Here is a 72,089-nt window from a genome sequence, read left to right as displayed (position 1 = left end):
TGAAATAATGGAGGCAATTAAGATCAGTCTTGATTTTTGGAGGGAGGATCAGTAAGCAGTGGCACTCTGACTTTTACAAAACACAACTCTTCGTGTCGTCTTTAGTTGTTTTTAGTGGAAAATTAATTAAAATAATGTAAATTTAAAAAATAAAGTCTCTGGTCTTCCAGTTCTGTTTAACAACATTTACAGAAATGTGGCTTTATTTCATTAGCAGGTTTGAGTGACTTCTTTCATGAAAACGAGCCACACCAGAGCATAAAAATCTTATCAACTCATCTCCAAAACATTCACTTTAAATATGTTTGTGATGGCAGTGTCCCTTATGAAAATATTTGTTACACTTTGCCTGTTTATCGTCCTAAAAAACATTGCCCCTTTTCCTAATTATGTCAAGCTCCCTTCTCAGGGAGCGAAACCCTACGCTTTCAAACATGCGAGCGAAAAATCGAGTTAAATAAAAAGCACCACTGTGTTCAAACACATAATCCATGCAGAGGCTCTCGTTTTGAGAAAGTGGAGAGTTGCTTTGCTCCAAGTGGTCACAAGGGGGTTGAGCGTTTCGAGCCCCGGCTCACGCAGCTCGCTTACTTTGGAGAGCGCTTCAGGGAAGGCAACATTAGATATAATGAAACATTCACTGACCGGCCCTCTTTCCAGCCTCCTCTGTCGTTCGCTTCCATCGAGGATATTCTGACTGAAACCTTTCTACAAGTTGTTATAACAGTCTGGCGTAGACCATGCCAGAGCAACATGGCAAGATATGGGAAGAAAAACACTTGACTTGCTCACTCCTTTTCTTTGTTTTTGTATTCCATGTAGAGTAGTGTTTGTCCAAGTGCTTTCAAAATGCATTTGTGACTGGAGGTAAGAGGAAAGCAGAGAAGAAAAATCCAGTAAAAGGTCTTTGTTTCCTTGAAGTGTGTTGACACTAACCATGTACGCTGCAGTGGTGAGAAAACAGCACTTTATATATCTCTCCTGCTGTGATGGTAATTTTTCAGGTGTTGAGACTTTAAATGCCCTAAAGAAAATAGCATCACACATGTTAAGTAGATTGTGACATTTTTTAGCAACACAGACATGAACAATGTGCTTTAAAGTTGATCAGAAGCGCAGTCCAATGAGGGTTTCATTTTCAGTTCTGTGGCCTCTGAGTTGGTTCGCACTTGCCTCGACATATTTTTGCAGGGAAAGGGGAAGTCTAGAATTTCATGATGCTGAATTACTGCAGGAGAAGAAGTTCACATGTGATGTTTTTCACTCCCCCCCCCCCCCCACCCCCTCCTCAATTAATGCCATTTCCCTGGTTTCCGTTGTGGTGCTGCATGTGTCCCACACTTGGCCATAGCGCCCGGCCGCGGAGACACTCCCAAGTATATAAATTCACTCGCTCTGAGACGCATTGATTCGTACCCAAATATCCAGTCAACTGTGAAAAAGATAGACTCCACAAATCAAGCCCCGGCTCATAACGAGCATTTCTTGCCATCTAAAGAATATATTCATGATTTGGGGACCTTTTATGAGGAAGGTGATGGCAGATTGACACCAGATGTGTCATAAATTATCAGCAGAGAGATGCCAAGCTAAACAGTCCAGCATAAATATACAGTGACTCCAAATATACTGGTCGCTTCAAATTCAAATACTGCTCGTCTGTGCAAGTCTATTTCTACTACTGTGACGTCTCTAAATATTCTTAGACAACAAATAACATGGTAATTAGTCATCACTAAATCGTTTTTCATTTTACAGCTGCTTTGAAATACTAGATTTGCTCATTTACTCATTGTTACCATGACATTTGAATTTAATAGCAGAAGTATTGTGATATGTAAAAGTGTTGTGCCTTTTTTATTTGTTACAGTGAAGTGATTCACACTTACACGATTGCTTTATATTGTTCTTCATCAGTAACGCAATCATTTGTGCTTATAACAGCTTTTACTTTTGATTAATTTTTTCATCTTTATTCAGCAAAATTCGTCAAATTAATGTGCAACTGATTTGATAATCAGATTGAGAATTTGCTGCTTTTATTTAGTCTTTTATGAAAACAAACTGCGTATGTTTGACTTTTGGACAGTCGGCCCAGCAAACCATATGGTTTGAAGACGTCACTTTGAGATCTAGGAAATTCTGACTGGCATTATTTTTACAAACAATTTATAGATACAGACAAAGAAGAGTAATTAGTAAAGAAAATAATCAGCATTTATTTTTAGGGCTTCAACTGTTGATTACTTTCACTAAGAATTTACTTTTTAAAAGGATTCAAAAGTGTCACTTTAGAAACAAAAAGGTTGTATTAAAAACAACATATAACATCGTATACAACTATGTATTTAGTCAAAGCAGTAGCTGCACACTTAATCATGTTTTTAAGCTGTAGACGAAAAAATATGTGTTAATATTAATTTTTCTTTTTTAAATTCATAAAAAGTGTCTTTCATGTTTGAAAATTGCTCAAAACATAAACTACTGTTTTAAATCATCCCTAATCTTGCAATGCCAATTCTGAGAGAGGGTCAACCTTTGGGACCGGTCTATGTCATGAAGTAAACTCCCTCTAATCAGCCTCTCACCACACAGTTTATTCTGTTTTTACTTTCTCAGTAACCACTGGGCAGCATCACAATCACAGCACAGCTCATTTATCGGCTGGCTAGTTGACTAGCTAACGTTAGCTTGATTCTGATTTTAATATAACCGGTTGCATAAAGTAGCTAATGATGAAGGTTAAATGTAAAGTGACATACTGTGCTGACTGACTGCATACAGATCCAAGCTACTTGGTCCTACACATAAAATAGGTAAACGGTTTCAAAGCGAGGTTGTTAGTTTTGTGATGTACATATCTGAACTGCAGTCTCATAAGACCCGGTCATTCAATTTGAATAATCCCTCTGACTGACCCCGCGGCTCGTGAACACAGTTTCTATGTGCAGCGGCACCAATGACGTCTCTCTGCAGGAATGTGTCCCCCTGGTTAGAGTGCCAGACACTGGGCAGTGTAAGTGAGTGTGAACGTAAATAAACCCCATTATGCCAGCCATCTCCTCGGCTCCTGTCACACACTCGAGGTAAACACAGAGCTTCCTGCAAAAATACTTCTGGTGCTCTTGCAATTAGATCAGCCACAACAGCTCTAAATCTTACCGGCTCCGTAGCAAATGGCGATGAAAACAAAAATTTCCGATCGCACAACGTTAAATATTCTACAGTGAAAAGGTCGGTTAATATAGTGCGTCTGTAATATTTGTATCACACTGAGAGTAGATGTAACCTGGGTGAGCACCTTGCAAAGAGGTGGACCTGAACTAATGAGATGTGACAAACTGTTTCCACACAAACACCAAGGTGTTCCCACCGACACGCATGCATGTTATTGACGTGACCCAGCGCACCAGTATGGAGCCGAGTGGATTTCTGTGAGGCGGAAAAAAACAAAATACCAAAAGTAACGTCTTTCCAAACCAACATTTAGTTCTGAAACTCTGTCTCCTACAAATTGTGTTTTTATGCAGTTTGCAACAGCAAATACAATTTGAAGGAAACATAATGCAACCCAGATCATCTTCATCTTTTATCAACCTAACGAGGAAATATTGTTAATTATCATATCTGGCGAGTCACAAAATCTTAATACTGACCATATCGGTACAATATTCGCTGATTATGTATTTCAATCCTTTTCTGTACAATATCTGTGTGTAGTTACTAAATCATGATTAAAGTAAAGTATGTAAAGCTACATTACCAACATGGGAAAATGGGCAGCAGACCCTCAGAAGCCCCAGAGTCCTTCGGTTCACAGTGTGGCAATCAGTTAAATTGTTAAGTTGAGTAATATAAACTCATAGGGGCATTTGTCAGTTCCTGCATTTGTTTGTAATCGTGAGGCTCTGTCGAGACAAAATCATGTTTCAATATTTAATTTGATGTTACTGTATGCTTACATGGCAAATATTCAAGTTTATGAACAAAGGGGCCCCCTTGCGGGTTTATCCAGCTCTGCTCTTAGCACAACTGGTAAAATATATTTGTAGCATATTAACATTTCTCGGAGACAGGTCTGACCTCTGGCAATGTGCCTAACAATTAATACCGGGTAACATTTTGTAAGTGTGTCGTTCTCTAATGTGTGGACTAAATCCAATTAGCAGTCATTAGCGCTGTGACATTTGTGGCCAAACACTCTAAGGAGGTTTTGACAATTGAGTACACGGTGAGAGTGCATGTACGAGTTTGCGGGCCGTCCACGGAGTTCAGAGGAGGAGATTCTTGTGGTAGCTGGTTATTCTATGAAGACAGCAACTCTGACAGGACCACCTAGGTCCTCTGTTTATTGTTTGAGAAAGTGTTTTGGTGGACAGAAGCCGGGCACTGCTCTTAAAGGTGTCGTAGGTAACCGATTGAGGCAGATCCGGAGTGATAGAGGCAGGGGACAGTGTAAAAGTGCGTGAGGAGAGAATGACTTTTAGGGGGTTGTGGGGTTAGCAGTGTTTCAGGCCAAGAGGGCACATGGGAGCCGTGGCCTGAGGATGGATCCCAGCCGACCCCCTCCTAGGTGTCAATGTTATGACATGTGTACCGCTCCACTGTTTTCTCTCACAACAAGAGCACTTCATCTTCCAGGGTGGCCGGGCCTCATAAAAAAAGCTTGATTTACATGCTGCGGATCAGACCGTCCACCTTCTCCTCTTCCTGTTGCACTTACGCTTCACTTCCTGTGGGCCTGCGCCCGACCGTCAGGGGTGATAAATAACCACAGAATGGAGTGGGGAAAAGTTGAATTCCCTCTCTGATGTACACCCAAAAGAGGAATGCCTTTTTGTTTCAGTGTTACACGGAGGGTTAACGTAGGAGATAATCAGCCCTTTTTACATTCGTCAGTTGTGCTTTTGTTATATCTACCATGACTGCTCCTCAGATGTAAATCACGATGACTACATAGTTACTTTAATGACGTCTCGTGCTAAAAACAGGCTTGCTTGATGTGGAATCACGGAGTTGAACGCTGCATATGGAAAGCATGATGTGGGTTAATGAATATCATACGCCGTCTTCAGACTGAAGACGACTGCGGTTGTCAGCAGGGTTTTAGGACACGATATTCATTGTCATGTGTAATGAGTCATCAGGATTCATTCAGACTTATACTGCTCGGCACAGTGTCTGAATGTTTAAAATGTTTTAAAACATGTCCTACGTTTGTCTTGATTGAAGTAATGACTGCTCGCAGCGCACAAAAGATGTGAATGTGCCGTATTTTAGAAGATGTACTCAGTCCCTTCCAAAATGACTCATATGAGAGTTTTCTGCTCTGCCACTCCTTTGGCTAATGTTTGGTTGAGTTTAGGCAATAAAATCTACTTGGTTAAAGTTAGGAAAAAGATCCCCCTCATGGTTAAAAGAAACCAATGTTGACTCTTGGTAAAACCACAGTCTCCAGCGTCGTAGTCGCACGCTTTGTACGCCCCAATCATCCGCCCCGACCTCGTCCCGATGTTTAGTGGCAACATATCAACGTCACACAACTGAGAGAGGACAGTTTCTAAACACAAAACTGCTACTAAATGGACCTTGTGGCGACATTATTCAGTCAACTGATGTTTCCGAGGTCAAGATTGAGCTTTGAAACTCGGACAAGAAATCCTTTAAGTGCTCAAATTTGAACATGTATAATGACACAACAACTGAAAAAAGTTTTTGTCTCCTTACACGTCAACATTGTGCTGTTACTTTACATTAAGGAGTCAGTTCACAGAGTTTGTATTGGGACTATTTCCTGCACCATTTTGATCCGCAAGTTTATCTCCGACAATCTTGATCAGACATGATCACATGAACAACATTAAATACAGATTCTTCATCAGCGTCATTTTTAAATTCAGTTTGCAGTTATCAGTCACATTCATTAAGACGGTGACTGTATTTACATCCAGAGCAACCTGGCTTCATGTTGCCTTACGTAAAAGTAACTCTAATGCAGTGAAGTTCACAGATTTCACATTTGAAAAAGGAGAGAATTGGTATCAGGATTAGTATTGGTAAAAACACTAAGTTGAGGTATTGTCATCTGTATCAGGAGAGAAAAATTGTTGATTGTTGCGTCCCTAAAATAAATGTCCCAATGAAAACTGTTACATGGATGATCCAGAGTAACAGAAACACCGTTTCAGGACAGAGATGTTGTTGTTCATGTCAGTTTTCCTTTATTGCTCTGAGCACCAAACAGAGATTTTGTATTCACCTCCATCATATTCAGTTGGACGTAGGCAAACAAACCAAAACAGTCTGCATGGCTAGAAACCACGAGAAGTTATTTAACCCTTTGAAGTTCCCTCGCTGCCCGCCGGTTACATGCTTAGAACATTTTCAAAAAGTAGTTCCATTCAACACGAGCCAAACCAGTGACGAGGTCGTTGACAAACGTAAATTGACAAATGATCGCTCCCACTTTGTCCACACGACCCAAACAAATGCCTCATTGTTTCCTCTCAGTGAGTCCAACCAGCTATCATTGTCTCCGACACTGCAAGCATTATTCAAACACGACCACTGTCCACCAGACATGAGGTCTTGCATTTGATCAGCTCATGGTTCACAGGGCCTCTGGCGCCAGAGAAAGAAACACCCTCTCATCTTGTGGCACAAATAGGGAAACCCTTATGCCCTGTTGCCATTGCCAATATATCCGAACCGTGATGATGTTCCCACACAAATATTTCATGTTGTACGCAGCATCCAAGACCAACAGCGTATGAATGGAAAAGGAAACCTGCGTTCTATCACTCTTAAAAGGCAGCCGGCTAAAAGTAAACGAGAAAAACTCTCCCCACCACGAGGGGTGATGCTCCTAACGACCCTTTCATGTTGATGAGTATTTGTTCACCAGGCGGTCCACTTCTTCTTATTTCTTTTCCCCGGGACACAACCCCAAGCTTAAACGGTTGAACTTCACCCACATGAGGCGGGCTCTGTTTATAAAGATAATTGAAGTGTTAATTTGAATGGCCATTTCCATTTTATTAATTAAAGCAAACATTGCCTCAAGTGGCTCTAGAAGCAGTTCCACGACATCTACGAGTGTTTCTTAAATATGTTTAATATATGCACTGAGGCGTGTTATAAATGAGGTTTTCTTTGCTAAGTGTCTCGGGTCTATTTTGGTATGTCAAAGCACATGATTGACTGCGCAGAAAAAGAAAACATCTTAATGCGTGTGATGGTCAAGAGTTAAGGTATTTATTCCAATTTGCCAATAAAAAGAGCCCTTGAATGTGACTTTTATCTTGTGAGCTTTTCGTCCAAATATGTAAATGCATAAGTGCATAATTAGAGTGTAAGAGAAAAATAAACAACTTCAAATAACAACTTCATTAATGTAAATGATTTCAGGTGCTGCAGCTACATTAATCAGACGTTTATTACTACAGAAGAAGTAAACTTGTTTTTTCTCTCATTTACAATTTACATAAATAAATAAAAAAACATGAACGAAGCCAACAAACAGGAAGCTCACTCTGTCTAAAATTGACATGCCATTTTTAACATTACAGAGATAACTGATATATATTTTGACAAGTAATAAAATTCAATATTTACCGTGACCACTCGGGTGCAGGTCACTTGATAAAGCAGAACCTTGTTCATAGCAAATCAATTCAACACACACATCAAATCAAACCTACAATATTTTAAGACCCATCACTTCTTATTATCATTAAGTCTGATATCTCTAGATCTATGAGGAAATTCTAATTTGAAATAAAATCTCCCATTTAGCCGGTGGTTTGTTGAAAACCTGGCACGAGATGCAAGTTTATTTATACCTCACATGTGTTGAGTCCAGCTCACAGCTGGGTGCATTTCTTTCTATCAAAAGCTCCCTTTTCAGTCTTTTTTCCCCTCTTTTTCAAGTTCATTTTCACGTCTACAGCTTGTACACCCAGCAATGCCCATTGGAAGAAAACATTACTGTAAATGACCATCAGGTCGTGTTTTCATTTCACCCAAAAACAGACTCACTCGATGAGGTTCAAATTTGTCTTGTCAAAATATATGATTGGCCAATATTTCAAAACGTAAACTGCAAATGTCAATATGTACTGTAACACAAACCGTGAAGTGACTACATGTAGCTGCTGGATAACGGCCCACTTTGAGAAAGTGGTCAAGCAGGAAAGGAGCTTTTCCAAGTTTTCATTTTCAAGTTCAACATCACATTCTTGCAAAAACCAAGTTGCCCTGTGGCGATAATGAGATAACTTTCTTCTCAGGATTTAGCACTTTCAGCTCATGTAAACCGTAAACTGAACACGTACACAAACTTAAAGCTAATCTGATGTTTAAAATCTCACATTCTTAACAATTTATGTGACATTATTCAAACCAACAATGCAGTCACGTTCAATAAATGCTGACAAGTGAACGCTCGAAATGACCTCATGTCTGTTGGCTTATTAGAATGGAGCAGTGCGGGACTCCATGGCGAAGAATCGTGGTTTCCCTCTCTGTTTTGACAGGGAGAGTTATGCCTCACAGGCACCAGATTCACCACCAAGCCTCATAAGCTTGTGGAGAGCATTTAGGGCGCCGCAGGGGCCTCTTGACCTGAGAGGAAGTCAGGAGTATAAAAGGTGACAAATTGGTTTGTAACCAAACAAAGATATATGCAGACACCCCAATGCTGGAACATAACTAATTACACAAATACCTGTTGGCAAAGATGAGAAACTGTCAGGAAATAATTCATTTTTGGTACTTTCTTTTAATATGAATGCCAACCTTTGGCACTCAGCCACTCCAATTACAGGACATGTAGGAGCAGTGGGTCTCCCTACATCAGCCTATGATGAATGGAGCACTATGTGGGGGGAAACCAGCATGCTCAGTTTAGAGATGCAAAAACTGACCAAAAGTCGTTTTATAAGGCAATAAATGAGAGGGGGGGTTGTTTTCAGATCTGTGTCTTTTTTCGGTGTGAGGCAGCGAGAAGGGCTTGATTATTTGATGGTTCGCGGCGTGCGGAGAGCAATTGCATGCGGTAAAAGGAGTCAAGGCGGCTTGGGCGCTGTGGTTGGCAAAGGTGCCACTTCTGGTCCATCCTTTAACTCCTCACCACACTATTCAATTCATGAGGCCGAGGCTCTGAGAGCCCCCTTTGGGATGAAGGAGCGTCTGCCTCCCTTCTCGTAATTAGAAGTTTCCCCCCCCCCCAGCCCAGATACTTATTTCTATGTCATCCATCATGGAGGTTGTTTCTCTACTTCTTTGCTCTCTTGACTCTGCTGCAGTTTTCCTCAAGTCGTACTTAACAAGTATGCCTTTATTGAATATGTAGCACTCTGACGCCGACCTCTCTTCAGCTCATTTCAGTACAGTGGGCGTATTGAATGTAAATGGCGGCGCGCATGAAGATATCTCCGGACACCTTCACACAGACAAACAGAACAAACTCCAAGATAAAGTGCAACATGTCACCTAAATCCTCCTTCACCCACCACCCTCTCGGTTTCTTTCCCCCTGGGGAGCGCCGAGAAGAATGTCGTTTCATCTACCGATCACCTTGGTGGTCTTTGGGAAAAAGCTGCTGTCAGGGAATCCCCGGTGCGCATCCGACCTCTTGCCCGAACCTTCCACTCATCTGCTGGAAGTGAACCAGGCCGAGCTGCCTCGGCTGGTTCCTCCCGGCTGGTGAAACCTGAGCAGGTTGCTCACTTTGATCTGAGGGCAGGCAGGAAGAAGTGCCTTGTGGTAAATTCATTACTGTGGAGAAGCTTTGTCACGCAGCTGCTGGTTTAGAATTTGTTGATTCAAATGCTATTAAGCTAAACAGCTTCATCTTTAAATGATGATTTTATTGTGTATTATTTTTATTTATAGAAAATATGCTAAATTTCTCAGAGCCCTTTAAATCATTTATTGACCAACACTCCAAATTCCAAAGATATTTAATTTGCTAAAAAAATATATATAAAAAAAATATTCACGAGGCAAAACCAGTGATTATTTTTTGTCATTGTTGCATTAAAAAACTACTGAAACAATCAACTGATTACCAAAATGGTTGCAGATTTTACTTTTCTTGTTAACAAACAAAAAACTCACTGTGCATATCCTCGAGGTCTAACAAACATGATCAATGCATTTCCTTCCTTGGAAAACTTGCAAAGCCATCTTTTAGAATATTTAAAAATGTGCTTTATTTATATCCATAACCAGCTGCAGGAATATGTGTCACTGAGATCTGGCACTGCAGCGGCAAAGCTTATAAAATGTCAGACGGAGAACGAAACACAAGAAGTCAGACTATTGTAGGGTTTGAATGAGGTTAACTAACTTAATTGGACGAAACAATTAGGGAGAGCAGTAAAACTCCCCAAACTGCTCCATCAGGTGTTTATAGAGTGACTTTATTATTTAGTGATTTAGATGATCTGGCTAAACAGCTGGCTTGTTTACGACCTTTTCTGAACCTCTTGACTATTTGTGCTTCTTGCCTTGTTGGACTTTTACTTTGGTCAGTCCAATGTGATCATAACCCATAGAAGTAATCGCCAAAAGTACAAAAATATGATCAAAGTTGTAACAAACCAGAAGTGAATGAGCCGCCGCCTTCACTGCAACATGGGAACTGATGTAACCACCTTTAAATGTTGAAACTTGGCTTGAGCATCTGAAGAAGCAGAGAAGCATTTCATCCTATGAACCTCACATTGACTTTAATATAATATATTTCTACTTTGCCCACATTTTAAGACACTGGAGCACCTCAGGGTGCTAATTATTATTTTTTCATTTTATTACTCAATTTAAAATTCAACCTTGGCTGAGAAGTTATTTTCTTTGTCATCCACTGCAAAGGGAATCTTGCACTGAGGGTGCAACTTGTATTAGATTAGTGTACGATGTGATTTATGAGGAAATAAAGAATAAGTTATTCAGTTGATTCAGGGGACACGAGTATCTCTGAGGGCTGAGGTGTGAATCCAAGTCTTTGTTACTTTTTCCTCAAATGTCTCCACAGAAACCAATTTAATAATATAGAAAATGTCCAAAAGTGAATACGTTGAAGTCTTTTCAGACTTCTACGTGGTGGGCTTGGGCACAGGTCAAACCTTACTTTGGTGTATGTGCTTCAAACGTAGTTTATTTCTTTTCTTAAAAAGCTGCATGCAGCCCTTCATATTCCAAAGGAGTCTACCTGAAAACATATCCAGTTAGCTGTAACACTTTAAACTTTAATCCCATTTAGTGTTTATGTACTTTCTCATTGGGCTAGAAACTGTGTGTGCGTGCGTGCGTGCGTGCGTGCGTGTGCGTGTGTGTGTGTGTGTGTGTGTGTGTTAGAGAGGGAGAGAGAGAGAGCAGAGTAGCCAAGGGTCTGGCAGGTCACAAAGGCGGCTTTGTAAAGGAAGTTAATGAGTGTTTTATGAAAGTCTCTCGATGCTCTGCAGCGCCTCTGCAGCGCATCAGCTTTAAGTGTGTATGCTAGTGCACGTGAGTGGTGTTTGTGTGTGTACAGTATGTGTGAGTGGTGTTTGTGAGTATTTATATCTTCTTTTAAACAGTGATTTATAATGTTTGTTCACTGTTTAAGTTTTCGTGGTTTTGACGGATGGTGGGTGGTGGGTTTTAGAGTTGATTTTCTTTTTCAATATATATGCCGAGGGTAAAATACTATGGAAAGTTTAACAACGCAGATTCAACCAAAGTGCACACAGTTCCTTTCATGCTGCACATCTCCTCTACTCCTGTGGTCAAGTGCCTTGCAGTTATTAGAGCTTATTTGTTCAAGTGGTGAGGAAATATTAAATATCACTCGTTCTCTGCTGAGACTGGGCAATGATCATCAACAGATGTCTGCCAGTTGGGCATTTAAATGTGTGTGTATGCATGCACGTGTGTGTGTGTGTGTGTGTGTGTGTGTGTGTATGTATGTGTGTGTGTGTGTGTGTGTGTGTGTTTGGTGGCAAATTCAAGAGGGAGCATGAAAACGGAGAGGTTGTGTCATCATGAAGCTGATTGAAGGTTCCCACTACATCTGTACTTCTACGAAGAGAGAGAGAGAAAGAGGAGGAATTAATGAGATGGAAAGTTTGAGTGGCAGCCGTCGGAAGCCCCAGGTGACCAATAGTTAGCCGTCCAGTTTAGGATCAGTCTGAAGTTAATGGCTCAATTTTTTCCACTTTGGACATTATCTTAACCTTTTCCTGCGTACCTCGGATGACTAATGTGAACCGTCTGTGAGGGTGACGTCGATTCTTGACCTCCAGAAAGAACTTTTCTGGACACAAAGAGATCGAATGATGTCCAAGTCCTAGAATATCTGTCCTTGAAATGTAGCTCTTTTCAAAAAAATGAACTGACAAATTGTATTGGAATCCGATTACTAATGCAAACTTGTGTCGACTTTTTTGACAATATTGTAATGCTGTAACTGTAAATTAGGTAGTAACGGCATTACAATTACTTCAAGTTTTGGGTACTTTAATGACTACTTCACCATTTTAAGGCTTATCATTCTGCTGAGCTAAACAATGACTACTACACTATAGACAGTGTGCACAGCGCTATGTCGTTCACAAACATAAGCACATTTTGAACTTCAAAATATAGAATTGACTTTTCTTAAATAATGGCAATCATCCAAACAAAGATCATTAAAATAAGATAATCTACAAAATAAGTGTCTAAAAAAAAATCATCTTGCATTCTTCCCTCAAGTTTAAATGTTCTAATTTAAAAATGTATGAAAGATAAATCTCATCTTACAATATCTTGAAAAGCATCAATCAACAATCATCATCAACCTTTTTTTTTTACACATTTTTGAAATCCGGTTAAAAATGGCAGATAACATCCAACGCTGCTGCTCTGCTCGGTCGATGAGGTTGAGGTTGTCGGCATGGGGGGGTCAGAGGTCAGCGGGGCTCAGAGGAATGGGCGGTGAATGACAGGAAGATCCCCCACACCTTCTCCACACGTTCCACCCAAAACACTGACCTCTCTTGTCCCCCGTGGGTGCTCACCCACCGCAGGCATTAGCCACTTAAAGGAAACTCTACACCAGAAGAAGCACATAGCACCATGTGCTAAATTACATTAAGAGGTGACACCGGCCCAAACATGTGTCGATCTCTCCGTCTTTCACTCTCCACCCTCCTCTTTTATCTCCTCGAGACTCATAGAAGGACTGTTTTGCATGCTAATCCTGGCTAACTCAATTAGAGGTTCAAAGATGGACAAATTGGCACCAGACACTCTGCCCTTTAGTGAAACGGATATAACAACATCACCGCAAGTGCAGAGAGCTGCAACCTGCCTGAAATCATTCAAAGACGGGAACTACTTTATAATAAGTCATTCTTTAAAGATCCCCCCCCCCCCCACACACACACACTCAAAAATGTGTGGAGGGGATCTCCACTGAAAGGGAGGTGTCTGTGCATATCCCTTAAATCTGAGATTCAATCAAATCCTGAGCAAGCTAGACTTGGTATGTCACAAATTTCAGAGCCAATTGCTGTCTAATATGCAAATAGTGACACATTGACAGGGAAACGGTCTTGACAGTCAGTACAGAGAACGAGTTTGCATTAGCTGAAAGTTTTGACAGCAAATCTGGTAGAGTGGGATGTTTTTTGAACGTAGTGACTAGCTAGTGAACATAACGAAGCATTAAGCAGCTATAAAAAAAAAAAACTCCTTCATGACTTGGTGCAGAGCTGAAAGCGGAGCAAGCATTTGATGTACATTTATCAAGTGGACAGACACACGACTCCAAATATACTCTAATGTTGCTCCATGTCTTCGAGATGTGAAAATAAGAAGCTGTTTGCGAATACGTTATCCATGTTATGTGTACAGTTTGCTTCGCTGCCGCCAGGTGGTCAGAAACAGTAATTTAATGCAAGTTTTAGTATTTTGTGACTATGACCCATCAAGTTTGGAGTTTGTAAAAGCTAAAAAGTTGTAATAAATGTGATATTTTCTGGAAGGTCAAGCTGTCTGCTAAGAAAGAATGTTTTTATTGATCATTAATACAACAGTTACAGCCTATAAACCCTTTATAAAGTCAGTGTTCTGAATGGCAGTTAGTTTATTTTGCAGTGAATCTTGCAATCACATCATTTTGCTGAAATTTGTTACAGGACACTGACCGCGCCGTCATCCCCATTTGTACAATTCATTGCATCTTCCCTGCTAGACGAGCACAGACGACAATTAATTGGGTTTGTTTGAGCATGCTGCACCTTTTCACCTTTACCTGAGGAAGAAAACTTTGTTCATGTCCATGTAGAACGAACTAGTAATTGGGAATTAAACGGAGATGGTGCTGGTAATTTAAAATGTATCCACACATTCTGCAAAAATAAAACGTACTATGGTTTTACTACAAAGCTCCAGAGTCTTTTTCACTCTCTTCACTGTCAGTTTCACTTCCCCTCTGCTCATCTCTGAGCTCCTCCACTGTTGCCTGTATGGATGCAGCACAAAGCATGCTGTGTTGAACTGCTGCCTGTCCTCTTGAGAGACAGCCTTGCTTTCTTAGCTGGAGAACATAAGTGTTGACCCCAAGACAGAACCCTTTCTCCCCTACTCTGAGTGACAGCCCTGCTTGAAATGTGGACTTAGGACCTTGTTGCCCCCAATGGGAGGTAAGGGGCACGCTCCCTCACAACACTGCAGTCTGGGTGGGCTCAATCACGGAGGACATCTTCCACTGGTGGTACAGTACATGCAAACATCTCAAATGTGAATCAGTGTATTATGTTACGGTGGAAAGCACCTACCATTCAGCCTGCAGGTTTTGTTTGTGAAAAAAAATCCATCCTACTTTAACTTTTTAAAAATTAGCCACGGCAATTGAATTTCTTGTTTCTTTGCTCTGCAGATTAAACCCGGTTTGTTAAACAAGGACATTAAATAATCAAGTGTCGATTTTGGCCGTTGAAGAAGTGCTCTACACACAACTTCGCCATTCCATAACATTGTATGAAACTCAAACTGACTGGACGAATGTCTGCCTTTTAAAACAAGCTCACTCTCAGGCCAAAATCATTAGTAAAGTAATCCATCAGCCTAACCCTGACTCACTCACCCAAACCACAATGTCAGCCAATACAGACGGAGCTTTTCACCGTTCAGAAGGTAACACAGACCGTATCTGTCATGAGGAGAGGATGAACTCGCTGATAGCAGAACATGACTGACAACAGATGGAGTCTCAAGAAAACAAAGTCTAATACCTTCGGATTTTCTCAGACAAAGATATGGGTTAAATAAAGATAAAGCTGCATACTAGAATGACAACGTCTTGCAAAACTTTCAAACCCTTTCTCCTGCTTCTCTTCGGGCTGCTCGAGGAAACAGCGGTTACACTAAACTGGGTTTTCTTTGGCCTGAACAGAAGAGACCAACCACTTATTGCACCAGATGCCAGTCATGGCCCGCTGATGTTTTTAGTAGAAAGGTTTGGTGAAATGTCAGTCTTCTTCATTCCCCCCTCAGTGCACTGTATATATATATATATATATATATATATATATATGCTCAAAAATTTGCCACTTTGTTAGCTCTTGAACCTCACACGTCTACTGAATGTATGTGATTCATAGCCAGCCATCGTGCTGCATTAACAGTCCGGCATGGAAAAACATTCATAAATTGACTTTAATGGAGTCTTTGATGAAACTATTGTTGGCTAAAATACCAGAAAACCATAATGTATTAGATTTAATGATGGAAATAAGTTGTTTTATAACCCAGCATCAACAAGTTGCATACTGTATTTAAAGTGGGAGGAAAAACTGCGCTCTGCATCTTGCCAAGTATGAAGCTGTGTGGTGTACAAACAAATAAGCCCAAACAAGTCCAAATAAAGCAAAGTACTTTGGCTCCATTTATATAACTGGGCCTCTTACAGTTGGACTGGTCTCCTCTCATTGACTTCCTTTGATGCGTCCAGCTCTGTGGTGCAGTCAGATCCCATCAGACAGGCAGACATAACGTGGACACAGTGCACCTGAGCTGCTGACTCCACCACAGTGAGCAAGTGGGGAGATGTTCTGGTATGCAGGAAAAACCAGCTCTATTTCAAGCCCTTCGAAATCGCAGAGAGGGTTTCCTTGTAATCCCATCCGTCATATTTACTCCAGCCCCCAAACATCCACAAGGGCTGAGCCCACCCCCTCTTCAAACAAGCCCTCTGGATCTGAACCAAACATCTTAATAAGAATTTTTTTATTTTTTTTTTTTAAAGGGCTTCACCGTGCTGATCAAGGCTCAGAGATCAGCAGAGGGCAAGTACTCCCTCACTAAGCATGTGATGTTTCTCTTCAGATTTCGCTGTATCGCTTTGTTCAGAGCAGGAGGCCTGCCTCTGCGTCCTCTGGGTCCAGCCAGCTCGGCAGCCTGTCAGCCAGTCCGACTTTTAAATGTGCGCCTGCAGCAATGCGTTCAGTCAATGACCTCTTTATTTGTTAAAATAGATTATTTTAAATAAATTACAGAGCACTTTCACTGAATAAACAGAGACTTTGGGGCTGCGGCCTGCGTTACATACTTACCGCAGCCACAGAGATCCTAAATGACTAGTGAGCTGTGTAATCGCCTTTGATTTCACTGATAGGACGCTGATTCTTTGGGTAAAAGAGATGGAGCCATTGAGGAATCTGAAAGGCAACACCGCTAAATGGGGGGAAAGGCAAAAAAAAAGTCTCATGTGGGGAATATGAACTTACGATGTTTCTAACCCCGCCATGTCGACGGGGGAGTCCATTAGAAGAACAGAGGGGAGCTTGAGGGAGTCCTGTCATTTCTTCTCCCCGCAGCCTGAGAGGTTTAACACTCCTTCAGCCTGGATCTGTGCCACGCCAGAGACGCCACCCTGAGCGAAGAAGAAAAAACTGAGAGGAAAAAGGCTCAGACCTCACTCCTTCTTCCCCTCTTAACCTTTCATTTATTTTCTACTGACCAGTCAGTTAATCACATCGGAGGCTACAGTTGCTCCGGATGGAGAGAGGTTTCTCCGCCGCCCACAGAAACGCAACATAAGGAGAAAAGTATTTGGTGTAATTCGAGGCCAGTCCAAATCTGCCACCCCTTAATTCTCTAATTAGTTAATTTCCCCACATGCTGCTGGGTATGCAGAAGTGTTGTGCAAAAAGGTGAGAAATGCACACTCCGTTCTACGTCTGTGTGCAGCTAATTTAGTGTGGCAGGGCCCAGTTATGCCTGGATTACTGTTGCCCAGAAAGAAATCTAGAATAATAAAATGACAGGAAAAATGCTGTCGGAACCAAAGCAGACAAACCATGAAGAAATTAGATTTGATTAACCTTATGAGTGCTAGTTTCAATTCTCGCAGGTCTATTTATTTTTGAACATGTGGTTGACATTCCTTCAGCGGCACATTTCCCGGCACGTCTATTACATCTAATCTTTAAGTGGTTCCAAAAAAAAATGAGCTGCATGTATGTGCGCATACGTCATACAGGCAATTGTGAAAATCGACATTTGAAATGGTAATATGGTCCTGACTGTTTGTATTCCTCTGTGGTGCACAGATTACAGAGTAAACTCAGCAGATGATTTCTTTGTACTAGATGCAATATATCATCATGAGAGTTACAGTCTGTATTATTTACATTTGCTTGTAATTAATCATAATCAGGGCTGCAACTAATTGTCATTATTTATTAATCTGACCGTTATTTTCTCTAATAATTACTTTGTTTATCTAGTGCTAGGAAATTGTGATACTTTTTCAAATCATTATTTCCTCTAAAGTGACGTCTTCAAATAACTTGTTTTATCCGATCATGCAGCAGTCTAAAACCCAAAGATACATAACTTTACTTTACTTTATAAAGAGAAGCATCAAATCAAAAACGTTGGAGAAGGTGTAATCGGTAAGTGTTTAGGTAACTGCTTCTCAAAATGTTCTGTTGATCATCTAATCCAGTGGTTTCTTGCCTTTTTGATCTGTGACCCCTTAAAACAAAGCAGTGGCTAATTGTGATGCTTCAGATTATTCTTATTAATAGTATTATTTAGTTTTAAATTAAAGTCAAAGTGTGCACTAATAAGTAAAAAAGCAAAGAGAAAAACACAATTCTGGGGGGGGGGAAGCATAATTATAAGTAGCAGAAATGTTTTTCTACTCTTGTATTCTGTCAACAGTGCTGTTACATTATGACAAAACTTTAAACTTTCTTTTATTATAAAAGACCTGAACCACCTGCAAGGCTGTCACATGCATATTTGAAATACAGGTGTTATTCTAAACAGCTAAGGACTGTCAGCACTGATGCTGCGACTAAATAGAGCATCCAGTCTAATAACAGCAGCACAGATGGAACAGAAAAGTCTAACTCATGTGCTCCTGATGTTTGTGTTACTTTACTAGCCTACAGACACTAGCTAGCAGGTGGAGACAGACTGAACAAAGTGGAATCTCAATACTGTTCAGTCGACTCCCGTGACTTCATCTCTCACCTTGTAAATAAACACAGACCTCAGATCAGTGTTCAGCGTCTTGTTCCAGTCTGTTCCTTTTCAAACAAGCGACCGTTAAAGTTATAATGTGCAGGAATTTTCAGAAAAACAAATGTATAGACTGATACAAAAATAATCCCTCTCAACCATCACTCATGACCCACAAGAGGTGTGGTGGTGTCTGTATCTACGGAGCCTTTGGGCTCCAGGTGTGTGTAACCTCCAGGTGTGGGTGTGTTCATTTGTGATACGCTCTATGGTTTCATCGACCATTGCTTCTCTCTCTCTCTCTCTCTCTCTCTCTCTCTCTCTCTCTCTCTCTCTCTCTCTCTCTCTCTCTCCGTCCCTCGCTCGCTTGTTGAGCCGAGGAGGAGTGGCCGATTTAAATGCTGTGTGTTTAAAACAGCAACCGACAAATGTACCTTATACCTTTAAACTTACTTTGTAGCTAGAGCCAGCTAGCCACCTGAAGTAGCAACGGTCCAGTAAACGTTGTAATTATTGATGTCACCATTTACAGACCTCTAATTTAGCCGGCTATCATCTACGTTTTTTGACCGACGGTAACCTTTTTGTGTATCTTGTAATAACTTCATTTTAACATTGTAGACATTTACACATCATGAAAAAACTAAAGTTTGTAATAAGTAAATGTATCCCCCTACCTATCATCTCTAACAGTGAATGATCTGAACTTCACATTGGGAACCACTGAACTAATCGATTGATCCACTAATAGTTTTGGTTCCAATCATAAGTGTGATTATTATTTTTTGATTCCATCAAAGTTTAAATGTTTTTTTTAATCAAAATTAACCAACGTGAAAGGTCACGATGAATCGAAACATGTTTGCGTCCCAAAGCCAAATACGTGATTACCTTTTTTTGTTGAGTGTGCATGTATGATTATGAATAATTACAGGGAAAATTTAAAAACTTAATTCATAAGCCATTAAGTGTTATGAATAGCAATTTCTGTGACTCTCTCAGTGGCTCTTTAAGGCCACTCTGAATGCGGCGCACAGAGCCAGCTCAGTTCTCCCTCTTTCTGGCAGCTATAATTGAGCCTAATAGCTGCAGCACAGACATAGGGAACCTCTTTGACACCTAGACCAAATTTTCTAATGAAACGATCAAATAAGCATCATCCAGCCTCAGCATATCAAAGCCGCCGGCAGCTGGCAGCATGTCATAGTCTGACATTTGGGTTTTTTAAGCGCTGCCAGGCCTGTTTCCCCTCCATGTCCTCTGGCCTTGTATTAACACTAATAATAGGGAAAGGTCTACAAGTAGAAGAGATGTAGAGATGAATGGAGGAGACTTTTGCCAGCTGCCGAGGAGAAGTTGGCTGATTGCATCTATACTGAAGTATGACAAGACGCGTGTGTGTGGTTGTGTGTTTGTGTGTGTGTGTGAGACAGAGAGGGGAAGAGAGAAAAATTGAAGTCCATCTGAATTCCAGCAGTTTTTATTTAGACTCGTCTTCTTTTGTAAGGTGTATTATAGAGCTGAAACAGTTAGTCGATCGCCAGCAAATGTTTTTATAATTGCATTTTGATCTTATAGTAAAATTCAGTATCTTTATGTTTTCTACTGTTTCTCAGACAAACAAAGCAATTTGAAGATGTCACCCGAGGCTTTAGGAAATTGTGACCGGCTTTTCTGACTACTTTGTGATATTTAATTGACTCTTCAAATAAATAAAGTGGATTAATATTGTATATTACAGGTTTTGCTGGTCTGTTGAAGTTGATTCGGTTCTTTGTTGTCTGCACTCTTCTTTTCCTTCTGCCATTTCCGCTCAAAGAAAGAATTCAGAATTTACAAAGGAAAAGGCTGTTCCAACTGAATATGTAAATATTTAAATACTTCTCACAAATACTGAATTCTTTAAAAGGCAATACAATTTCAACAAACATTACTCAAACAGGAGTAAATAGTGCATTTGTTAGGGACTATTGGTGCTCTAGCGAGTATTTACAGCAGCAGAATTATGTGAATGTAGCTGTATGTGTTAAATGGAGGAACATGAACATGTATTTTATGGTTTCTGGAAACAATGGAAGTCTATGAGGAATAAGATAAATCAGAAAAGAGCTTGTTAGGCGGATACATTTATTGTTGTTTATGGTCTTTTTATTGGATTTGTTGTAAATCACAGTAATGTTGAGCACATTCATATCAATCTGCACATTAAGGTTATTTGAAGTACATTAGAGAAAGGGAATAAATAGTCTCTTTATCTTGGAGCTAAAACTCTTGTTGCGTTTTCTTATCCTTTGTGATATGAAACAAAATATATTTCCGTGTTTGAGGGCCAGTCAGATCAAACACATTTAACATGTAGACAGTGGGAAATGGGCGACACAACTAAATGACACTGTTGCTCTCCAATGAAGGAAAATAATGCAAGTTTCTTTTCATAAAGGTTGTTGAATTCAGACCAAGTAAAAGAAAGCAAAACGATTTCTCAAAGCTCGCCGTCTTCCTCAGTTTGACATCGCAGCCCCAGCAGGAGTAGTCAGACCTTTTCAGGAGTCCCCAGTGGAGCTCAGGATGTCGTCAGGCCGCCGTCTGCTTATTTTCCATGCTTCTATTGGGACTGAACACGTGCAGACCGGTGCCCACTTTTTTCCCCTGCACTTGTTTGGTTACATTTGACTTTCTGCGAGATAAGAACCAGATTTAACTCTTATAGCGCCGGGCGGTAACCGGGTGAGAGTGGCTGAAAAACGTCTTACGATGTAGTCTGCTCTATCTCTGCGAACTCGCCCCTATTATGTTACCTTTCAAGTGCTTTGTCACAGGAGAGAGGCCGAGCTATTCTGGTTTGCTTCTCCTGTGGGCCGACCCAAACAGCCTCGGTGTTGTTTTAAGAGCCTTGTTTTAACGAGTCTGAGTGTGTGGAGAATGTTTCCAGTTAGCCGCACACTGTTTATTTATGGAATATTTTCTGACACCTACTTACACCATTATCATCCCCTTTCTTGTAAAGTCCCCAAGTGCTACCTCTGAAGGTGCCTGCTTCTCGAAGACAATACCTCTTTAATGTGCAATCGGAACAGTCAAGCTGATAACAAAATGGAGAATTAGCCTCCTAAAACTGCACGGAGAAACTGCTGTACAAGACTTCTGTTACTTCATTCAGCCAGGATAATCCACTTAATAATAGTCTATACTGCTTTCTACTGAGGCCTTAAAAAACATACAAACAGTGAAACATACCAAACAGCACCAGTGTCTGATTTTGAGTAGTTTGTTACCTAAAATGGTACAGACCTTAAAAGAGACGATTCACTTTGCAAATGCAGCTGTTCACACCAAACCGTCCCACTTGTTTGAAAGTATTTTCTGTTACATACATACAAGTGTGTGAGTGCCACATATTCCAGTCAAACCTGAATCTCATATTGTTGAGTGTCAATGAAGGACAAACTAGACCAGCCTGTGTCCAAAGGCAACAAGCAGAACTCCCTCTGTCCACCTTTCATCAATCTCTTTATCACTGTTATTTGTCGTGACTCGTGTTCTTGCAAAGCCAGCGAGGATAGTTGTCTTATTCTTCTCTGTTTGGACAAGGCCTCCTCCCTAACACCCCCGGATTTGCCAACGGCTCTGAACAATTAGGAGTTCAAACAATTCTTTCACAGGTAGGGATTTTTTTCCAGCCCTTCACCGGGCCTCCGCTGCTGACTTTTATTGCCTTGAGGGTATCAGCTTGTCATTTTGGGGCAGAGGAGAGGTAAAGCTGACTCAAAAGGCAGGGAAATAACTTGACAGAAGTCCTCTCTCTATTCTTTTTTCCTTTTTTCTTCCCCTCCCTTTTCTCTGTTCACCATCTGGCGCAGCTGCCAGTGGAGGACTCTGCTGTGACCCCGTTGTCAAGGACACAGATGGGAATTAGGAAAAGTGGACTTGTTTCAAACAATTATAGAAATTACTTTAATATCTTAAAACAAAAAGACGGAGAAATATATTTATTTGAGATGTTGACTGTCAGCTTGAATTTCCATTTGTGTGTGTGTGTGTGTGTGTGTGTGTGTGTGTGTGTGTGTGTGTGTGTGTGTGTGTGTGTGTGTGTGAGAGAGAGAGAGTGAGAGAGAGTGAGACAAACTCCTGTAAAGGATGATGTGGAGACTGTGTCACCAGGTGTGTTTTGTATTGGACTTAATCTTTCTGTTTGGTCGTATACTCTTTTTTTTTTCTAGTCTAACATAAGCACCTGCCTGAGACTTACGGAGGAGCAGTCGTGACCTTGTGCCTCCAACCCTGAAATGGACACCAACTAATAGAGACCCGTCTGTTAAATTGTAATTGAATGTTACATGGCACTCTGAACTCAGAATGGTCTTTTTTTTTCCCGTAAGCGTGCAGGATTTAGGCAGACGCTCCAATGACAACTTAATTTCATCACTGAGGAGCAGCGGCGAGTGTTTTTGTTTGAGCCTCTCCCTGAAAATACGGCCCTTATTAATGATAATTGGTAAAAAGGTGACACATGTCTGACTCTTGTTTATCTTACATTTTAGATAATTTGAGGCGCACTTTTTCTCACAAGGACAAATTAAAATTGGAAAAACTGCACAATGTCTTTTTTCTTGCAAAAAATAGCCGGTGCTTTGTCGTATTCACACCAGGTTTTATTTCACTCTCAAGGCAGTTCACTTGGAAAATGTAGGAACTTTACTCTATACTTAGCTTTTCTGCTAAATCACAGTGCTAAGCAGAAGTTCAGTCGCCACTAAAGTTCTTTCAAATGGTTTATTGATTTGCTCAGGCTGCATGCAGCTTTACACAATTGCAGATTTCATTAATAAGGATATATTTTAAGTTAAAGAGATATGTAGATCCTTTACAAATAAAAGTCCTACTTACACCAAAGTATTATGAACTAAATTAATAGTACTCATTGTGGAGAATGTCCACTCTCAGAGTGATGTAAATTATTGATTCATGAAACTGTAAGCAGCATTTTAATGTTGGATCTGGTCCAGGTGCTGCTACGACAAACTACTGTAATGCCACTAAATAGTAGTACTGGATCAAGATCAAACTTAGGTTCATTACAGTCATGGAGGATCTGGTGCTCGCTATTGAATTTTATTTTATTAAATGATTGTTTCTTGTTTTTTATGAATATTACTGTCGAGTTTTGTGTATTTTAAAGACTCGTCTTGCAAACCAGCTCAGGCTGTAAATGCTGAGGTACAGCATTGGTTCATGCTTTCTACTTGTCTCTATACTAATAAATGAAATAGCACTAGTAGTACTAATACAACTAAATGCTGACACAGGTAAAAGCCACATACTTTAACCCTTTAAGCCAGCAGGATGATCAAAGAAAGAAAGAATAAACTGTAAATATCTCAACACTAAACGGATTTGATCTTCAATAAAGAAACTGATTGATTGATTTAAACTTAAGGATTAATATATATTTTATATGTTTTAGTATCACTGTGTCATATACATAATTGTTTGATTAAAGAATGAGATTCATAGTTAAGGAGAGGCAATGTTATTGACTTTATTTTGAAAAAAAGGCATATATTTAGAATTGAGTATCCATCATATGCCCAAATTATCTACTATAACATCAGTTATTGGTTTAAATGTCCACTCTTAGTTAAACCTGATCAGACAAGTGTTACTGCTTTGATTGATTTAAAATCTGATGCAGACTTCTGTTTGTTCAATGATGCAGGAGGAGCTGTGTTTACAGAGCAGCGGCAGCAGAGGGAGTACAGCACTGTCTGTAGGGAATTGTGTGTGTGTGTGTGTGTGTGTGTGTGTGTGTGTGTGTGTGTGTGTGTGTGTGTGTGTGTGTGTGTGTGTGTGTGTGTGTGTGCGCGTGTGTGTGTCAGGTTTGGCATTGAACACCCTTGGTAGTTGGCACCCTCTCTGACTCCATAAATACTTATTTTTCCCATCATTCCCATCTCATGAAACATCATTTCTGCTGTTGTCTTCACTGACTAGGAGGGAAAAAAAACACTTTTATGTCCAATAGTACCTTCCTAAAGACGGCACAGACTGATTTCAAAGCCAAAGTCACAAAAGCAGTGGAGGGCCAACCTGGGATTGGGCTTGTCTAATGTTACCAAAATGGCAAACTGTGAAAGGCCCCATAATTGATACGCAGGACCCCAGAGGGCACGACTCCTGTCAGATCAGCCACAGACAAGAACTGCCAGAGCCACGCACGGCAGCGAATAACGGCTAATTATCCCCGTTTAAACATTTCCTGGTTCGAAGAACTTAAAGAGTGCGGGCCACAATCACACGAACAATAGCCGCTCACTTAGTAAAGAGTGTGGATCAGATGGTTGGTAACATTTAGGGAAACGGATCAAAACTGAACCAGATGACACATGCAGATCACCTGAGACCCACTGCGAGTGAAGAGATCTCTAATCAGCTGAGTAAGAAAACAAGTGCTCGGTGTTTGTTTACTGCTTCTTTCACCCTGCGTGGATCATGTGATAACTGTGCCATGTCTGGAGATTTGATGATGAATATCTGTACAGTATATTATGGCTCACATTATTGATTAATGTGCCAATCATTTTTTTAAAGAATAATTTGGTCGTTAAAATATCAGATAAATACTTTAAAGAAATGACTATCAGAAGCAGGTGATCTCATCATATTGCTTGTTTTGTCAGACCAACACTCAAAAACCTAAAAATGTTCAGTTTACTGTCGCATGAGAGACAGAAAAGAAAGATAATCCTCATAATTTAGAGGCTAGACTAGAGCCAGAGACACAGTGGGGGGGAACAGTTTGCTCACTTTTATTGTTACGGACGGTGTGTTTGGTTAACAGCTTACAGAACAACCAGTACAAACACGGCTGAGTGCATCGCCGCCACTCAGCCGCTGTTACGTGGGGCCGTCAGCTTGGTGAGTTTAATTTAGTTTTTGGCAAGATTGTATGAAACGTCTGATACGACTTCGAGGCGATTGCCTGCATACATTGCAACCTGGTTTTGAGTTTGAATGAAGTGTATTTGACACTTTTAATTCACACATTACATCAGCGGTCGTTGTAGACTCACCTGCAACAAATCTGCACTCTACTGAGTTCATCTTATAAGTTTCTTATTTTATAGGATTCGTATAGAGCTTCTGCTGTTGCTTATCTCATTCAGGTTCACACATTAAAATTGTTCAAATAACACTAACACAACAATGTCAATGAAAATTGGACATTATAAGATTCACAAAGATTGTATTGCAGAATTGGTATTATAAACAACTGTTCACCTTATGGCAAAATAAAACACTCTATCCACTCCTTAGACTTGGTCCCTGAAAACAAACTACATTGAAGTGTCTGTTTGTGGATTTAGGTCTGATTTCAATTCACAGAAGTCATTTTCCAAATAATATGAATATAAAAAGGAGCATAAGAGGAACAGGTGCACATATTGAAAACGTGCCAGTCTCGTACCTAAAGACTTCAAAATAATAAACCGTATAAAAGTGTTTGCACACATTATTTGACCCAGGTGTAGCTGTGTTTTTAATAAGCGACAGAACCAACTGGTTTGCTGAGTTGATGCGTGGCACTGTTTACTCAAGGTGAATTTATAGATCTGCTTTCTGTTGATTCATTTATCGATATTTGGATTTCTAACTAACACAACATCTTCTCTTTCAAGTTTTGAAGCCAGGTTGACATTTTTCTTTGTGGTTAATCTCCTTGTTGACGTCTGAGTTTCACGCTCACGCAGCCTCGCAGCTCCAGAGTTAGACTGAAGTGTTGCCTTCTCACTTCATGTGTGTGTGTTTTTCCATGCTGTGTCCACAGGACAATAGACGTCATGAATAGACATCAATAAATAATAGACAGCTGAATGCCAACTCGACATAATGCTCACCTTACTGAGGAGGACCCTCACCCCTCAGCCGTCTGTCACAGATCATCATTAACGTTGTCTCTTCTTGTCCCTCGGCTTACAGACACACACAGCACTAAAGCAAATAAGCCTGTTCTACAGACAGATTCCCGCTTATCAACATCCCAGTATAGGACGTTGTACAACCAGTATCACGCTGTGGTAATCTGCATTCTAATTAAATTGGACCAAGACTGTTTGTTTAGATGATCGCATGTCACTGACGGATTAGTTCAGCCACAATTAACCTTTAAATGTAATTCCTTTGTGATTGAAACTGATGCTGGTCGGAGAACATCGTGTACGGGGAAAGATGAGAGTGGCCGGTCTCCCACATGACTTTGCTGCGTACATTATACATATTTTTGGTTTTATTTAATTAAAGTTAATGCACTACTTTTTTCAGTTTAGAGACAGAAAATAAGGAAGACAGAGGTGGGATTTTAATTTGCAACAAAGGTCCGGAGCCAAACTCAAACCAGAGACGTTGCAATTAAAAGGCTAGTGTCCTCCACCTGCAAACCACACGGAGACCCAGTTCAGATTTCTTACATTTTTGTGAAATAAGAGGATTGTATCTGTTAGGAGCTTTGAGATCTTGATACCACCAACTTCAAAAGTACTTTAAATACAGTGTTCAACCCTAAAAGTTAATTTTTTTATCAGAATAACAGAAGAAGTTGTAGATATCATAAAGTCTTGATAAATCAAGTTGAAAACAAATTACTTAATGGTTTGTTCGATTATTAAGCTTGATCAATTATTAGCTATTTTAATCAGATTTATTTTTTCAAAACTTCTTATCCTTCACAAAGGGATGTTTAAAATGAGGAGGTTTCAGATTATTCTGTCATTAACATTTGTTTTTTTCCTTACTATGTAGTTTTAAGCTGCATGATCATTATTTATAAATATGTAAAAGTACAAATACGACAATGTAAAAAAAGTGCCTTGCTTGTTAGTAAAATGGCCTCTGGGACTGAGTTAGTTTAGAAGTTTAACAGAGAAATCATTCTTTAGTGAAACTGCTCACAGCTCGCAGGCATCATCCTCAGAAGGGCACAACGAGACGCTTTTATGGGCTCACAAGCCAAACGAGTTGATTCCCAACCTGAACTGGTATTATTTTTGCAAATACATTCTATTTTATAAGCCTATTATATGTTATATATGTAAACTATTCATCTGAAAACTATAAACTGTAACTGAAGTGAAAAGTACAATATTTAATTTTATATATTATTCCTAAATAACATCTTTCACCGTATCAGTCTCCTCTGATCTCCATCCTGTTTGGGTGATCTTGTACTAAAGCCCGCTGCTTTGTGTTCCCACCTGGCCGCAGGTTAGCAGGTCGCCAGGTAAGCATTTAACAAGCCCTCCATTGGCTTGTCTGCTCCACTTAACACCTGACATGCCCCCTCCGTGCCGACCTCTGACCCCTGACCCCAGACTGACAACCCGGGAGACGTCTCTCGGATACTTTCCTTTCTCAGCTGCTCAGCTCTTTTCTTCTTGGCCCCTCGCTGAGTGCCGCAGAGTGAGACAAGGTGAAAGGTATCCAGGTTTTTTTTTTAGGAGGGGTGGGGGCCGCGCAGGTGTTCATGCCTCCACACCTCAAGTTCAAAAGCCATTGAGTCCTTAGCAACCAGGTAACAGTCAAACAATGCGTCACACACCCCCACCCTGAGGCGACAGTGTCTTCTGTTTTACTGTCAGAGCGCTGGGCTTTAAAAAGCCTAATCCAAACGCCTCAAATTCACGTCATCCTCACCCACTGACAATGAAAATATACATATTAACCCAACCGCATGTCTGACATCATCTGATATTATTCAGTCACACCAAAGTGAGTAAAACAGCCAGACACAAACATTCATGGAGCTAGAAAATAAAAAGACAGGACAGGCAGGCTTGTGCTTATCTAACAAAACACCCCCTGTCTCACCAACATGTCCAATATTTCTCAGCTCCTGCCAGTTTATGGGTTCAAAAGTGGGAGCTGGTCCAAGCATTACTAGTAACATTAGTGTCAGTAATTTAATGCGCAGGTGTGAATGGATTCTCAAACAAGCCGGGGAGGCCCCCGGCGAGGCCCTCGCAGGACGGCCAGGGCCAGCGGCAGGTTTAAATAAATACGCTGCTGAGCAGACGTGTCGGCAGCTGGGGCCCGATATGGCCGCCGCTGTTTGTGTTGTGGATTTGCGAGGGTGCTGAGGAGAAAGCGGTGGGACTCTAGCGTGTTTCCTGGGAGAAAAAGAAGAGGAGAAGAAGTGGCACCTGAAGACGCGTTAGAGGGGAGCTCATGAATACTGATGGTTTTTATGCAGGCAGCTTTCATAAACTCACCTTTCACCCCACTGTGGGCTGTAATTGTTTTATTTTGTATTGTTAAAAGTTATAATTATGACAATGTTGCTGTTGGTACGTGCATAACATCAAATACAGAAGAATCCCGCACGCCGTCAATTATATTCACTTGATTTCATGAAAAAACACACAATGTCTGGCAGGTTAACATGGAGGCTTGTTTCTATACACCTGACGTGATATTGAACCTCAATCATTTTTAGGTTAAGTACTGACATCTGGCATTCAATGTCTGGTTTGTTGTTGGATCAGTTAGTTCCTGATTTAGATCAAAGTTTTGCCAATTTCACACGAAAGCTTTTGTGTGGTTGCTTCTATTTTGAGAAGATGCACTTATTCTGTTGAAAGACAGAGAAGGGTAGTGTCGTTTGAGTGTCACCACCAGAAACTCGAGTATCATAACAGGATTAGAATGGAAAAACTTCAAATAAAGTTCATTCAAAGCATAACTAATACATTGGGAGGGACCAATTTTACCCCACTTTTGTATCACACTGGATTTTTGAAGCAGATTTATGAAAAAAAAACTCCATTCCTTTTTTACATGAACACATGATATAAAGAAATACTTTTGATAATTTTGGTAAATGTGGTTATTAAAGAATTATAAATAAGATCGTTTGTTCATTTTGCCGTTAAAATAAGCTTGTCGGTGCTCTCTAATGGACAAATTACGTACCTGGGGCACTTTGACAAAACTACTGTTCTTTACATTTCGGTATGAATAAACGGTAAACCTCAAATTTATTGTTGCATCACCGTTCACTAGCTGGGGAATGCTATATCTTTTTCGGAAGCTTGTTCAAAGAAAATGTCCGCCTTAAACAACAACTCTGACGTGTCGAACTCTCTGCTGCAGAGAAAAATAACCTGCAGAAAGTTTAGGATTTTACTTGAGCTTCAGGCTGTAAACAAACAATTATTTGCATGATGGTTTATTCTGCTTCTCAAATTATCAATTAGTTGTTTGGTCTATAAAATGTTAGAACATGCTGAAATAGATCCATTATAAACTGCCAGAGCTAAAAGACATTAAGTTTACTATCATGTATGAGAGAGGAAATCATCTAATTACCACACTTGAGAGGCTGGAAGCAGTAAATGTTTTGCACTTTTTCCCGAAAAATGACAGTTAATCATTTACGAAATAGTTGCAACATAATTTTTTGCTGATTGACTAAATCGTCAGCTCAAGTAGAGCGGATATTCGGGTCATTGACTGTAGATAAACTAACTATTTAAGCTGCTGTGTTTGACCGACAATGAAACGAAGATAAAGAGATGAAGGGAAACAGACTGAAAACCTCTCCAGTGTGGACGGGCAGAGTGAAATCACAGACGCAGAGAGGAAAAGGCCGTCCTGTGAGTCTACGCGGAGGCCACCAGATGCCAGATGGGCCTGTTCAGGGATGGTTTATGGATTAAGAGCTGAGCAGAAAAGGGCAAAGAGAGGAGGATCGGTTTCAATGTTTCTTTCCAACCTGCCAAACTTTCCTCATGGACGTCCTGACGGTCATTAAAAAAAGCTTGAGCTGTTGATTCCTTCAGGCACGCTGCCAGAGGTGGTATGAAGAGAAGTGCACCTTTAAATCTGGCAGTAAATCCCACGGATTCACGCTGAGCCGCAGACAGACACCTGCAGGATATATGATACTGTATATATTTCATCTCAGTCTTTGAGCTGCAGGTACATCACCATCACTACGCATTAGCTCCGATTTAACTCAGAGGAACACTTCATCATTACTCTGGTCTGTAATGTTACTCCTCCACAAAATGCTTCTTTGTAAAATAAACCGTCAAATCAGAAATACTATCTACAACTTATCTATACTCTTATACTATATCTATAATTAAATAATGGAAAATAACTGCTTCATGTGAGACATTTTCTTTTGTATCATTTCCTGTATTCGCAATTAAACAGTTCTTTTCATCCAATCCCTAATTTGTCCATAAAATCTAGAAAAACTTATAGTTATATCATATCTTACAAACTAATGTAAGGGGGCTTATTTCATGACGATAACTTACTTAACTTACCTTGTTTTCTCCTAAACTTGCGTCATTTCTTTCTGTTTCAGTCCTACTTTTCCCAAATTGCCTTTCAACAACCTTTAAAGAAGAGGTTGAAGTTGTTACATTGAGCTGTGAGCTGTGCATACAGCAGCGGAGAGTGATGATGATATTGTTAGCGCCGTGTCAGAGGTCAGGGGTCCCCGAGGTGGGTGGTGGTGGTGGTTAAAAGGGAGCTGAGATAACACCATGAAGGTGGTGTAACAAATCTGGAATTAAATGAGTTCTAGTTGAAGACCAGGCAAAAAAAACAACAAATAAACAAAAATTCAGATCTACCGATGAACATCACAATCAAATTGTAGTTTTGTTCAGCTGACGTCTGTTATTTAAAGTTATTTAAAGTGCACAATCTATAACATAATACATATCTATAAGTATCTACCTATAGAAAATGAGAAGAACATGAAACTCAGGGGAACATTTTAATCTACTGTTGCAAGTTAAGACATTTATGAGAAACACTATTAGGTCAAATATACTCAGTTGTTTTTTTGCAGCCTTCAGTCATCCGGAGGTTGGGTGTGTAATAATCTCTTTGGGATAACTTACTTTCGGGGGTCCTCATATATGCAACTCGCACAAAGTGTCACTTTTCCCGAGCTGTTAGCATGTCCGATGTCATTTATGTAAAGAGTAACTGGAGACGTCAGATAAATGGAGTGGGGTAAAAAGTACAAATTTCCCTCTGAAATGAAATGGAGTAAAAGTAAAAGGTGGCATAACGTGGAAATACTCAATTAAAGTACAAGTATGTCAAAGTTTTACTTAAGTACACTACTTGAGTAATTGTACTTGGTTACATTCCACCGCTAGTGGTGACTGCATATTACTGAAGACACGTCTGCACATTTTAACTCGGTATTCTTTGTAATATTTTGGCTACTTACTTTACTTACCACTTACTTTCTGTTAATGAAGTTTGACTGTTCGCCCACAGAGAGACAAATGTTGTTCAAATAAGTCTGAAGATGATTTTTAAAGACCCTTTAAGGGGTATAGGTAAAAGGTGTGTGTGCATTAATGTCAATTACAGCTTTGTAAGGAGGGTAATATCTGCAGGAAACTTAGCAGAGCCCTTTAAACTGTCCAGCAATGGAGGAGCTCACATGATAGTGATGAGAAGGGCACAGCAACCTTTGTTACTCTGACTTCATTGTGTTTCGCTCTTCGGTGAAACTCTGAGTGTGAGTGCAGAACCCTGTCCTCCGCTCTGTGAATAGCAGGACGGGATGGGGGGTGGGGGGGGGGGGGGGGGGGGGGGGACAATAGTGGCGGTTTGGGTGTTTCCTGCATCACACACTCTGAGAGACCAACCTTTGGTTCATCGCGAGTCCCTCATCAAATATTAAACCCGCTGTCAGTCAGCAGCAGCAGCAGCACAGCCGGACCTGGACGGGTAACACTTTTCACAGCTGGTGGGTTGCTGGTGTTGGATCGACTGTAAACTCTTAACTCTGTGGTGTTTGGTGGTGTCACAAAAGTCACTGAAACCCGTGAAAAATGATAATAATGCTGATCATGTTAGCAGTGCATCCTTGGTTTGATTCCAGCTGCTTTCTCTTCATTTCTGCTCTCTAATAGAGACACTCAATGCAGAAAAAGTACAATAAAAAATGTAATTCCATCCTAGCTGCATATCCAACATTGCTTGTTGATATTTGTTCCTACCATTATTCGTTCATTCTTAAAGAAAGCCAATAATTGTGCACCTTTTGTTCGAAGTTGTTGGCAAAAGAGTTTCCTTTTTTTCAACTGTATCTTCATCGTCCTTCAATGTGTGATTCAATATGTGAAGTATTGAATGTTTTTGACACTTAGTCTGTCCATTTTTTACATATTTTTTTGCTCATGAGTTCATGTATCCAGTAGGCATGCTTTACATCATCATGGTAGGACTAGGAAACACGTTTTCACCATCATGGTGGAAACGACCGATACTGAGTTTACAGTGACGGTAAATCAGTTCATCTGCCGGAGCAAACAAAAGCTCTAAAAACAGAATGAACCTAAACCTATGAAAATGAAATTAGTTTCAGACCATCGTGAACTTGTTCCTCCCAGTGGGGATTAATTCCTTTCAGATGGCTCTCTTGTGAATTGGTTCGGGTGAAGGAAGGCAGACGATGAGATGGATACAGAAACCTCCTCTTACATCTCCCCTCCACCCCGCTTCTTTGTGCCAGTTTTGGGATTAGTCACAGGATACCACAGATATTAATGACTCCTGTTAAAATGAATATTACGTGTCATTAAATCCCGCGTTGCATGATTTAATTTCCATAATGGTGGAAAATATAACTCCTGGACCTGTCAGAAAGCCTGTAAGTGGTGTTAAGTCCTGTCAAACGAACAAAAAAGGACGAAAATATTTTTCGCGGGGTCCATCACGGCTATAGTGTTTCAGCTGACATTCTCCCTCGATACACCTGAGACAGGTGACTTTTGCGGTGAGAGGATTATCTGTTATGGAGTTTGAAGAGGTTCCTATTGTCCGAGGCCAGGAATATGAATAACCAAAGAGCTGGTGTCGCTGAAGGGGGAAGACGTTGGCAGTGAGCTGACACGAAGATGAGATTAGCTCATCAAAATATATGAATTAGTAACACAGTGAGGACACTTTGGATGGTACTCTACAGCTTCTTCATCAGAGCCACCTTTGACCATGAAACACAACTATTGGTGCGGTTATGAATAAGTGATTGGGTTTCTCAATTTGACTCAATAATTCAGAAAGATAATTGGCCCGGCTTAATTGGCATTGGAGCATAAAAGATTCAAGCTGCCTCTTAAGTGCAGCACATCAGGCGCCACTTATAATGATGACAGATGGCTGTTTGTTGGGTTGGGTGTCAGGTAGGGAGGCTTTGTCATATTCACACTTCCCCCTTGTGAGGAGACGGATCAGGTTTTTCCTCCCAGAGCGCTACATCGTTTCTCTTTTTCATACGCCAACTGCGACTGTGGTGAATTATTGAGACACAGCAAGCCGATGAAGTGCCAACCAGCGGACCTCTGTGGCCGCCCACGTCAAATGTTTTGTTTTTGTTTCTTTGAAGTAAACATAATTAAGTTATTCACGGAAAATGTCTCATGTTACAGGCTGAACTAAGTGGAAAATTGTTACAGCAAAACTTTATGTTACACAGGATTTGATCGGCTTTAATTTAAGCTCCACCTCTTGGGATCACTGTTGACAGGAAGTCAAGTGTTTGTAAATGTATTAATGCAGAGACTTGCTCTAAGGCCCGATGTTAGTGCTCCTTTTAATTTGCCAGTTTTTGCTCCACTTGCAAAAATTGTCATTTTCCTTACCGGCTCTGCGTCTCACTCGCTCGCGTGCACACACACGGAAATATCATTCATACAATCCAAATGGTTTCTTTTGGATATTTACTTTATTCCTTATATTTGCCCCAGGCCTCATGAATCCCTTCATTATTTTTCTAGTGGAAGGCCAAAGGGTGGAAACACTTGATTTACAGTCCCAGAAAACAGCTCCAGCCTGTCTTTACACGTAGATTAACAAAAGCACAAATGCTGATATTTACTTTTTACTATTGGAGTTCCATTAAAGGTCTGTAAGTCTTGAGACCACTATGTTATGTCTCGGTTTATTTTCTTGCCCCTGAACACAGTTTTTTGGAGTTCATTAAGTAAATGAACAGGTGTTCCCCCCCTCCTTTAAGTCTTCATACACAGCTAATGAGCCAACTAAAGTGTGTTTAAATTATTAGGCAATTAGGGACGGGAAATGAAGAAAACGCTGAACACAGGAAGACATTAAGTGTGTGTACACGCACGGCTAACTCGTACAATGTGGAGTTTTCATGTGTGATTCAGGAGAAAATCAGCAAGCTTTTTTTTTGTGTGTTTTCAATGCTAAATGTATCATTAGTGATTATGCGCTTGTGAAAAATGGCAAAGTTGAAAATGATGTTTTTTCTTCTCAAAACAGATCACAGCATTATTCATGTTAATGAACCTCTTCATTAACGTAGCGCTAATGAATAAAAATAAGCTGGTGGGTGCTGTCTGGGAGGGGTTTGGTAATTTGAGGGGCAAAGGTTTAGGTAAAATAAATACATTTGTGGCGAACAAAATTAAAGTTCTTTCTTTTGGTAAAATACTGCAATTTGTCTATGGAGGTTGGAGCCACAGAGGATTATTGTTGCAATTCTCTAAAACGTAAAACTTGCCTAAAGATAGGCATAACGTATAAAGATGTCAAATGTAACTTATTATGTATAATTATTCCACTAGTAATATTATATATGGGACCTTTTTTTGGAAAAAATATATACAGTATTCAACGGCGAGAGACAAATCATTGTTTTATCCCGTTTGAATTGTGCCATGTTGACATGATTGTTGTCAATTCAAAAGATCCTTTTGCATGTTAAAAAAGTTTCATTTTGTCATAAAACTGGTGAAGTTTAAGATCGGGAAAATATGTAATTGGCAAGACTACACACCCCAAATTGCTTACTGTCGTCATGTGGCCACACACACTTGCTTGTTCCACTCTGTCTTTGTCCTTTGTTCTGTCGTACTCCAACATCTATTATATTCTTGAAACGTCACATTAAGTGAACGTGAGCACAGATTATGACCGATTCTCTCGCTCCATAGTCACCACAGTAAATATTGGACCCATTTTTCACGAGTCACATACCTTCTGAACATTCTAACACTAAAATGTTAATTTTGCAAACACAAAAGAATCAGGAAAAACCTTTCTCTGATGCAGCATCACACTCTCGCGAGATCTGGCAACTAATGTTCGCAAATGCCTTAACTCACGAGTTTTCATAATGATAAATATGGCTGTTAGCTGTGTAAATATCTAATGCTAGCAAAAGAAAAATGTTTAAACAACCATTCACACAACGGTCACAACATTTCTAAACGAGGTGGGAGGATTGGGTGGAGAGGTGACCATGCCCACACAGGAGACATGGAGTGTATACTATTTCAAACCATTGGTGGAGCTTGTAATGCGCCATCTTTGTTATGGAGCATCTTTGGTATTACAGAATGTTTTTCACACGGGACTCGCAGCTCTTGTCATCAGTGATCGATGTGGCGACTCGGCCTGTGCCATCCTCGCCAGCACCCTTTGCTCAAACCTCTGTGTGCTGGAAACCCAAGACCACAGGCCACAAAGGGCTCTGTAAAGCATCTCACCCTTCCCTCTCAGTATAGTAATTAACCTGCCTCTCACCTCGCTGTCCAGCAGCGTCCTCAGAACCGCCTGGCAATCACCAGACACTTCACACAACAGCCTGCACACGGGAACTTGACCCTCATGGGTCCCTTTCTTTTTCTCCGCGGCGCTTCTCTTTCCAAATGATGGCGGCCTGCCATGCCTCGCACACACGCAATGTCATCACATTCTGTAATGACTCCGTGTCTCGATTAAAACGGTTTGACAGACCACTGTGAATTAGTAGCTACTTGTAAGTGATTTCATATGTTATAATATGGGACAGGAAAAAATGCTCTTGATGTGCAGCTCAAGCGGTTGAAGTCCATAAATCACAGGCTCCACTCTGTCCATAGGCAATTTTCAAAGTAAGAAAACATTAAAGACTTATTAACTTTTAGTGGACTTTCAATGCGGGTCAAGAAATGGAAACAGACTAAACGGCCAATGAAAGCATGAGCCCATCTTTGGCGTAAGTCATGACAAAAGCAGCCCTTAAATCAGATGTGAACAACTCTGCCTTGTTCATAGAAACTCCACATCCAGCATGCAGGGTGAAGCTTTGGGGCAGACCAGCACCTTTATTTCCATCAATAATTTCCTCTCCACGGCTGATGACCTTCGAGCCCCCAGAACAGGCTGGTTTTGATTAACAGTGCTGTGTACTATATTATAAGTGAGACCTGCAGGGTTTGTGACGCCGTGATGGATACTCCGAAAAAAATCACACCATCCCAGTTTTTCCACACTGCCCACATTGTGTTGGACAGAAGAAGGAATTCTAACGTCACCTCGCATTATATCAATGCTTTCATGCTTCTCAATACATTTTCCAGCATACAATTTTTGTTACTGGCAATCCAGTGAAAGAACATTGTCTGCTACCACTAAGAAATGACCCAGGCACTGTCTCGGCACATTTCTTTCAAACATTTCAAGAAAAATCCCTTGATTTAAACATTTCGGTGCTGCTCTGTATCGTGCCAGTCACACATTTGACTATATATTGTTGTTGGCTGGACCAGCGGGGTGGTGTTGTGATTGGTGTCACGGTGCTTCAGCCAGAGGGCCTGGGCTCAATTCCCCTTGACAGCCAAAATCCACCCTGCTGAGGTGCCCTTAAGCAAGATATGGTATTCCCAGGGATGCAGCTCTGACGAGATGCAGTTCAGACTGCGTGGAAAAACGCAGCCCCCTCATACATTTGAATGGCACCGCTCCACTGAGGAAATGGGGGTCTCCGGCAACCAAACGCAGGGTCGTCTGGCATAAAAAAATGAATCCGACTCAACAATCCTGGTAGTTTACTTGACTCAACTGTTCACTTAACAAACAATGTGACCGAAGATTACCTGATTGCTGCCGTGACAGCAACATATTGGGGCGGCTGTGGCCTTAGAGGTAGAGCTGGTCGTCTTTCAATCAGAAGATTTGGCGGTCCGGTCAATGTTGACGTTTCCTTGGGCAAGACACTTAATTAACCACAAATTGCTCTCGTAGGCTGTGCCCGCGGTGTATGAGTGGTTAGTTAGTCCTGATGGGCAGGTGGCACCGTGCAAAGTAGCCCCTGCCATCGGTGTATGAATGGGTATGAATGGGGGAATGACATGTAGTGTTAAAGCGCTTTGACTGGTCGAAAGACTAGAAAGGCGTACAAGTCCATTTACTATTTAACCATTTATCATAACTTACCATAAGCCTAAAAAAATCGAAATCTCAAACTGGACTTCCTGGAATCGTAATTATTTGTCTCATCAGTACCTGAAGTAACACCCCCCCCCCCCCCCCCCCCCCCCCCCCCACCAACGCCGTCATCAAGGCAGACGAGCTCAGTTATACTTTGCCAAAAATAACTTTTTCTCTTGTTCCTCTTAAAATTATTAGCTTCATCCATCAAAATCTCATCACCTTCAGCTGTTGGTGACTTCCATGTTCTCTTACATATATACGATATGATGATATGATAAATGTAGCGTTTCATTTATTGTTCTTTTCTACTTGTTGAAACATTTTCTAATCCCTTTGGATAACATGAGAAATTAATTGCCGTCAAGCTGAAAAATAAGTCATTTTTCTTGATTCCTGAGAAGTTGACATGGTGGAGGGTCACTGATGATATGTACCCACTGTGAAGCATATCATTTCTAAAAACACCTGGTGGAAAATTTATATTCCTGAGCTTTTTGTTCCTTGGAAAGAGACAGGATAGAGAGACCATATTTTTAACCACATTTCAACAGATTTCTTCTTTTTGAGCAGTCGTCTCTGGAGAGAAATGAACACCTGAAGCAGTCACTCATGGATGTCAATAAACATGGACTTGTACTGGACTTGAACTTGCCATCTTCACACACTATTGTTTCTCCACTGAGGCCACTGGCGCCTGACTCATTTTTGAGGCTCCACAATGAATTAATTTTCCAGTCAAGTATGGAGTGAAAGTTCCACTCTGTCGCACGTTAAATGAGACATCATTTGAGGTACAGATGAACATGGTATTAGCATACTTCCACAAATCCAGATGGGATATGCCCTCTGTAATTAGCAATAATGCTCAATTCATTTTGGCTAAGACCATTATTTTCTCCACAGAGCCACTTACTTAATCCCAGAGCCATGCTTCTTCACCACAAAAGATGCCGCAGTGGAACTTCTACGTCTATAGTCACACTTTTCAGTGTCTCAAAGCGCTGCAGCATCTCCTAAGTAGTCTTTTGAAAAGCCTCAAAGTGTCATCGTTGGATAAATGCTATTTTCAGTGGGCTGTAATGAATAGCACTTACAAATCTGAATGGCTCTCGTATCAGGTTTTGGATCCAAAGTATTTGGGGGAACAATGAGGGAGAAATCACAAAGCAAAAGAGACTGAGGAGCAGAGTTGAGTAATGTCCTTGTAATCTGCCTCCCTGCTTATATTTTCACTGTGTTATTAACTCTTTTATGTTTATTTTATCTTCCAACAGACGCGTTAAAGTAGTGACACCCAACTCTGGTCCCACCCAGTAACCGTCTCGTCGTTGAGAGATGGCACAGACTGAATTCAGGTGCTGAGAAGAGGGTAAGTGTTGGATCATTACTGTCATTCTTCCGCGATGATATCATTGTGTCTTCTTCTAACAGAGCAGATCCTTTATCAACCACATGATCTATACAGGCCTGCAAGTCAGAGGAGGTCTCAATTATCAGCTCTGAAAAGTTCATTCATCATCTGCTTCTGTATTACGATGTATGCATGTCTGCCGGTGCCGCGATATCTGATACAAGACTGAGCTCAGTGCATAGAAGTTTTAGAATGTAATCTCTCACATAAGGAGAACAAGACGCACATTTAGAACATATTTAGTGTATTACAGATTACAAAAACACTGTTGAGATCATCTTTCCAGTTTGTTTCTTTGTTAAAACATAAAATGATTTCATTAACTCATTCGCTGCAGACCATTGTAGGTTATAGATAAAACACTGCAGGCAAAGAGGGAAGGCCATAACAACTGTGACACTTAGAATAACTCACCAAAAATCTGTCATCCGAGTATCAAATACTCGGCACCCGTAGGCTTGAAGGTAGCTTTGAAAAATTGGCTCTTTCCCAGAAGACAGCAGATATAATAAACTTACAGCAGCTGAATCACAAAATGTGTCAGATTGTCCATAGAAACGTATTGAATCACTCCTGAGCAAAACACAAATCTATTTATTGAACTATCATGTATGACAAAGAGCAGCAGAACATCCTCACGTTTCATGAGCTGGAGTGTTTGTCATTTGTGTTTGATCTGTTTATAATTTCAGCTCTATTCCAAACTAAATGACTAAATGCTATACTTCTGCATTTCACTATTACCTCTGTATTTATTGACCGTCACGCAGCGACTGTTTGGAACAAACTGAACAGTATGGTCATTTCACAGTTTAATGCTTTGACACCTTTTTTTGCCATGACTTGGGTCACTGGTCAAATCAAAAGATAGATATTTAGTGGACTATTCCTTTAACTCTCTTGTTGCATCAAAACTCAGCGCTGAAATCTGGGTGTTATCTTTGAAAACAAACTTAACTTCAAGTTAAAGTAAGAGGTTCAATCGTGCTTTCGTAATATCTCAAATTAGATTCATTACATCCCGCTTAGACTACTGTCATTTGCTGTATTCCTTTCTCACTCAACAAATCCTCTCCAAACTTCTACTCACAAAGTCCACTAGAAGAGTCCACATTTTAGCATCTCACTGGTTACTTGTATCTTTTAGAATTGATTTAAAATTGTTAATAATGACTTTAAAAGCACATTTGGGGTTTGCCCCTGATTACATCACTGATGTATTAAACCCTTACAAGCCTGAATGCAGCCTGAGGTCTGTTAGTAATTCCTCGGTTAAGGCTGAAAGCCAGACAAGTTGTCTTTTTTTCTTTAAAATCTCTCTTAAAAACACACTTTTTTAAATTGCTTTCTCTTTAATCGGTCATTCTTCAGTTACTATTTTCGACATTTTTTTTGTTACATTGATTGAATATCACATGACTCCTGCTCCTTGTCTTTGCTCTCTGTTGCCTCCCTCTCCTCTGCATCTAAAATCTGATACAAGAGCTTTTCAGTTTTAAGTGCTATTCATTACAGCCCACTGAAAATAGCATTCATCCGTGCCCTCTGAAGAGAGAAAGACTTTTCAGTTTTCTGTTCCCGTGTCTTTTTTTCAGAATCTGTGCTTTTACTGGCAGGTCTTCTCACCAGACCAGCGGACTATAAATATGACCCCTCTGAATGCCCACATCCTTGCCCCTAAAATAAATCATGTGCCTTTCAGCTGGAGATGACACACGGCACCTACCACGACAGTCCCGTCTGTCTGCACAAGCTGCAGTCTGCAAACGAGACAAGTTCTCAGATCACAATCTACCAACACACACACACACACACACACACACACACACACACTTAGGGACACCCACAGACAACAGCAATCCTCTGAAGTACCCTGGGAACGAAGCACTGCTGGCTCACCTCAGGGCTCTGGATGACTGGATGCCAGCTCTGGCCCAGCGCGGGCCCTGCCTTGCCTTGCCTGTCACTCCTCTTGCTGCTGGCTGGCCAGAGAATAGAAGCCAGTGTGGGGACTAGGGGGACTGGAGCTCATCAGAGGGGTTGACTCAGTCCTGCCTGCTCCCGCAACGCTGTGGGTCTGGCACTCTGCACAGGTGGAAAACGGAAGAGGGTGAGTGGGTAATCACGAGGGTGTTGGCCCCGTTCTGCCCACACACACAAAAAAAAAAAGACACAACCCACAACTATGGGCCCTCTTACCGGCCTGTCGTGTGTGGTTTTCTGACACTGTCATCACAGACGTTCAGCAATGAGAAACACAGACGGGGAGGAAGAGGAAAGAGAGAGACGAAAAACAGGACGCGTGCCCACCCAATTCAAGAAATACAAGCTGAAAGCTCAGAGAAGAGGCAAAGACCTTCAGAGGGAAGAAGTGTTTTGATTTCATGGTGGACCAAAAAGTTATTCTGAGACTACAAAGTAGGGAGCAAATTGAATGTGTCAGTGTGGTTAACTAAATATGAACAAATACCTTGTACAGTTTGTCTGTTTACTTCTGCATCTTCGCAGTATGTGTACCCAAATGGAGAGTGAGCAAACACCTAAACCGACTAACACACAAACCGACTCGCATGGAGGAAACAGGTAGACAAATTCATTTTGACGCAAATCGCCCTTGACTTTTGCCAATCTGTCAAAAAGCCTCACCCTTCCCAGGCATTATGCGCACCGTGATATTCTTTCCTTCCGTCTTTAGAGGAACGTCAGTGTGATGAGCGTCTAAGCTGGAAACGGGCTGCAGTTGTTTTCTTTGCAAAAACACCTGTCTAAACAGCAGCAAAGCCAAGGGCAAGTCTCGCCTGTCAGCGTCGGTGACAGCTCTTGACAAAAATTCAGGGGAGACAATTCCTAAGACGTCCACTCAAGCGAAACAATGCACGTGTGCTGGAATGACCCCAGCTGGACTGCATCGCTCCTCTTTAAGTCTCAGTGTTGTTTGCAGGAGCTCTGCAACAGATAAACATTTAACAACACCTGGACGAAGGTAAAATGCAAGATCTTTTGCTTGTCTCTGGTTTCAAATGCACTTAATCCTTCTAAATACACCGGCGGTTCCAATGACATTGACTCTGCCACAAAAAAAAAAAACTCTTACAGTTGTGTGACAGCAACAAAAGGCTGGACTATTTAAGTGATTAATTAATACAGCTTACAACCATTTATAAAGCCGTTTGTATCATCTGTCCAGAGTGGATTTAGGGGCTGTTTCAGGGAAGATTTACTGAACAAAGACCAGGTGGCTCATTAGCTACCAGAGACTTGGGTTGGTCTCTATAGAGGGGGATCTCTAGGGTGGTCAAGTTTCAGTCCTTATGCTTAAATTTCAACACATGCATCCTTAATCTGTAATGCCCTCATCAGCTATAGTCCAGTTCCCATCACCTGCTGCTCATATGAGCACCTCCAGGGCCTGTTCCTGTAGGTTTGTGTTCGCAGCATGGAGTGAAAAATTACAATGAAACCAAGACTCAACTGTGGTAACAAGCTGACACTGAGTAATGAGAAGGCCTGTACACATTCATAAAGGTCATATTCTGGTAAAACTATACTACTCAAACTCATACCATGTGCTAATTCAGAGCTTCTGCACCAAATAAATGCCACGTAGAGTGCCATTTCAAATTGGTTTACAGTAATACCGACCAAAGTATGAACGTCTGATGGAAAACCTGTAGGAACAATGTGGCCTACAATTATTTATTATTATATCTTGTTTCTCAGTACTTCCCAGCAGTATAGCACTCCCTGATGATATAATTAATTCAATTAACTAGACCTGGACCCAGATAAGCACCAGACAATGGGTTGATTTGAAATTATTTTAAGTTTTTGCTAAAATGGACACGCACCCATTTTCTGGAGCCAGCAGAAGAGACGGTGTTTGCTACAGCTACAGGTCCGATGGTGCTGAATGAAACTTAAAGGATTAAACAGCGTCCTGCGCTCACAATCTACTGTACAAGAAATCATACTTTTAGTTCATATGTGTCTAATGTCCCCCGACATTACATGCAGAAACATTTTATAACTCATTACTGCCAACAGCAGGCAAATAAACACACATAAGACTTTTAAATACCTTCCAATGCCATTTTGAGGAAACTAATTTCAGTGCTATTTAAGACTTTAATGGGATAGTTCTGATTTGTTGACGTAGGGTTGTATGAGCACTTATATGGCGGTCGGCACGCCGCTAGTTTGGAGAAGCAGACAAGAGCACCAGCACGGGAGCAAAGCAATGTGGACGGGGACGTCAAGAATAATGTATTTTATCCACCTAAAAAAAATCAATATCAGTTAAAGTGTTCGCTATATTTAGAATATTTTCACAGCTCTAGCTTGCTGTCAGACAGCCCTATCTGACAGGGAACTGAGGCAGTTATATCCATCTATGCTCTCTTCAGAACCAGACTCCATTGACAAAAAATATAATTTTACCTCACAGACCATGGGAGTTGATGGTCTACCGCTGCCTCAATCGGTTAGTTGGTTTGTGTTATTGTGTGACTTTGGTATTTTAAAGGGTTAGTTCAGATTCACCACAGTTGCACAATAAGACAAAGTAACCGATCGAGGCAGCAGTAGACCAGCAACTGACGTGTTAAAGTAAAATAGCTGTTTTTATGAAAGGCGTCTGGTGGCTTTTAAGAGAGCTATTTTAAGTTCCCCATCAGAAAGGGCTGTCTGACAGCAAGGTAAAGCCATGACAATATAATGAATATAGCATACACTTAAACTGAGTTTGATTTTGTTTTGCCTCTAGCTGCTGCCAACGACCACAGAGGTATATTGCTTTGCTTCAGCACTGGTACTCAGGTCTGTGTAATACCTCCTACAACCCCACTTTAAAATATCCAAACTATCCCTCTAAGACCTGCAGATACTCTGTAATTCATAGAAATGAATACTCCTAAAAAATATCACACGCAAATCAAGTCAAATCATTTCTTGTTTTCCATGTAGCATTTTTATTTAGAAACACAAAACTCTGTGGCTGTTTAACATCAGCTAAGCATTCTCTTTCACCTGTACATTCTTAATTATTATGACCAGAATGAAAGCAGCTTTGAAATAGAGCTTTTATTGTACAAATACATATTTCAGTCAGTGGATAACACATTAAATCATGGCAACATGTACTAGCATGTAGAAACTACTTTGACAAAGCTAGTTAAACGTACAACATCGCAGTCGTCTCTTACAATAAACAAACTGTCAAACAGGCTAATAAAGTGAAGATCCTCGTCTTGTAAAGCATTTCATGCATCATAGCTAGTCTTCAAACTTCTGTTCTATAACGGACGGCTTAATAAGGCTTTATGTAGAGACCTCTTGTAAAATGTTGTACGTTTGACACTCCTGAGTCATATTCACCTACCTTCATCAACACTTTAACAACACAATGTGAAAATGTAAAGCTTAATAATCAAATTACCACAAAGACTCTACAAAAAAACATCTAGACAACGGAGATACTGTTTACTTATTTGTATAATCTGACGAATATAAAATGTCAATATTAATTTAAGATTGTAAAATTGAATTATATTTATGTAAAATAACAGTACACAGTTGACGTCACAGCACTGCTAGTGCAAGCCCCTAATTGGCAAATTGAAGAAAGAGATTAATTTCAGTCACTACGGCATTTCTTTAACGCCTATTTCCCTTCTGTTCAACTGAGAAGCACCTCAGACATAAAAGATAATTTGGTTTCACCTCCCTGTTTAACTCTAACAACAAATCCACTTTGCAGTTGGATTTGACAGCTGTAAATAGTTTTATCTTTAGAAATATACTGCAATATATCTAATCATTTAAACAAATGTCTCTAATAGCAATGGCAGAGGAAAATATACGTATATATATATATATATAAAAAATATTTTCAATTACCAGAGGGATTACAGTTGTTCTCCTTTAAACAACCAGCTTCATACTATGAATCAAGTCTTTTTTTAATATGTATTTAAGGTGAATCACAGAAATAAAAATGATAGCTGCGTGTAAACTTGGAAAAACAAAAACGAAGGTCCTGTTACCGTTTTGGTAAACCACCCGAGAAACCATTCCTGCTAAATATCCGAACTACAGGCCAAGGCCTCGAAACCACACAGTCTGTTCTTCATCTCATCCGTACGACTGACACACAGGAACACAGAGAACGCACTCTGAACACAATCCTGAAAGACGAATACTGACTGAAGGCAATTTTACGTCTTTAAGTGCTGGAGAGGAGTCACTGCAGCACACACATGGAGCTGCGTGGGGGGTTGACTGTCCTGGCCACGGTGTCCTGACTGTAGTTCACGATGTCCGCCTTCACCACACGCTGAAATGATGCAACGACAGATACAGACATTGAATTAAAATCCATGCAGTGATTATAGACACTGATCAGAATATTTGTGCATCTCTGTTATCATCATGACGGTTTTTCTCTCTACATCACTCAGAGTAACAAACATGATGACACAACAACAGGGGAGGCGTGATTAGGTTCTATCAGTCTGAGCGGTTTCTCTACTTTTTAAAGGACTCAAATCTGAACCACGGGAACTAAATACATCTACCTCGACTGTGATGTTCACTACAACTACAGAGCAGCTGTTTTTGCTTCTAAGATCTAACAGAGATCTACTGTCTAACTGTGGAGACATACTTCCAACTATTGAACAGAACATATTTTGCTTTGCTGGTTGTTCTCTTGTCTAATTGGGCCTTCATCCTGTGGGTAGTTCACCAGCTCAGCCTTCACAATCCTCTGAGCAGGTTCAACACGTCAGGAAAGCAAAAAGACAAAAACAAGGACCGAGACATGGGAGAGGATGATGAGAGTGAGAAGAATGGAGTCCAAAGCCAAGTAGGGTGAGGACCATGAATAAGAGAGGAGGAGGAGAGGGTTATGGAGTGAGAGAAATTATCAAGAAATGTGAGAAACAGACAAAAAACAGTGACGCATGACATCAATGTACACAGAAATATTTAAGCCAGAAATACAGACTTTCATTTTTGTAATTCAAAATTAAACTATGATCCCAAAAATCTCACGTTTAACTCAAGAGACAAAAAAGAAATAAACTTAAAGCGATATTTCCATTATCGTTTAATTCAGCCACTTCAATGTTTTTAACGATCTAACTAACGCTTTACATTGCAGCTGTTGAATTTTAGGGATACATAAGGTTGGGCCTTCAAGTTTAAAGAAACTTACATTTGATCTTAATGGTGCAACTGACTGCTGCATTACCAGCGAATAACAGAGCACATGGCTGAATAGCAGGCCCTGGTTGGCTGTCTGATTAACGAGCTGCCGAAGCTTGGTGTCGCAGTCAATGAGTGATCCGTGGCCCCCGCTATCTGATCCAACAGACAGAGGACCATGACGGAGAGGGCTGCCAGGCAGATATAATACTGTCAGGGGTTGTGACCCTCGTGTTCAGCTCTCTGAAGCTGACAGCTGATAATGAGGCTTCGCGGGCCCCACGGCTAGACCCAGAACCATGACCTGTTTAAAGTCTCATCTCTATATACACGACGCAAACCCGGTGTGTCGTTCCTGCACATCTCCAACATTATATTATATTGTCTGTTTAAGAACACAGTGGAGTTTCAGATGGAAAATAGACCAAACTGGAACAGAAACAATAAACTCAGTCTACAACTATTTTAATAATGCCAAACATTCTTGAGTTCCAGCTTCCAAAATGGAAGATGTTGCTACATTTCTCTGTTTTATATCATTTTAAACTGAATATCTTTGGGTTTTGGACTGTTGCTTTGGCATCACCTTGGGCTCTGGGAATTTTTGAACAAATAGTTGTCAGACTAAACGATAATGTGATTCTTGGTTGCAGCCGAAGACCAAACCAGCAGACATTCAGTACGTATTGAATGAGTTAAAAAATTTGCGGAAAAAACTTTTCCTGATTTTCCTGACACGTCTCTAATGCCCTGGAGTCCTCATGTTTGAGATCTCTAGAACATCCCTTTTTTTTTTTTGTCAAACTACTGTTGACACAAATATATTGACGAGGATAAAAAAAAAAAAATAATTGAAAAATGAAATACTGCTGGCTAATCACTTATTACAAATGTGTGGGGATTGTGCACTCAGTCTCTGAGCTGTGGCCACGCATCAGGTTTCTATCTATATATACATTTGGATCTACAAGACACTTGACACACTTCTGTCAACTAGTCTTTTCCCATGAAGAGCATGTTGGGTCCAGCCACTCACCCAGTTTGATTAGCCTGGATTAAAGCACTTTGCTTTATTGACAGATCTATCAAGGGAGGGGAGGAAGAATAAACTAGATGGACAGCTCCATTAGTCGATGGTCATTTTCAGTTAGTCAGCAGCCGTGTTGGTGTTGGGAGAGGGTCTTGAGAATTTGGCCGGTCTGTCCCTTACATGCTCTCCCTTCTCTGGGGGTCCTGACCTCTCTGTAGCCCCCAGGCTCATCAACTACTACCCAGCCAGTGTGGCTCCAAGCAGTCATATCAGACCCAGGATTAATGCTTCTGGGGGAGGCGACCTTGTAAATCCTACAGCTGCCACCATTGGGCACATTGGTCTGGCTGGCAAGCCGAGACCCTGTTTTAGCCCAAAACGGTGGGAGATAAACCAAATAAATCAGACAGACAATCCTAACCTCCTCACCCCTACAACGGCCTACCTTTAACCTCCGACGTCACGCGTTAATGTGGTCAATGTGGGTCTATTTACAGATGGCCAGTGTCAGTGGCAGGTAGATCATCACAGGACGCAGACGTAACAAACTCGTGTTTACACAACAAATGGTCCTTTACAGTGTGGGGTGACCTCCACTGACCTAACACACTCACTGTGACCTCCCTTAAGTTCAGGCACAACATAGCACGTAATGTTACGAGAACTCTAAAGCATCTACTTTCACTCATTTACCAATCAATTATACATTTAAGACAAGAGTGATCTCTCGACTAGCGCGTTAAGTGCAAAGCAGAGAAAGAAATGTACATGTTCTGTCCAAGTTAGGAGCAAATAAACCATTTAAAATGTGGCTTAAAAGCTGCATAGATGGTGTTATTTGAGAGAAGGACCTTGATGCCATTGTGGCTCACCTGGGACTGCTCTATTTCTGCTTTGTTTAGCTTTACACCAAGAATCTCAGCAGCCACTCTCTGGAAACAAAGGTACACCTGCAGAAAGACAAAACGAAACAGGACAAAGTAAGTGTTGTTAAACGTCTCTCTGTACATCACATTCTCATTGTGACTTATTGAATCAGCTGGTACTAACCGAGTCCCCCGTCTTGGCCGATACAAACTGGCTGACGAGGCTGTTCTCTTGGCAGAAACGCTGGTGTTTGTCAGCCTTCACTGTCCTCATGTGCTCCATGTCGACTGTGGACGAAACACAGCGTGACATGTGAGAAAATAGATAGATTTATAAGGTGGTTACACGGCACTCTTGCAGGGTTAACTGTCACGTATCTGAACATAAACAGAAAAGATAACTGTTTACACTCGAGTTAAGATGGAGGGGGGATCTGCCTAGTGTAAAAGAATAGGCACGTGCAAACAAAGCATAATTCAATTGTTATGTTACTTTCAAACGCAGCTGCTAGTTTTATTTGTTAATTTATGGAGGGAGTCATTTCAGGGGGGTTGAGAGTATAAATGATGAATTCAGTAGCACCGAGCATCACCAGTCCCAGCTGGTACTGAAGCTCGATGTGACACATTCCTCGGTGTAAGCCTCGTACAGTTCAACCCCGAAGCCATGAACCTCTATTTGACCCGAAACAGACAAACCAGCCCAGCTGTGGAGAAATGTTTAAGATACAATGCGCGGATGACCGAAGTCTTCAGGCTACACTCACAGTGAGAGCGTAGAGAAAACAGTTTGACATACGAGTGTGCCGGCCTTTACGGTGAGCACACGGGCCCAAGAACTGGGACTGTCACCTTCCTGCTGATTTACCGTGAGCACACAATGACAGCGCCTTCCTTTTTAGCTATTGTGATGTGCATTCGACTCCTGTGCAGTGATACCGTGCGCTTTGCTTCTCTCCTTCCTCCCTATGGGGTCATGCTGGGGTCGATGAGGAAGGTCACCCGGGGGTCCTCCTGCTGAAAGCAATAGCTTCGCTCTTTATTTCTGGCTTTGTGCGGAAAGGCGGCCACGCCCGGTATCTGGTGCGTACATGTCTATGGTAGCTGGAGGAGGTCAGGCTACTGTACGGTGTTGCATTTCTCTCGTCCCCCCGAGTTTTGCTCTTTGTGTGAGGTTTCATTGAAGTTGTCAAGGATTTTCCCCGTTCTCATGCCCCTTAGAGTGTGTGTGTGTGTGTGTGTGTGTGTGTGTGTGTGTGCGCGTGTGTGTGTGTGTGTGTGTGTGCGCGTGTGCGAGGGAGGAGGATGGGGGGGTTAAAGCCAGAAGCAGAGAAAGACAGATAACATAGCGAGGAAGAAATGTAAACAGTGCACTAATCCTGTATTATTAATATCTCAGTAAGTCATATGACCCAAAAAAGTTAAAGGCCAATCCACAGCAACATATGAAATACATTTGGAACGAATCATTTTAGACTAGAACGAATATCACCATCATCATATCATCATAAGTGACATATAAACACAAACCTTTTTGGGCAAGAGAAGACACTTTTACAACTACTCAGTGTCCAGGGCAGACTGTCATGTCTCGGCCTGTACATAAACATAGCTGTCTCATAGGCGTCAGCAGGTTATTTACTTCAGTCATTAACAGCGGAGGTACCCTGCATGCTACTAGAGGTAAACACTGCTAATCCTTTGGATCCTGCACACTTGGGAAAGGTTATCAATCACGTGTCACAGTCAGATTAGCCAACATTAACATCGTGGCTCAGCAGCTGAGGAAGGCACGTTACTGTAAGTTAAAAAGTGTACAAGTGAGTGAGGTTTCTGAATCCTGCCTGTGGGTACGTGCATCAAGGGGAGGAGGGATACAGAACTAGGCCATGAGGAAAAAAATAAAACTAGAAGAGGCAAAATGTAATTCTGCTTACGCTGCAAAATGCATGCGAGTGGTTTGAGTTGAAACACTTACAGCAGTTGAAGGGTCAGTCGAAGTTAAAGCACTGAAAGAGTATGGGGTGTATGTTGAAGTGTGAACGCTAAAAAGCATTTGAAATTTGAATTTAAGTTGAAGCACTGAAAGCAGTTGAATTTTCAGTTAAAGAGTAAGAAGTTGAGTTGAAGTGTAAACAATGACAGCATTTTAGTTTCACTTAATTTATCTGATTCCACTTAAAGTTGCGCCACAGATAGTTTAGTGTGTGCTGTTTAAATAATGGTCAGCTGCTATGTAAGCAGTGACAGCGGCTGAATTATCAGTTGAAGTTTTCGAGCTGTCGGTTGAAGAGTAAAAAATGAAATGAGTCAGTTGATGTTTTTCCCCGTTGTCTTGGAATTTGTAGATGTTCAGATTGCCTTTTTCGTCTAAACACAAGGAGCTCCGAAAAAAAGAAATCTACAATCCCAGGACAACTGGGATGTCTTTAACGATCAGATGATATGAAAGAAAGACCCAGAACATCTACTAAATGGACCTTGTGGTGAGATTTCTTTGTCGACATATATTCACCGTACACCAATAAGCGTAACAAGACCGTCCTCAGTTTTACGCTGTGTGCTCCTTTAAGTCACAAACTAATACTCTAGGTGGGCCCACATTCTCACATAAAAGATTATTTTTCAGCATGTGGCATCTGTCTGTGTAAAATGAATACAAGGCTAATCCCACAGTTTTAGTGGTTTGCTCCATTTGTCTCCCTAATGTACCCATTTCTACTTATCAGGTCAAAACAATCTTCCTGCGCTGATCTGGTTTCCCTCCGTTTCTGTCAAACTGTACATCAGCGTAACAATCCCTAGGAAGTGACTGCAAAAATGAAATAAACTGTTTAGGCCTTCGAGCGCACAGAGATAGTGGAAGGGATCATCACTCGCCAAGAGCGATGGCCCTCCCTCGCTCTGGTCACCATCAGTGTTTATTTAAAAGGTCTGCCTGTCGTTGCGGGGAATTACAAGACAACAGTTAGAGATTAATATTTGGCGGATGAATTAGGCTTTTACCGTAAATAACAGGTTTGTTATTGTGGTGACCTTTTACATAAATGAGAACAAAACCAAATGAGGAGAAAATATGGATGTTTCTTTCCACAAGTTGGTGACTGTGGGGATGTCAGCTTAGCTCATTCATGGAAAGAATCTGCTCACTGGCAAAACTGATTATCCTGAAACCAGACAGACTTGGAGGGAGTCACTAAAAGCTTGAAATTAGTAACACGGTTGGATTTTGGGAGAATGGATCTGCCCAGAACATGCTTTAAACCAATACTGTTGCTGTATCACCTTCCCTTAATAGAAGAGGAAAGTGCACCAACTGCCAAGTAACAATTAACAATAAATGATTTGACTAAGTGACTTAAATTGAGACTATAGCCATGTTTCCACTCACGTATTTTATATACATTTTGAAGTATGAAGCATTAGCAAAGCTGAAGGAAAACATCAAATTTCTATTAAACTTAAAAAATTACAAAAACGGAAATGGCAGATCAGCTGTTTCTGCTGTCAGCCCAACTGAAACCAATCCCTGAAGACTTCTCTCCATGTTTCTACCCTACATGGGTTAGATGGCCAAGGCGACATGTTTTGTTTCCGGTTCGCAACCTTCACTTCTTCTTCTTCTCTGTTTACTGGCAGATTACAGCCACATGTAGCCTATAGTGCCAACTTCTGACAAAACTACACTGTAGCCTAGTTTATTCACTCCGAAGCACGCGGCTCTTTCACCGCTCGCTTGCCATCAACATGAGTCGTTGAGAGGCAATCGTAATACTCCCAATCTCGGACCTTTAAAATGTACTTGACAGAAACCTGGATAAGGCCTCTACCTGGTTTATCCAGGTTTCTGTTGGTAGAGAAATGAGTGGCTGAGATGTTGAGGAATCAAAACACACCTGCAGACACACGATCAGAAGCCTTAACCGGGTTTTATGATGTTTCATGTGACTGTCAAACTTACTGACTTAATGACTCTTTTATCCTGTAATGGTCACTTAGCGAGGTACAGGAACAGACCTGTTTCATGACTGCCACTGTGGCAACAATGCTGCTGACATTACCTAACATTGGCCACCTTAACCTCCTGGTTCAAGTGATGAAGTTTTCATCTCAAGAATTGTGTTGTATCTATTATTACTTTAAATGGGAATATTTATACCAGAACCAAAAAGGTTACCGGCAAAGCACAATGCATTTCCAGACACTCTATTGTTATTCTAATTGACGCAGCAACAGGCCAAATGTGGACGATGTGAGAACTCAAGGACGGATGTTTCCTTTACAGTTCACCAACACACGTTGCCAAAGCAAAACAATAAGCTAACAGCTCCATGTTGGCTAACCAGCTTGACATCCTACACTGCACTGTGTGATCCTCAGTGGGCTTTTTAAAACCACGCTGTGATAACAGAGACACCTACTTACTGTTCTACCGAGTCAGCTGCTGGGGACCAATTGGAGTTTACCCAGCGAGCAACAGCCACAGAGTAAGCTTGACATAACACAGTTAATTGCCGACAGCCTCATTTTAAACTAAACAGCAGTTGTATGAGGGCTGAGGGTGGAATGTGTGAACTGCGTGTGTGTCTATGTGTCTGTGTGTGGTAGTAATGGTGGTGTGTGTGTGTGTGTGTGTGTGTGTTGTCAGAGACTTGGGGTTCTAAGGGGTCATATCACATTAAGTGAAAGTTACAGGGTTGAACCTAATGAACCCCAGGGGAGAACCTATCGCTTCCAACATTACCTCAGTCATTGCCTCAGTTTCCCCTCGATGACGATCATGAAACAAACTCTATAGTGAGGGCAGGGATTATCAAACCAAGTCCTACTCCTAATGCAAATTAGGGGATTTGTGTCTTTGTCTTTACTGCTTCACCTTCAAAGTAAAACAACATAAGAATCGTGTCTAACGGTGATTATACGTGCTGAAGAGTCCTGGTTACCAACATGCATCAGCACAATGTCCTCACAGTTGCATCTCTGCAAACGTATTAGAAAGTTCATCTTGTAATCATCTCTCCATCAGATCACAAGCCACAATCTGCTGTCCATCCCTAATGTATGGACTCAAGTGGGAAAGAAGGCGTTTGTCTGCAAAAGGAATTTGAAGTGAGTATTGTGATATCTCTGGCCGTTTTCAAGACTATTTTATATTCAATGTCACAGTAAATACCTCCGTCATTACTTGTGTCTATTCTTAGATCATTTCAGTCGTCACATTATCTGTTGCCTGATTTCTTACTGTCTCAGCGGGATGTTATTGCATTGATGTGTGTTGACGGCTGGGTTATGAATACAACTATTCTGCATTGACAATGTATTTTAAAACTACATTTTAGTCAAATGTAGTATATTTAGTTTTGTAGAATGTTCTTTGTAAACAAGCATGGCTTTTTGTGTGTCCTTTAGTCCTTTTAAACATGGTGAATACTTTTCCTTCCTTAAAACATTTACCAAAACCTTTTGAATATTTGGAAACCCGCATTGTTCTCGGTCCTCCTTCTCTATTAGTGCACTGCGACCCCTTAAGGCAACCATTTCTTTATATGCATTAACACCACCCTCGCATTGCCCCCGAGCTCGTGGACCTTCTATGCGTCCTCATGCATGTGCTGATGAAGCACAATATACAAACAGTACAATGACGTGTAAATCAAAATGATACTCACCAGCGTATCACAAACTCCACACGGTAACTTTAAGGTTTACGTCGCCCACATTACAGTAAGGCATTCAGTCAAAAACGCTGTGTAACACAACACAATTCTCTGTTTGGTGAGTAAGTTGTCTTATAAAACAATGCCATCCATCCCACCACCAACCTGAACTTCTAAAAAATACTACAAAAAAAGCCAGCGGACACTTCAACACTTTATCACAAATTATTATTAAACTGCAGGAGTCTGAAAAAGCAGCTGAATAACGTTCCCTCAAAGTCCGATAACCAACTGGTAAGCTTAATTACATGTGGCATATTATTTACCATTAAATGTTCTGGTACAAGATACGAGGAGACCGTTACTACATTAACAAGTCAATACAAGTATAATGAATCCTGCTGGGTGATGTCTGATTAAATTAGACATTGATTTAACTTTCACAACACAGGTGGCTAGTAAAAACAAAATGACCAGTGGAATTTATGTGAAGCATTTAAATACTCGGGTCCAACCGGTTTACATGACAAGCTCATAAATGGTGTTTTGAAATACGAAGGGCGTGATAAGTCTGTACTTGTATTAAACATGCACACCATAATGTAAATGTAAACAATAACTACTTTTCCCCTAAAAAAAAAAGTGCTGGCTTGTTCCCAGTTTCTTTTTATAGTCATAAAATATCAGTGTCACAGAATAAGTATTATCGTTACTCTTAAGACACTATGCAGTCATTCAGAAGTCAAGTAACTCTCATTAGACCTGAACAGTGTAGATTTTGTTTACAGTATAGGCAATGTTTTTTTCTGAGGACTGAAACATCGTAATGTAAATACTTGAAACTGAAAATGATTTTAATATAACATTTGGCTTTAACAGATTCTTACCATCGAGGAAATCCTAAATGAATAAATTATAATTCCTGCTTAGAATATTTCATCAATCTGTAACCGATCCTACACTGCTATTAATGACTTTTACATTTTATAACTAGATCTATAAGAATTCAACTCGTGGTGGAATAATTAGAGATGAATATCAGTATATTAAAGCTAATAATATTATCGTGACTTTTCTGGGTGCGGACAGACAGATGAAGTGCTGTTAGTAGCCTGGTGTTGTGGAGGTGAGCGGGGCCCGTGCTGGAGGCCTCGTGGGACTCCTGACAGAGACAGACCGCTCTTTGTGCCGAGGCGCCCCTGCCCCGGTGGCCTGAAACGGGCCGGGACCGTCAGGGGGCTCGCTTTCCACTCGGTCAGAAGTGTTCTGTCGACAGCTCATTGATCATAGCTCATCTTGTCATTTGATCGTCCTTCATGAAACGATGTGCAGACACACACACACACACTCGTATGCACACACATGCATCCACACTTTAAGACATAATCAGATACTCCACAGCGGCTAGTAAAACAATGTGGTCTTCCTCTTCGGTCAGGGAGTGTAAAACAGAGAGTGTCCAGCAGTAGCTCCACAGGCAGAGAGAGAGAGAGCTGGAGTGCCGGGCTGTCACTGCAACAGTAAAACATGGGGCCGAGGGCCTTGCAGCCTGGGTTAACGGGCTCCCAGGACTCGTGAAAAGCGAACAAAAGGCCCAGCTCTGAGCTGACCACACAAGACGCTGCCCTGGGTTTCACTGGCCATGTCCTCCGAGCTCTCCTGTCGCTGTTAAACTAAGTGGACTTTTATGGGCGAGCTGTAATACGTGCCTTTGTGAGGCGGCAGCATAACTATGAGCTATAATAATTATACGGAGCACAGGGGAGCCTTCGTAATTGTACACATTCGCATCACTAAAAGTCAATTCATAATTAGAAAGAAAGAGCAGTGATGCGTTGGACTGGCCTACATATTCAACTTCAAGCGACAGCAGTGAACTGTAACCTGGAGAGTGAGTCCTGCTCACGACTGCCTGAGCAAACATCGAACAAGTTAAAAACCTGAAGCGGGAGAAGGGTCCAAAGACAGTGATGTAATATTCAACACCACAAAAAAAAAGGGAAAAACTGTGTTGATATTTCACATACATGTATAAAATATGCCTGTGGATCCAGATCAATCGCTTATTTACCCAACCCCGTGTCAGCAAGGCCCCTTCCAGGAATTCCTCCATATCAATGTTGTGAAGCAGAGAAATAAAGTAAAGCCTGAGTGTGATGAGGGTTCCAGGCAGCACTCAGGTCAGGTGGCTAAGCTGTGCTGTGCAACTCAAATGGCCCGTGACTTACCACACAAGAAGGTATGCAAAGACTGATCATCTGCTGCATGTGCAACAATATTTGCTTTATGGATGGCTAAAATGAATGAGGACTTTCCATGTTTCGACAGGCATGAGAATCACGAGAGATGAGTGCAGGGACCAGAGCTGGGTCAAACAGTTGTTACAATTAAATCTTAGCATTCAGTTCATTTAGCAAAGAGCACCAGATTGACACTCGTTGCATTGCTCTGTGTGGGAAGCACCGCCTATCAGCCACCTAAGTAGGTTTAAACAAACACAAGAAAGCATTTCTTCATCAATGCCGGACACACGCCTCATTATCTGCAGCTGTGATTTTACACCGACTTATCAGCCGCAGAGTAATACAGCTGTAATTCTTGTAACCTGAATCTCTATTTCCCATCTTTTCCAGACGTACAGAGAGACAGCAGGCTACAGTCAGTGCAGTTACTGAGACAATTTGATACACATGTCTGTCCTGACCCTTTACCTTCCATAAAATGTGAAGAGAAACGGGAAACACTGGATTTGGAGTAAACTGTAAACATTCCAGATCTTTACCGAACCAAGCACCATGCCTTACTGGGTCCATATATTGTATATATAGTGTTTTACAGTGTCGAACCTGCGGTCGCGCTACCCCCAGTGCAAAACAGACACTGCTGACGTGTTCATCCTTTCTATCTGGGGAGGGGTGCAGAGTAAGAGCACTGGGCTTTTGTCCCACCACATGTCTATTGTAGCTAAACCTTTCCCCTGGGGGCAATTAGGACCTTTTAGTTTGTTGTAAGAGGACCTAAGTACGAGTGGGTTGAGCCAGGAAAAACATTTTTGAGCTAAACCAAAAACAGAAGCGCATTGAGCTCCTCGGCACTCCTGGACTTCTGAGCATCTCTCTATTAAGAAATGTGCAGGCCTGCACTGAACAGACAGGAACTGTGGCAGCTTTACAGGGGCAGGGAGGTGACGGGGGTGCGAGAGCTGGGGAGGGGGAAGGCTTCAACTCCACCCGAGGCCCTGCCAAGATGGCAAACAACTCAAGACCAACAATGTTGGTGGCAAGGACATGCTTCACGAGAATCGAGAGTTAGGGGAGATCCACGTTTCACTTTAACTTTCACAGGGCTGGGTGGAAAACTGGGGAGAGTGAAGTGTGACGGGTAACGGGTATGCGGTGAGATCTGTCATAGCGTGCAGAAAGCAAACACACACATGTTGTTTAACACAACAGAGACATGGAGCCAATGAAGAGACATTACTGTAAGCAAAGGCAGCTTCAGCAGAAGTGTTAGTCTACACATGTGAGAGATAAGCATTCAGAGTAGGTCTAAGTATGTGATTGAAAGAGTTCATGTTTGCACAGGGATGAAAATGAATGTGTAAGTGTGTTTGAGAGATGGCGCAAGATAGGTAGAAAGAAAGGGGGGGTAAACTAAACAAAGCGGAAGAGAAAGGCAGGTATGACATAATGAGTGTACAAATACAAGAACAAATTCTCTTCATGCGGGAACCTTATCTCCCTGCAGGAGGGAACGTTTCCCATGGCAGGCCTGAGTGGATCGGCAGTGAACAGCGTTAGAACCTCTGAGCAAAAAGCCATGAGTGATGAGGAGGGGTTAAGAGAACTGAACCCATTTAAGTCACCCAAATAAGGGCTGCACAATCCCATGATGGATGCTCTGGAGTTCCTGAGGGAGAGAGCGCTAGCGATGGGAAGGGTGATGGGTGGGCAGCGGGCGGGGGTCCTGCGATCCCCACTTAATAAAAACAAATTGGTTTGATAAACGACGCAGTCTTAAGTAACATAACATTACTGTTAGGTAACATAAGCCATTTTAAAATGCTGACGGTCCCATTCAATGAGAATATCTGGACATTATAACACACAAAGAGATGCAAAATATGGATCAGGACTGCTAACAGTGCCATGTAGTTTATATCAGACAATCTCTGATCCAAAAGACAAACAGTCGTCAGTCCAAACGCAGCTGTTGTAAAGCAAAGAGCTAAATAATTTATCGTTTGGGGTCCTTTCAAAATACACTTATTAGTCTACTAAAAATGAAACACTCGAGTGGTGGAGTAGATGACTGCGCAACAAGCCAACAGCTCTCTTGAGAGGTTCCTGTGTACCATACGGTGTTACACTGGGCTGCGCTGTAATAAACAGTTATAGTATGTTTAGACAGACCAAGAGCTTAGCATTCTTCCATTACCCATGTGTTCTCAGGAACTCCACAAGTGTGTCGCTTTGCACAAATGCGTGTTTCTCTATGCGTGTGTTCATGCACTTGCATAAATAATTGTGTGCCGTAAATAAAACATTTCATTGGCTTCCTCTCTGAATTGTTACAAGTGGTGCCATTATTTAACACAAGGCTCTGGGCAGCGTGCGGAGGGCACGGGGGGGTGCAGCGTAGTGACGCTTAACAAGCACACTTAACCCCAGCCGGCCATGCTAAGCTGAAGAAAGGAAAGGCTGTTCCCCAGCAGTGACATGGCACAGGAGGGCAGTCAGGCCAGGGTAAGGAGAGGAGGGGACAGCATCGTTAATGAACCAGTCTGGTCCATAGGCTCATTTACCGTACACCGGGTAAAGAAGACAGTGTTCAAATTAAACTAGAAGGCAGGCACAGGGTAAATCAGGAGATTTAAACTCGATGTATACGGTAGCACATGTACCGTTAATAAGCCAAACGGAGTCACATTTGATTGTAGCTTCCATGTTCACTTATGTTAAAAAGAACATTTAAAATGTTATAATAATGTAACAGGTCTTTTATTACATGGAGAAAAATTTCCAGCTGCTCTAAAGTAAGTGCTATTGCGCACATGACATCTAGAGCCACTTCTGACCTTCAGTTTATCTAACTGGAAACACTAAAAATCTCCCCTAAGACGAGCCCTCACAGAGACATAAATCTGTCTTTTTATAAGCTCCTTGTTATGTCTGTACTTCTATTTTGGTTGTCACAAACATGTTGCCTCACTCAGTCCAACATCATGGGAACCATTGAAGGGAAATCTAAACTCTGCTCCCGAAAATATGCTGTGTATTCATATGTTCAGCTTATTGTTTGTGTGTGTTCATTTTGGAGAAAATACTACAGTACTTAAAAAGGTTAGAAAAAAGGATTGAGAGATGAAAAAAGTGAAACAAAAATGGAAGTGTGGACATTTCAAGCTAGATAGCGAGGCTAACTCTTCAAGCGAGGGTTGAGGGATTCACAAAGTCTCGTAAGGTAATTGATTGCTCCTCGTGGGGCAATCTGTGTGGGATTTTGTTTTTCTTTTTTTCAGCCTGTAGGACCAGAAAAAACACACATGGGCCATTCTCAGCAATAGAGCCATTAGGGGGAGACGGACTGTGCGAGTGTGGGGGTGAGGAGCCTGACAGCGGGATGGACACTACTTAAGAATTACAGTACACACACTCACCCATACACCCAAAACCTAGCCTAAATACAGAGGCGCCCACCGTTAAAGCCGGGGCATTAGGAGATGCAACGGATGCGAAGACAAGAGAATCTGCTCCAGACAGGCGAATTAAACCGTGACCTATGGTCCCCGTTGAGTAACATTAGCGAGAGCTTCCTGTGTGCAGGCACCACTCTGTTGACCGTTCATCATCACCCGGGAAGGTGGACAGTCACCATTACAGACACACACACTGACGCCTCACTTTACAATAACACGGCGGCAGCCATGACTCCACATCTGTCAAGGGGATGTTTAAAAAGAGTCATCATTATTACTCTTTATTCTGGAGGTGGGTGGATGGGCGCAGGCTGATAGGAGGAGACCCGTCTGGTTAACGTCGAGTTCCTTTCCTTAACCAACGACTCGGGACAGGAGCGCAGGCTGGTTGGGTGGGTGGGTGGGGGGAGGGGGGCAGACGGGCACTGACTGAGAGAGAAAGGGTGGGGCTCAGATAAGCGGTGCCCTAGGTCCATTGGCCCGGGGATCTTAAATCATCGTCAGTCACTCCCCAGAGTTCACAAACATCAGCATTCCCATCGCTCCAAAACCTCACTCTCTTATCAACTGGCTTATCACACCGATCAGTTATCTGGTGCTCTAACAAACACGTCTGCTACCATCAAACACGCACTCCTCCACACACAAACACGCAAAAACAAAAAATGGGTCAGGGTGAAATGAATAGAGAAGAACTCAGTCTATTAAATATAAGAGTGCCTGATTTAATTTGCAGCCATTGAAGATAGAACAATTTCCAAACTTGATTGACTACACAACTAAGTTTTTTCAAAGTACTGTATGTGTTAATGTATGCGTATTTCTCACTTTTATTCCCAATCAGCGAGACAACCGGCTGGGTATCACATTCCTCGTTGGCCTTCTTCACCATGCTGAACCAATCCTCCAGGTTCTCAAAGCTCTGGTAGTTGGTGATATCGTAAACCAGGAGAACCCCCTGCGTTGGAAAAACACAAAGAACAACACAGTCCTCAGACGTTGATTTGTGCAGCTCACCTTTCCATTTCCTGGATGTGAGTGCACGGCTTCATTTCTCATTTTGACTTGAGTAATATTGAGGGAGCAACGGAACAGTAGGTGGCACTGCATCTCTTCCTAGAGTAGGGGACGGACTCAAATAGAAGGGGACACACTCTGATGTAGGTTCAGTATTATTATGATCCAGGTAAGGAGATTTCTGTGTGTGCTTTGTGCATTAACAGAACTTAGTTTTGTAAGAATTCAGTGCAGAGGTGAATAGAGGTGAGGTTTGGTCATCTATCTGAGCTAACGAGCGAAGGCTGTCTGCCTAAAGACATTCTCCTCCTCCCTGTGTGATCCTCAACACTGTATTCACTGCAGAAACACGCGTGCAACAACACCAGACTCATGTTTGAGCAAACACTGAAGCCAGAGGGAGCTGTTTACATAGACACATAAATTAATCAAAGAGTAAACAGAGATAGAGCGGTTGGCATAAATCAAGATGAATAATCACACAGGTTAACTCACTGCTATCACTGCTTAAAGGTTTCTGGGGCTGGAAATTAAACGTAAGCCTGATCTAAGGTAACCTGATGTAAGGTAATTGTCTCTACTTTTACTGCATGATGCAACACGACTGAAGGGGAGTCTGTTGCTTTTTGTTCGGCGGACACGCACTGTCACAACACACAGGGTCTGTGATGACAGCTCAGGCCTCTGACAATTACTGCGAGTCTCTCCGAACAGCCATGATTGATTACAGGACGCACAGTTCTGGACAATAGGTGTGGAGGTTCCACACAGCGCTCACGAGAAGCTAAGCAAAGTGTCGTAATGTGGCAGTGAGGTACGAACATTTTGCTTGTGAAGGAAGGAGACAAATGTTCTTGTGCTGCAATATGGATCTCAGATTAGACAAAACGTGGCGTTTAAGAAGGTCTCCTCAAACCACAGACATCCTGGAGGTGACAGGTGGCACTCGTCTGTAGCAACACAGCTACTTGTGGACGGTGATGTTACGGACACATGTATAACTGGTATGCACCGACACAAACGTTTGCACAGAGCTCGGCTGTCCTTTTAATCAACACAGGACAAGCATTAAGTGGGAGTAAATGGATCAATTAGTAGCCTGTTTTTCCTACACTCCTTCATGTAAGAGCTGAGTGCTATCAGATACTTGGCATTGAATAAAAAAATGAATTTGGCAGCAATAAAAGCATACATGTTTAGGAATGTAGTTTTTGAATAGTTGTAGTATTGATCTACAGTGTTTTCAAAATTTGTTCAGTCTGACACAAAACATCGAACTGTAACTGTGTAAAAGTAGAGATGCGCTGATTTTTAAAGCTCTATTGACCTTCTGTGCTCACTGTGAATCCAAAGGACTTCTTGTGATTTGGCTGCAGAGGGAGGGGGAGCTCTGAATGAAGCTGTCATAATAAGTCTAGAAACTAATTATTCTTGTGCTCCCTGTAGCTTTGTCACAATCATCTTCATCACAATCGTGCGTGCGTGCGTGCGTGTCCTTACATGAGCTCCGTATACATATTTATCCAGCATTTTCCCGCCTAACGTTTGGCCTCCAATGTCCCACACCTGCAATGTCACATTCAAGTTGCCTACAGAGGAGAAAAGAGACAGAAACATTTAACTGAGAAGTAGGCATAGATGTTTCAGAGTGAAGAGTGAAAATCAGTTTGTCTGCTTAACAATGCTTAACATTTTAAAAAGAGCAAAAAACGATAATGTTGCAACTTGTGGGTTTCTATTCTGGACGTGTTTTTCCTTTTTAATCATTAACTTATTTGTTTTAACAAAGCTCATAATCGGGAGGAAATAACGAGTCAGCTGTAACTGGACCCTGTAATCTGGGTGAGCGATTTCTATAATTAAAGTCCACGTTGTTGATATACATAATGGAAACAATAAATCAGCAATTAATCCTTCATGCTAAGCGCTGTTGCCTGGCAGGTCACCCACACCTCACATCCAGGAATATTCAGCCCAGATATTGAGGGGGATGAATAGGTACGCATACCCTCTAATTTAAACATTCTCAATACCCTAGAAGAAAAAAAAAAAAGGCTTCTTAGAGCTGTTTGCATGGTGCCATATCCTGCCAAGTTGGGGAAGTGAGGAGAATTATGTGCTGTTAAGGAAAATAGCAATAATTAAACACAAAATGAGAGGAAAAGAAGACTCTTGTCCGAATGCCTGTGGAAAGAGAAAGAAGGAGTGAATGAGAGGGAAAGAGAGAGAGAGAGAAAGACGGGCACAAAAACCAAATCCAAATAAATATTTTCTTCCTCTGGAAAATGTAAGGGGTGGTTGAAAAAAAAAGTCCCCAAAAAAAAAGAGGAGGGAGGACCAGACAGCGAGGAGTTTATGTTGGTGTGATGAGGGCTCGGTGCTGGGCTGGAGCGGCGATGGGGAGCAGAGCGTACTCTGTGGACACGGCTGGACGACTCAACCCCTTCATAAGTCCCCTTTTTGAAGCGAGGAAAGGAAACGCTGAGGTTCACAGTCACTACATCTAGACTATACAGTGTCAATGTAAAGCTACATTGAGGAGTGCAATGAATAACGCTCCCTCGGTGTTATAAAGAGCCATCCCCACCCATCCACCGTGCCTGGACACTAGCTTTATTTATGTTTCAAAGATTCACGCTGACTCAACAGTTCTGACATTTTTCTGCTTATGCTTCGCAAGAAGTAGAAACTGCGATAGTGAGCCCAATGGATGAAACTTAAACTGATAAGGTCAGGAAAAGGGGAATGTTGATAATTGTCTTATGACTGGAGGTGGACGCAGACAAAGCAGCGTCGGATAGTTAGAGAATGTATGAAATAAACTTCACCTCTAGCCAATCCCCTTCACCGCCTGTACATTGGTTTGGCAGAGACATCTGGAAGAGGTATTGTTATAAAAAGCACACACAGAGGAGGCTGTTGTGTGCCAGTCGGCCTCGCCTCACCTCTCCCAGCGTTGGAAAAATGTACATTAAGTTTGACAAGCTGGGCCTTCATGGCTATAGGCTACTCTCCCCCCTGCTGCAAAAGACCCTTACAGCCCCATAGAGACCCGGAGAGCCGCACAACCTCTCCAATACAAGGCGGGGTGGGGGTCCTAACGAAGTTTGGGACCACCCAGCTCGCAGAGCCACCCTCCTCTTCATCAGCTCATCAACACCCAATTCCCCAGAAAAATGGGCCATTTAACAACTCCGGTGCTGGACCCGGTGTTGTTGCTGCCCCAGTGATACAGACGTATGTACACACTATGTTTAAACAAAGGTTACAGTTCAACACTGGAGAGTTCAGTGAATATTTCAGGACAGAAACCTACTGGAAAGTGAAGTCAAACGATTAACAGCATTTGTCCGAGTTCGTATTAAAAGGTTTTGAGCCCAGCCTGTGCTTATGGTTGGCTCTCTTCATCCTGACTCCACCACAGCATTTTTGGGGGTTTAGTTCTCCTAAGTCTCATAAGCTGAAACTGACACAAAATCAAAATAGAATCCTTCGGCCAACTCACAAATCAGCATAACTTTTACTTTTAGCACTTAATTTGCCCTCACTTAATGTTGGTTTATTAGTAATGAAAGAATGGAGCCACTTTGCAGATTTCTGGAGCTTAGGCCTTGGCAGAGTTTTAGATATGCCATTTAAAATGCAAAAAATCCCCATTTCACATGGTAGGAAGTAAAAACGGAGTGCTTTCGTCTAAATATAGCATCAGTTAATAAACATTTATTTTACAGATCTAAGGGGGATACAGAGTGTGGCTTTATTTCTGAGGGTTTAACATAAACAAACAAGAACATGAATGTTTTATGTGGTGCAGGACAACGATCGGTTGAACGTGGGGATCAGCGATATGGATATAAAATGTTAATGTATTTACTCTGTACGGTGCCCACAGAATTATGGGCAAGGCTCGCCCGTTTGGACATAAGCTGTCCATTGGCCTTGTGGAGTCCAAAAAAGTAAAAAAGAGTGTGCTGTTTGCTCTGGAGAGAAGAGCTTTCAGAGTGAATAAGCCTGAGAAGTGGCAGACACTCTACAATGAGGAGCTACCAGAAAAGACACATTCAGCTCCCGAGTTAACCTGAAGAACAAACTCTGCCTGGAAATGGTCGGACAAGAAAATATGAGCAGTGCCAGAAAATATGTGAAGTAAAAATATGACAGGAAGTGATGGCGGAACAACAGGCCTCTTTGTCAGACTTTCAATTAATATTCTGGATCTGTTTAACATGGATAATGTAAAGTAGACACAAACATCCAAACCTTAAGGTCCATATTAGAGTACAACAGTAAAGTCAGTGCAACTACAATCTTTTCCAAATACTACCGTATATTATTGAATTAACAAGTCTGCTTTAACGTGCTTGTGCAACACGCGTGTCCTCGCTGAGTCTCTAAACAAGCTAGCACTCCCTAAAGATTATGGAGGTGTCTCACCTGGAAGGCTTATTCTCTTCAGAAAGAAATCCAGGCCGATGGTTTGTTTGTACTGCTTCCCAAAGGCCTCCTGTGCAAACCTGGTGGCGAGTGATGTCTGAAACGGAGAGACAAAGCGAGAGACACGGTGAACGAGTAGCAGAGAACCTCTGCAGCAATCAACGGGACTAAAGATATGTCATTTAAAGCAGATGAGTGTTTTTAAAAGAAAATGCTTTAAGGACAAAGGAGAAACCTCGATTCAGTGCATAATAAGCAATATTCCCACATATATGCATAACATAAATACCAAGTCAAAATCACAGCATGGCTCAGGGCAAAATGCAAGATAGTACAAAACTCCGTCCAGAGAAAATATACAGTATATTAAAGAACTTCCTGAAAAAGATTTAATTTACTTCCTGAAAAAGATTTAATTTACACTGACTAAATGCCAAAGTAAGCTTTTTACAATATTCCATTTAATATTTCTAAAACTACAAGGGTATAACTTATCATATCACAACATATCCACAATAGCGTGGAGCCATAACTCTTAGGCGACCTGACGTTTGACTTGTAGGACGTTTCATTTCATTATTACAAATCCATTTTAAGCACCTTCAAAAACGCTGTGATTGACTGAAAGGTTCGCTCATGTAACTGTCTGCCTCCTCCCTGCCGTCTCACTACTCAGCCACGGTTGTGACACTGAAAATCAACGGGAATTACAAAAACAGGTGTCGGAGTATGTCATGTCTGCAGACTGCAGACCTAATAATTGCCACAAATTATAAAACCTCCATCACTGTCACAGCTGTGTTTGAGGAAAAAAAAAATAGTATGTTAGGGGCTCTCCTGAAATCCATGGGAATTCATAGCGCAGGCTTGACATGCCAAGTTCAATTCATTTTGATGGATGAGGATAGGAAAAAAAATGAAGTGCTGAATGTCTATTAGCTATCTTTAGAGCAGTGTGCTTACATAAACACAACAGAGAAGTGAAGCAATGGGATTCCCTGAGTGTTCATGTGGCAGCAAATGCATTTTAATGTGGGACTTGCCACTCACTGAGGGTTAGAGGATTTAAATCTAAATTCTTGCTTTCAATCCACTGAGCTTTCACTTGAGCCTATCTCCTTATCTACCTCCATTCAGGCTCAAGAAGTTAAGGTTTCGCCAAATAATGTTTCAAATAAGACTGGAAGTTTCAGGCTTTACTCGAATCTTCCTCAAGTAAATTGGAGTCTATTTTTCTTTCTTTAGGTACTGATTTGTCATTGTGGATGCCACCTTTATGCTTGGATTTTGAAATGAAATATTTGAATTAAACCTATCAAATGTGTAATCGTGTCCTTGGCCAGTGATTATTATCTTCTTGGAGATGCAGAATTAAGTTGTATTCAACTGATTGTTTTAAAAGTTCACTAACCTACAGTTCTTTAATCTCCGCCTGCGGAGCATGTCACTGGATCAAGAGTGACTGAAAAATTACTAGAGGTGACTGACGCAACAAGGAGAAAATTGTCCATTTAAGTAGCCCAAACAATCACTGACAACACAGGAATAACAAGCTTGGACAGCAAAAATGTATTCCACATGCTGGCGTTGGCCTGGTCGGCCATTTGTCTTGGCATTCCAGTAGCTTGGCTCTCGTCCCTCAACGTAGTCCTTTTTTTCCAACATACAATTGGAACTAACCAGCGAATGTAAAAGCTGGCGTAATCCTGACACTCACACAAACACACAGAGAACAGCACAGGGTCACCAATGATACCAATGCCGGGAAATGGGGGAAGTTTTTCTGAAACAAGAAACTGGGAGAAAAAAAAGATGGCAAGCTGACTATGTCCATGTGATGCAACTCAGCTGATAGATGCAGTGCATTTTTGCAGCATTGCATCAAAACTGGTCTCTTCATTCTGCTTAAACAGTTAGGACAGATATAAATGTTGGTATTCTGATGAAGAGTTTGACTGTAAATCACATTGCTGGGAAGCAGCACCCATTCATGCAGAGGACCTGCATCTAAAGCTCCTTTTTAGAGAGCAAATATTCAGAAAAACTCAGTGGCTTCTAACTCCGGTTAAAAAATAGACCTGTGTGTGAATTAGGGCCAGCACCTTACGAGCCTGGCTAAATGTGAGACTCCATATTTGAAAAACATCGTGCTTCCACACATCTCCCTATATTTCTGAATGGACAACCGACCACAAGCAAAAATACCACCGAAACGGCTGTCCAAGAAAAACTGATCCAATTGCAATTTGCTCAGCAAATTGACATTAATAAGGGGGGAAACGGCATTCAAGATGTCAGTCAGTGGTGCCTACTCAAAATGGGGGGCAGGGCTGCCGTTTTCTGCCCAAAACAGACAAGCAGGTAAGTCATTCAGACAGTGACGAGCTGACACCTGGCAGCGGTGGGAGGAGGGTTATTAATGTAGCGTATCTACTGGGAACTGAGTTGTGTGTGTTCTCTGCCCCTGCCCCCCCATTTCCCCCCACCCCAAAAAAAGAAAATGTCTACTCTCCAGAATGAGGACATTCATTTTTCTCATCGGGTCTCACTATTACTGCTACATTCATTTTCTTTCTCCCAGAGGGAAAGTGAGATTAGTTACGAAAGGGGATGTGTAGCTGAAAAGCACTTGACGTTCCCGCCTTACATTCACATTAATTCATACGAGGATTCGAGATGCAGTGAAGAAGAACCGTAGCTCAATTGTCATGACTAGTTGGTGTGACTAGGCAAATATTTCACTGTTGTGGTTGTAAATTAGGCCTTTTTAATCTACATCTTCACTAGATCAACATACTGAATGATTCAGTCGAGTAGTTTTGAAAGGGAACAGGAGTGAGAGAGACAATACACTGATGAAAGGTACATTTGTTTACAGTTCAGACATTCATAAAACTAAGTCTTCACACATGATTATTTGTTATTTTATTCTGCCAAATGAGAAAACAGAAACATTTCTCATGTGGGTTGTGCAGACATGGGGCCTCACTCTGGAGCCAAATGTATATGAGGGTCCTTAGCGGGGAGGAAAGAGGTACACTGATGGAAAACAACCACCAGCTGCAAGAGCCAGGCTAAGAAACTGTCATACTATGTATAATACTGCACAGCACAGTGTTTTATTCTGGGTTCACCGATCAGTAGCTGCAACAATAAAGTGTACTGTGAATCATCCAGCTATTCAAAACAATTAATAGACACATTTTATTTTTAAAAACTACTTTAAAAGGGAAAATTTACTTTGATGTAATGTGTTTTACTCCATATTTAAATGAACTGGTTTGAAGAGAATGGCAGAAAAAAACAGTACAATATAATATCTTCAAAGTGTAAGCCAATGTTCTCACTTACTATAAAGCACCACCGGCACATAACCTAAAACTATGTTCAATAGCACATGCAATGGTTATTAAAGACTGGGTAGAGAATCTGTTTGGAACAACGGATTAGTGCCAGATTTAAATCCATAATGCTATTTTTGAAACGGGATCACAACCACACGTGTCCATCAACTTTGTTTTTTACAGAAGAACTTTAGAAAAATATGTTTACATTTTAATTCAGCCTGAGAGCAGTTCTTGCACTGCATGATTTGTATGTCTAGTAGCATCTAACATGTATCTTTACTTTAGCATGTAGTCATAAATGTGCGATTAATACTGGGTTACTTAAGTAACCATTAACTATTCCTTCACATCCATTATCTAACGTATTTTGTCATTCAGTAATCGAGCCATCTCAAACTCTGACTGGGATGAACACCCTTGTCTAGTATGAATGGGCAACGTTTGTCCTCACAATCTCACTTCTTGAGTCTGGATGTCTCCTCCTGTAGGTTACAGCTGAAATAACCAACCGACCTGTTAGATTACAAGAGGTCAACTACATAGGAAGTCCTTCACACAATTATTTACATCTATCTGTTCAAAGATATATGTTTTATGTATGACTAGCACACAATAATCCGTAACTGTTGACTGACCATTTTCACAAAAGGCTATATCATTACTCAGAAAAAAATACTGCCAACTTCTCTTTTCCAGTCCCTCGTGCTATTAACAACTGTTATATTATTCTACTTAAGGTTTCCAATGAGTCACTGTTTAAGCAGAAATAAACTGCTGAGATGTTCAGTTGAAAACAAAAATATGGTTTCATTCATTCAGTAATTTATGTATGTTGAACTTTTGAACTTCTCGTACTAAAAGGGACAATTTACTATCATATGTATTTGACATTGAACTAACATCAATGCTTTTTGGCAGTAGACAGTATTTACATGCGTGGACAACTTTCTCCCAAATGTGGATATCAGGAGCACAAAGACATAATTTAACGTTGTCATGTAGTAATATTTATGTCCACTGGCACTAAATCAGTGACTCACTCGTGAAGTCAGAGCATTTGAGTTGATGTTTGGCATTTCATTTTCATTTGAAAATATATATATATTATGCATATTCATTTTAGGTGGAGGTTTCAAATAAGCCTAGTTGGCTTTTTGCCTCTTCCTGCACTGTGATATTAATTTATCTCTGTTATGTTTGTTTATATGTTTATAAACTAATTTCACTTCATATCGTGAAGTTAAATACAACGTATATATTTCGTGTTGCTTTCTTTACACGTCTACTACATTTAAGACAAAGCTAAAACATGTCGCTGTGGCGTATACATAACTCAGTGTTAGCTTATTATGTTTTCGTTAGCCTTTGGATGTTGTTAGCTTTTAGCTAACTAAGCTACATTAGCGTCGCGGTCACCATGGTGACTGGGAAAGCCAGAGCAGCGTCACGATGAGTAACGTAAACAGCAGAACGCTGACGTGCATTAACAAACCGTCCGTTTTGAATTTAGACTTAAAATACGTGTCATTTTTAAAGTTGTACGTGTGTCTCTGCGATGGTTTCTCACCTTTCCACACGCACCGTCTCCAATCACTACGATTTTAAGCTGCCGGTCCTGGCTGTCCTCCTCCGAGTCCGACATGACGCTGAAATGTGGGCCGACTGTATCAGCGCAGAAAACCGAAAACAACTACAACAAAACAAGTCCCGGGTTGTCTGAATGTAGTTATCGGGCTAATCACAGATGGATTAAACGGGTGTTGAGCCGTGTGCAGCAAGCAGCAGACGCCATTTTGACTCTACTAACGTAACACCGCTGCTCTGCTCGGCATGATCCACTCAGACACTGACGCACACTGATGCACACTGCACACTGATTTTCGGGGTAAACGAGATGAAACTGGTACCGAATAAACAAACCGGAAGTCCACTTTCAGTCTACAAATATTTATATTTTTAGTATATCGCCATGAAGCCCTTTCTTTTGCCTTAACGGGGATAAACGGTCAGAACCGGAAACCCATTCACCGGCCGCGTGGTTGCGTCCTGTGTGTGTGACGCGTTGCTGTTGCCGTGGTAACAGGTCAGAATGTTGAATATATAAAAACATGCGCAACAACAATTGGGCCTAAGATTGTTTTAAAGTAATTATTTTCAAAAGTACTGTACTTACCTACAGTTTAGAAGTACTTAACTATAACTATACTTCCACTGCGCAAACATTCAGGGGAAATATAGTCTCTTACTTTTGACTCCTCTACTTTTTTGACTAACTTTGAATATTTACACAAAACACATTATGATCATCTTATTAAATGTACGATACATTGCCATACAACGAGGTAACACACAGTATAGGCTATATCAAGCAATTAAAAGCTCCACCTCGACCACACACACAACATTAAAATACTACTTACACGTTCATAAGTAAAAACAATCCAACAATATATATGTGGCCTATCAATACATAATCTGCTGCTATTAATCAGCACCACTGTCACTTTAACATGCAATTGTGTCTGCAAACACTCTTGTATAATTTAGATTTTATTATTCTTATTTTAGGTTATATATTTCTTATCTATTTCTGTTACTTTCTGTATTTATTTCTGTCCTTATCGATACTTTATATTTGATATTTTTACAAATTGATACTTTTACTTGAATAAATGATCTGAATACTTCCACTACATATGTCTTACTTAAAGTTTAAAATATATAAATAGCCTCTTTCTCTATCACATACTCTTTTGCACAGGATTTTAATCAAACATAGATACAACGTTCATACTACGTTCAGTCTATTATCTAGAATTCTCATTTGCTAGTACAGTTCTTTCACAAATAGACTATAAATCTGTTTAATAGATTATTATTATTATAATATATTTTTATTATACTGTATATTCACTTATTATATCTGGAAATCCTTTTTGACTACAGTAGATATCTGTAACATAATATTTATAATGTACTTCCAACACCTAACTGCATACTATTTGACTTGTCTTGAAGTAAAGCACACACAAACAGTACACGTACACACAGGTACACTATCATGTCAAACTGAATCACAATTCTTGACAATTTAGGTTCACCTGAATGAAAACACAGATCTAAAATCTACAGGGCCAACAACCACTTTAAGCTTTTAAGGGTTTTTATGCCCTTAAATCATTATGGACTCTGCAGTGTTAAAGGTTAATGTTATTCCTGAGACATCCTAGTCATAGGTAGACAGACATAGCTGAACAATCTCCCAGTTCCAGTTCAGTTCAGACTATCTTAACAGTGTGATCGATGACACACTGGTGTATTTAATAAAGTATGACTATTTTTGGGAAATGAATTCCGGTCTTTGACCAAAATGACAAAACAGAACATGTAAGTACAATTATTTTGTGACATTTCTCTCTCCTGTTTTTGTAATTGATTCCCATCAATTCAAGACGCAAAGCTTGATACAAACATAAACAAAACGTACAGTTAAAGAATCATGAATCAAGGTTGAATTAGTCTCTGTGTGACCTGTTGCCAAACAGAAACTTTACTCTTAATTATTTCATCTAATCATGGTTCATGTTTTTAGTTATTTGTCGGTTTGGAGTTCAGAAGATTAAACATAATTTGCACCAAAACACATCCTTTAAAAATAGAGACCAAACTAT

The 72,089-nt window shown here is 41.1% G+C and overlaps 1 protein-coding gene across 2 annotated transcripts; it reads right to left on the bottom strand.

Moving 5' to 3' along the window:
• Nucleotides 1-44,109: 44,109 nt before the first annotated feature.
• rab28 (RAB28, member RAS oncogene family) lies at nucleotides 44,110-70,430 on the bottom strand. 2 transcript variants are annotated; one of them, XM_076103899.1, is made up of 7 exons: nucleotides 69,986-70,421; nucleotides 65,072-65,168; nucleotides 62,138-62,226; nucleotides 60,449-60,578; nucleotides 48,450-48,553; nucleotides 48,272-48,349; nucleotides 44,110-45,497 (listed from the first exon to the last, which is right to left on the bottom strand). In XM_076103899.1, the coding sequence occupies exons 1-7, from the start codon at nucleotides 70,058-70,060 to the stop codon at nucleotides 45,405-45,407; spliced, it is 666 nt and encodes a 221-aa protein (XP_075960014.1). In that variant the 5' UTR covers nucleotides 70,061-70,421; the 3' UTR covers nucleotides 44,110-45,404. The 2 variants fall into 2 exon arrangements, with proteins under 2 accessions (XP_075960014.1, XP_075960015.1); XM_076103900.1 differs by lacking the exon at nucleotides 44,110-45,497 and adding an exon at nucleotides 45,519-45,929 and having other exon boundaries at nucleotides 69,986-70,430.
• Between the last annotated feature and the right edge of the window lie 1,659 nt (nucleotides 70,431-72,089).

This window comes from Anarhichas minor, unplaced genomic scaffold (assembly GCF_050575085.1).
Source record: "Anarhichas minor isolate MPS153535 unplaced genomic scaffold, ASM5057508v1 ptg000028l, whole genome shotgun sequence".
NCBI lineage: Eukaryota > Metazoa > Chordata > Actinopteri > Perciformes > Anarhichadidae > Anarhichas > Anarhichas minor.
This window is presented reverse-complemented; position numbering and strand designations above follow the sequence as displayed.

What these genes read in the sequence shown, in the direction of transcription:
- rab28 (XM_076103900.1), bottom strand. Translation starts at nt 70,060, where the DNA reads ATGTCGGACTCGGAGGAGGACAGCCAGGACCGGCAGCTTAAAATCGTA. An exon ending in AATATGTATACGGAGCTCAT is followed by an intron (nt 60,579 to 62,137) that starts GTAAGGACACGC and finishes TTTCCAACGCAG; the next exon opens with GGGGTTCTCCTGGTTTACGA. An exon ending in CAGAAATAGAGCAGTCCCAG is followed by an intron (nt 45,930 to 48,271) that starts GTGAGCCACAAT and finishes GAACCTGCTCAG; the next exon opens with AGGATTGTGAAGGCTGAGCT.